Below are 70,286 nucleotides of genomic sequence, written 5' to 3' on the forward strand. Positions count from 1 at the left end.
TGTGTGTGTGCGTGCATGCGTGTGTGTTAGCCCTCTATTAATAGATATATGTTTGCCTCTGTGCTAAGGAGATTTAGTCTTCCTACATCCTCCCGCTTGCTGGAGGAGAACGCCTATTTTTATCTAAGTGAAGTAGCACTTGTCTGACACAACAAGGCTTTAAAAAAACATGGATGGCACACCATGATTAGAGGTGTAATTACTCCGACTAAAGCATGAATAACTGGATCAACAAGTGTCTCTCGAGTGATGTAAAAATGAAGGTAGGTAATGGAACAGAAACTAATATTAAACTAATAAAAATATCAAACAAATAGAAAGATGGACAGTTTTATATTTGGCTTTCTCCGCACTGCTTATTCTAACTATGGCCACAGGTAATGTTGCACCAAGTATGATACCAGTATCGCACTGTGAATTTTGGCTGGAAAAAATACCAAAGTTCCCAAATGGCAGTAATTTGAAAAACATAAAAATGAAACAATAATCATCAACTCCAACTCAGACGTAGTGCGTTTGCCATCGCACAATGGCGGAGCATGCGTCAACTAGTTAAATCATTCCCATGCAAATGATAAAATAATACCTGACGCAATGTACTGTACGTAAGCGCCCGGTGCATTTTGATTCACATTCAGACCTATGGATAATTTAACGTCTTCAAATGATTAAGTTTCTGACACGTTCAAACAGCTACTTGACTACAAAGCATTGATAAGTCAGATTCAGTATTTATTGGTTTTCCGCATCAAAGATTTCCATTGTGCTTAACAGATAATTGTTTTGCCATTTTGCAATGGAGCAAGTTTATGCCAGTGTGGATGATCATGGAAGGTGTGGTATTCAATTGTTTTCTTACACAAGTGCATGCTTGTCTGTATTACGCAACGCTGCGTCAATAGCATGCAATATTCATGTAGACAGGTGGACAATAAAGACACTTACTGCCATCACCAGCTCAAAGGGGTACTTGTACACCCTCACGGGCGACTGGTACTTCTGCACCATGTTTGGAACTGCAGTAACACCAACAACCTGAAAATAAATACGGAGATTTGAAAAGGAGAAAGAAAAGATTATGTAAAACATCACAATAGCTGTAAGAACCAATGCCATAATTATAGCATTCGCCTTCTTCTAGTTTTACAACACAAGACACAGTGTATAATTTTGGTGTTTTATCGAGCAGTGGTCCCCAACCGGTTTTCCGCTGTGGACCGTTTCATACAAGTCCATACCCTTGTGTTATTGTTACAACAATAAACGTTAATACAATGTTGTTGTTTTTCTCCACCAATACTGAATAACTTGTTAACATTAACAATGCAGCTAGCCACCAAATGTGATGCTCTCAAGACACTGAGATTTATTGACCCATCAGTTTTCAATAATCGTGCATTGGAATCACCTCTTGCCGTAAATTCATATTTCAAGTGTGTCTCCTGGTATTGTCCGTGAAATGCACTTTTCATTTTCTTCTTTGGATCTATTCTTGAATCCTCACTGGACCTTTCCTCCATTGCGAAAAAACTTTCCAAATACGTCAGTTTATTTTCAACATTTTGCTACATAGCTTGTGAATTTAACATTAGTGTCACTCAACCCGGACAAGTGGACATGTCAGTCAATGACTCGTCACTTTTCAAAATAAAATATTGTTCAGCCTCAGCTAATGAATAAACTAGATGTTTCATTTATCCAGTCCAAGGTGGCCCACAGCCCGGTGGTTGGAGACCACTGTTTTAGACTATTTGAATCCTACAGGATGGGACCAGGAATGGCAGTGATCCAGGAATGGCAGTGATCAATAAATGCAGCATTGGCTGCTCAACAGACCAAAATAAACAGCATCACTGCAAACGAGAGTGCACAGTGGAACCTCACATGTCCCTGAAGACATACCCTTCTACGTAGGTCTCGACTAACACTTATTCACCACATAACATAAAGATATTAGTAAAATCTCAATGAAAATTAAATTGCAACTAGGAACTAAAACCTGCACATTAGACGATCAGTTCATGTTGAACTCAAGTACTGACCCAGGTGAATTTGCTTGACAACAGTCAGCAAAATTTTAGTGTCTCTTCCGAGGTTCAGGTGGAAGATGCAGCCATTTTACCTCGAGAGAAGTGAAGTAAGAACAAACGAGCTGGCCGAGGATATACAGTGGAAGTTTTTATTTAAACTGTCAAAATTATTACCGTAATTTCCGGACTATAAGTCGCGGTTTTTTTCATAGTTTGGGTGGGGGGGCGACTTATACTCAGGAGCGACTTATATATGTTTTTTTTCACAAATTTTTACTTGATCATTAAGACATCACTTACAAGTATAGTTGACCACTTCCCATGTTATTTTTAGTATAGTTGATCACTTCACATGCTTTTATTTCTTTATCTTGAACATATTCAAAACATAAAAAATAGAGAAAACATCAAATAAAGCAATTAACACTTTAAAGCACCATATCCAAGTCCACTGTCTGCTGTATGTACACTTGCTCCATTTTTGCTCCTCTTATCCATCCATCCATTTTCTGAACCGCTTAGTCCCCACGGGGGTCGCGGGCGTGCTGGAGCCTATCCCAGCCGTCATCGGGCAGTAGGCGGGGGACACCCTGAACCAGTTGCCAGCCAATCGCAGGGCACACAGAGACAGACAACCATTCACACTCACACTCACACCTAGGGACAATTTGGAGTCTTCAATCGGCCTACCAAGCATGTTTTTGGAATGTGGGAGGAAACCGGAGCGCCCGGAGAAAACCCACGCGGGCCAGGGGAGAACATGCAAACTCCACACAGGGAGGGCCGGAGGTGGAATCGAACCCGCACCCTCCTAACTGTGAGGCGGACGTGCTACCCAGTGCGCCACCGAGCCGCCCTGCTCCTCTTATATTTATTATTATTATTTATTATTATTTGTTTATTTATCATTTATTCAATACTCTTATTTATTCATTGTTAGTGCCTTCTTGGTTTTTTTTGTGTTGCTTGTATGCATATGTGTACTATCTCACCGAGGGATAGTGGAAATGTAATTTCAATCTCTTTGTGTGTCTTAGTATATAAAAAAATATATCGACGATAAAGCAGACTTTGACTTTGATAAAACAACCAAGAAAAATTATATTTTCAGACGAAACTGGATGAGGGCGCTCTAAATTTTACCGTTGGCCGTGACTCATCAACTGGGTGGGCTTAAGAAAAATGGCACCAAAAAGAAACTCATATTTTGCAGGTTACAAACTTCAAGTTGTAAAATATGCAGCTGAAAACAGTAATCGAGCAGCAGAAAGAAAGTTTGGAGAACCGTGATGTACCAATGGATTACTATTTCAAGTGACGTCAGTAGCGCGGCGCGCCGGTTGTTTACATACAAACGTGCCCACACAAGGACGACCGGCATCATTCGCGGTGATCATTTCTAAGTGACACGGAGGACAAAGAGTTTGAAGGAATTAAGGATTTGGAGTGACATAGAAGGTTTGAAAAACTATTATGGCTTTTACGCACGCCCGGTCTCTACTGAGTCGGGGGCCGACGCTCGGCCGAGTGGCTGTCCGCGAACGGTGCGCGGGGCTCGGACATGGCCATTACGCACGCCCGGTCTGTCTGGAAGTCCACGCCGCCACACGCTTGGAAGTTTGTTTTGTTTAATAAAGAGCCGTTTACCAAACCTACGTCTATCCTTGTACTTTGTTAACGCTACAATATAGTTATATAGTAGATCTGTGGAATAAAGACGAGGCTGACGTCAGGGCGCACGCGCGGCGATGTTGACAAAGGACGAGGAATTTGATCGATGGATTTAATGGAATTAAAGTGCACGGATGGTTTGATCATATTATTGGCTTGTATTATAGTTATTTAAAATATAGTTTATCTATCGTTATATGAGCCTGTGGAATATTTTGAAGCGCAAGCGCCCTCAGCCGTGCGCACCCATTGTTGACAAAGAACGATCGATGGATTTAATGAATTGGAGTGACACCGATGGTTTTATAAACTTGTTATTCATGTAATAGTTGTCCTTAATCACTCTATATGTTACGTCAGGCCCGTTCTCAGCTCTTTGTTTTTGTTTGTCACGTTAGCATACCTATCGTTTAGCCTGTTGTTGCTATTTAATGAATTGGAGTGACACCGATGGTTTTATAAACATGTTATTCATGTAATAGTTGTCCTTAATCACTCTATATGTTACGTCAGGCCCGTTCTCAGCTCTTTGTTTGAGTTTGTCACGTTAGCATACCTATCGTTTAGCCTGTTGTTGCTATTTAATGAATTGGAGTGACACTGATGGTTTTATAAACATGTTATTCATGTAATAGTTGTCCTTAATCCCTCTATATGTTACGTCAGGCCCGTTCTCAGCTCTTTGTTTGTGTTTGTCACGTTAGCATACCTATCGTTTAGCCTGTTGTTGCTATCGTTTAGCCTGTTGTTGCTCGTTCATGACTGTTTTTGGTGTGGGATTTTGTCGAATAAATTGCCCCCAAAATGCGACTTATACTCCGAAGCGACTTATATATGTTTTTTTTCACTTTTTGGGGCATTTTATGGCTGGTGCGACTTATACTCCGGAGCGACTTATAGTCCGGAAAATACGGTAGTTATTATTTTTTTGCTAAATTATAAAAAGGTACCGTTTGCAACAAGAACAACTTGCTGATGTAAAAAAAAAAAAAAAAAACATATTTTGGTTACAAAGTCATTTTATAAAAAAAAAAAAAAAAAAAAAAAGATTTTGGGAAATTTTGATTGAATCAGAAACTGAAAATCTAATCGAATCTGGGATTGAGTGAATTGTTACGTCTGTAGCATTAATTTATATTGTGGGACTTCAGCTTGATACAAAAATTAAAATCTCCACTCGTGTGTTGGATTGATGCAAACCACAAATTTGATGACAACCATTGAACAAAAATTGGAACAAATAGTTGTGTGGCAATAAAAGTAAGCATGTGTCTCAATGTCCTGGCCAAACAGTATGTGCACTCGCAAAGTTATTATTCCAGACAATTTTTTACACTTGTAGCAAATTGTTAAATGTTAAAATGCGAACAGTTAAGTTCATAAGTTACATTTGTCTATACATATGTATTCATTCCCATGGAGAAACATTGTTCAAAATATTAAGAAATTATAGATTGTAGTCAATCTTAGAGGTTCCACTGTATGTCCAACTATAGCTACTGCACAGCAAACACACTCCGTGTAATAGAATACGAAAACTGCTCATGCTTTATAGTGGAAGAGACACTTGAAACTGATAAGGAGGGAGGCTACAGTGGCCATGATACACAGATAAAATTGTGGACAGTACTGTTAGAGGAAATAAACAAGTTATGACTAGAAGCAAAATAGTCTAGATTCATGCTTGATGTCGTGCAAAGAGTGATTATGATCGTTGTGGTTCTGCTTATTCAGCAAGATGATACATGTTTGTGAGCAAACGCTGCAAGGGAAGCTGGGAGCCAGCGGCGTCTTAAGGAAGAATCAGGGTGGGTAAGAAGACTAATAATAACCAGGCTAGGACACACAAAATAATAAGACACTACAGCTATGCTCACACTCATCAATAATTACCGTCATGCTTCAGGGTCTGTCAGAAACTTTGGAGACACGTTAAAACAAGACATCAGAGACATTGCTGTCAGTTCTCCCATGTTCAGTTCGATAGATCTTTTATTTACATTTTCGGTCCGAGCAATCACACAGAACAGTGACCGATTTATGTCCATACAACTCTCAATTAGGTCACTTAATTTTGTGATTTGATGAGTAGCACTAATACGTCCAAGTTTGAGTACTATACAAGCGTATTTTGAAAATATGTAATAACATTATGCGACTAATTATTCTTTTTTTTGTTTTAATCAAACCATGGACGGTGATGGTGGGGGGGTTGCGGTTTTTGGTTCACATCAGACGTTACACAACAGCGCTGCTGATTGTTACACTGCAAGCCAAACCAACTTTTGAAATTGCTGTTAAGTTGTCAGCGTATAACTAAATATAAACTTACCAGTTATGTAAGCGGGTGCTTGCCTGGAAATGGGTTGTGCGCAATATTGTTTGTTTCTTCGGCTATCCGAGTAAAGTAGCCATTCTTGTCATTGATTCACCACTTCGCCGGGGTCCGGGAGATGAGCTGGCGCACAAGCTAACACTCGTTAGCTTCGCTGTACTGGCTAGCCATGTAGCTGCTGAATCAATCGTCTTCGCGGTCCGATGGCAAGGGACGCGGAGAGGACCACGATCAAGCTGGCAGTCACCAAGTTTTGAGAATTCTTGCTGTCGTGAATGATAGACAACCAAGGCAGGACCATGTCCGTCTTCCAGTTTCAGTCTCCTCCTCCTGTCTCCAACCTAGCGCATACGTCATGTGCCCGCCCACTGACGTCAGCAGGTTAGGACGCTCTGCAGCAATCGTTTCCCCTCCTTAAAAAATAATCTTGCCTGGAAGGTTCGACTGCAAGATTAAAAAAATAGATAATCTACAATTATTAAGACTGAAAATCACATAAATTCATGATGTGATTGTTGCTTTACTTCCACGATGTGGTCCTGAATGACCGCAGTCAAATTATTCTTTGTGGTTTTGGAATGAGAAAAAAAAGCTCAGCAGGATCCCCTCTATTCTACAAGCGCGATTTGAGGAAACAAGTCGGTCGTGCTGACGCTCATTTTCATCCAGGCCTGGAATGACTGATGTTAAGACTCCAGTGACTTCATACAAACGAAAAGTGCACTATTACCAACAATTTTAATTTTGATTTTAAATTTTACAAAGACTACACGGTACAACACCAAACAAAAATGTCACAAAATGTATAAACAGTATGGAAATTTTAAATGCTGGAGGCGACAGCCGCAATTTTTCTTCAGTGATACTGGGGCCACTGAAAACGTGTGCTCTTGAGATGTAATTTTTGAATGTTGATAATGTATATTGAATGTTTACCAGCGTTTTTGTTTGGAAAAAAAGACATGTAATAATGATTATATTTTTATTCATTGGGGGGTACAATTAATCAAGGACTACCATGAGTGTGGTGGCCCGTGTACGGCCATTTGCCGATCCTGCATTTAATGGAAATAATGATCTAGTCTCAGTTTACTCACAAATCAATTAAATGAAGTGAACTGTGGTTGAGTATCCTCTTCTGCCATCTAGTGGAGAAACTTAATATGCACACTAAGATATGCACAGGCAATGACAGTAGATTGATTAACAAAGATACAGGCAACTATTTTCACTCATATTCCCACTTAAGGACAACTTGGATTAACCTAAAATACATCTTTCTCGAATGTTATAGAAAAACATAAATTACTTCTTTTTTTAAACTGTGTTTTGGGTTATTTTTTGCATTTTACATCCTCATTTCAACTATTTTTTGTTTGTTTTACCACACATATCAAATGATCTTTCCCACCCAACTGTTTGTTTTGAAAATGAATCAGAGGCCCATGAGCGCAACAGTTTGTCCATGTGGTCTATAGCCACCTAAAGTCAAAATCCTTTTGTCCGTGCTTTTTTGCCACATCTGCATTCACTTCTGAAATGATTCTTCTGCAATCTCCACAACTCCATCGTCACAGCCATCTGGATGTAGTCCACGAACCCTTTGATGATCCTCTGAGCTTGAGAATGAGGCGAGGGGGGGAACCAAATAGTCAGGTCCGGCAATCAAGGAGGCTGCTCTAGCATGGCAATGTTCTTTCAACCAAGAAACTGTTGGATGCTTAGAGCAATGTGAAGCATCCATGTTGTCGTGGTGCAGCAGCCTTGGTTGGTCTTCCAATAATTCTTGCCTCTTCTCCCACCCTGATCAGAGAAAATATCTACAGGTTCTCTTTGTGTAACTAAATCTTTTGTGATATCTGAAGTCTTTCTGACACACCTTGTACTTATGTACATCTTAGGCTAATTTCTGTGCTCTCTCTAAAAAAAATAAAATATATATATATATGTGTGTGTATATATATATATATATATATATATATATATATATATATATATATATATCATGAGGTAATCATTACAAATAAATAAATGATATTATCTTCTAACCATTCATTATCTGAACTCCTCATCACATTTGGTAAAATTATCAAGAAGTATTGATAATATGACATATCAAAAACAAATTGATGTGCATTCTTATGAAACGTGGCAGTGCATAGAGGAGTATGAACACAGGAAGCGGTTTTCAGTGTCTGTCAAACCAAGGCGCAGGAAATGCTGCTTCACTTGACAGGAAACTCATCTCAACAGTCAATGTACACCCCAAACAGATCAGTTGCTACCCTTGTGCGTTGCCATAAAGCTCATATGCAGTATTATTAAGAAATAATCAAAAATATTGAGAATCAGTGGTATGTGCTTTGAATTCAAGATGTACAATGTTTTTTTTTTTATATTAACACGTCGCTTGTTTGAGAGGTTATGGAGGATGGTAAGATATTGTTCAATTTGTGTATTATTCATTTATGCTCAGTCAATTTAACTCACAGATAATGTGAGACAAAAAAGAGTCAATGCCCAACAAGTTAACAAGCTTCGTTTTGAGGTGAGAAGATACTGACACAAACACATCACACTATCTATTTCAAATAGTCATATAATACAAAAAAAAAAAAGATCTAAAGAGGATAAAACACAATACATGTTTTGAAATGAATGCCTATTTGGCAAAAACAGTGAGGAAGTAAGTAGTTGGGTACAGCACCAAAGCGACCACAGACAGGCCTTCAGGAGGGTTTCATGTTGTGTCAACTGGAAACAGGAAATGATGAAATGATGCAAAGAGAACCAGCGGGTCTTCATCTCACTCATTATTCACGAGTACGTCAGAGCTAAAGGTAAGTAAGATACGAAATAGCTTTTTATCAAATTAACTGTGCACAGTTTTCAATATTTATTTTGTTTTATGCACCCCTAAAAAAGAGATACAAATGTCAACAACAACCTGATCATTAAAATGGGCACTGAGCAACAAGAAGTGGAGTCTACAACACATCCACCTCAAACAGAACAAGGATCAGCAGCGAAGAAGAGGAACCCCCCTGCAGATCATCTCGAGGGACAAGCAGCTGAGTCCACTGACCCTCTCAAAACATACAAATGGAAAACGGCCTCAAAGGAATTTCTTCATGAGGTGAGTGAAGACGGAGCATCCTCTGCGGCATCTACAACTGAAAGGACTCAAAAGGGCAACAAATGGAACAAGATGCAATTGCGGCGCAAGGCCCTGAGTGAGGAAGACAAAGCAACTAAGATGAATTCTACAGGAAAGAATCCCTTCCAAAGAGCCCTTTCTTTGCCTCCTATGTCATTTTTTACCATGCTGACCCAATCCTCTAGCTCTGACAGTGCACCACACGGAGAGCCCCCAAAACCCTCTGTTACAGAAGCCACTTTGGAGCCTGAGCAAGGGGGAGGAGGGGCCCGATTTAAAAAGTGCTGGAGGTCTGTGTCTCAGAAGCTCAAAAGGCCCAGACTGCAAAGTCGGAACAGCGCCCCTATATTGTTACAAGGTGAGCTGTTTGATTGTACGTCGTCATCCGTACTTTCAAAAATGATGATGTGACGTTTGGTTCAAGTGAATCTTATGTAAAATAGATACAGAGACTGATACTGTTACTGTCAATTATGTAAAACATCAGAAAATTCAGCATAGCCACGTTCACATGTACAATTTGATAACTGGAAATGTACACACAACACACTCTCACACACACACAAACACTGCAGAAAAAATCAACAGTTAAGTCTAATATGAAAGATAAAATTTGGGGCTTTAGTTGATTCTTGATACAAGAAAGTACCGTATTTTCCGCACTCTAAGGCGCACCGGATTATAATGCGCACCTTCAATGAATGGCCCATTTTAAAACTTTGTCCATATATAAGGCGCACCGGATTATAAGGCGCACCTTCAATGAATGACCCATTTCAAAACTTTGTCCATATATAAGGCGCACCGGATTATAAGGCGCACCTTCAATGAATGGCCCATTTTAAAACTTTGTCCATATATAAGATATATACATTTGGCTCGCGGGCCGGACTTTGGACACGCCTGCTGTAGTGGCTCAATACTGGTCCATATATAAGGCGCACCTGATTATAAGGCGCACTGTCGGCTTTTGAGAAAATTGGAGGTTTTTAGGTGCGCCTTATCGTGCGGAAAATACGGTAGACAAAACTTTGAGGTTTGCCATGAATGTAAAGAAGAGGTGAAATGTTTGCACAGAAGAACATTTTCATGTTTTATTTCTGTCATATTAAGAAAACAGATTGAGCCAAATTCATATTGATTGTCAAAATGATTTCGTTTGGCTATAAAGTACAATGCATTTTATTTATATTGCGCTTTCACGATGGTTTTCGTCGTAACCAAGTGCTTTACAAACACAAAATAACAATACGAGAGAAGATATCACATTTCAATGCATTTGCTGTGCTTCAAACCTCACGCATAATTCGGAGGAAATGGACATTGAGGAAAACTCACAGGAAGTGAGTCGCTCAGTGTGTAGATAACATCACTTTCCACTTTTCAAATGGGAGTGGCTAAGTGTGATGGCGAGATGGGTTCAAAACCCAAACACAAAACAAACAGAGGCCAGCATATGCATGTAATCATAATCTAGTTCTTGCTGTGTGGAAAAGCTCTAATTGTTATGTCTGTGCGTGTGTGTGTGTGTGTGGGGGGGGGGGGGGGGGGGGGACATGTTTTATAATCTGAGTAAAGGAAGAATTTATAATTGCATCAAGGCATTTTGGTTCACCGTGTGCTTGCTTGTCTTGACTGTTTAGGTGAAGGTGAGCATGAAGCTGTGTCCACAGAGCTCCAGAAAAACCAGTGGGCGGAACCCCGCGAAGTTACCTTGTGGAACATTAGCAACTGTGTTCTTCAAGATGGACAGATTCTCATCTGCACCGAGGAAGAAGTACTATAACATTAACACAGCCACACAATCTTGTTTTCAGTTGCAAAATATCATTCAGGGTTTTGCTTCTGTCCCCAGCCGACAATGTGGACCCGGACCCGTGTTAACAGCTGCCTGTCCAACCTCAGTATGCAGAATCTTGTGGATATTGACGCAGGTCAAGAAATAATGCTTCTATTTCACATTGGGGGACAATGTCATACTCAATTTCCTCAAAAACTGAAGCGCTACCATGTTGATATCAGCTCAAGGAGACGTTTTATTCCCGCAGACAGCCACAGAGGAAATAGCCAAATGTTTATACGAGTATGAACGTCAAATTGCTTCCTCCCCCCCCCCCCCCCCCCCCCCCCCCCCCCCCCCCCTGTAAGATAGTATCAGCAGTTATTCTTGTGGGCCAGGGAAAGCAGAGAGCATACAGTAGTCCACTTTTTATTCAAGTTCAGAGAGTACATAGAGTTAGCATTGCTTTTTGCTGGTTGTTGTGAGGTGACTGGTTGTGTCAACATTGGACTCCCACAGAGAGGAGGGATTTTTACATGGGGACAGATTGATGACCATTTGTACTAAATGATGGGATTCAGACGATGGATTGTATGTGGTGGGGCATTGGGTAAGTGGTAAGATCGAGAGTGTGGTGTGAGCAGCAATTTGAAGATTTTTCAGCTACTTGTACATTACTTGACTTTTTACCTTTACTCCCTACATATAAAAACAGATACCAGTGTTGGTACTTTTTGTGCCTTGCATGGTCGAATTAGGTGTGTTGGTTTTTTTTGGGGATGGATGGATGGATGGATGGATGGATGGATGGATGGATGGATGGATGGATGGATGGATGGATGGATGGATGGATGGATGGATGGATGGATGGATGGATGGATGGATGGATGGATGGATGGAAAAACAGATAACACCACCAAATCAAAAAGATGTGAATAGAGTTATAGTAAACTGCAGTTGAGATTTTGAATATTTGATTTATTGATTGGAGATTAGATTAGATTGGGCAGAAAATACATATGGGAGAATTATTAATATATATTTTTTAGAATATTTAGTTTTTGTCGGTTCACAATATTGAGAAAGCTACCTATACAATATTCAGTTTCAATGGACTTACAGCCTAAGCCAGTGCTAGCTTTTGAGGTTTTGTTTTCTTCTCTTTGCAATAATATGTTCTGTGCAGGCCAACAAGTCAAAAAACATTGCTCTGATTCATGTTTCATTTGTGGAACATATATCAAACAGGCAAAACCGTATTTTATCCATCTCGGCGGACGTCCATTTTGTCATTTGCTGATGACTAAAAATAACATAACAGTTGCCAGGTCTCAGGTTACATCCAATCACGACTGAGCTTCAGAAAACTGGTGAGTTGTGATTAGTTGTAACCTGGCAACTGTGATGTCCTTTTCAGTCGACAAGTGACAAAATGGCCGACACCTGAGACAGATAAAACCAGCAGAATTGTAGTCCTTGAGTCATATTCCACAAATGCAACATCAATCAGAATGCCAAGCTCAGACTTGTGGGGGCATTTGAACATATAAAAAAAATTCCCCCTTCAAGTATATTTTAGTGTGTACGTTTTTACTTTAAACAAAAATGATTATGAATCAATCAATATGAATCGCTCTCTACTTTGTGCCATTTTTTTGAACAAGTACCTGTACTTTTTCCGCCTCTGCTGAAAACCACATCTTGTACTGTCACATGTTTGAAATGCCAAACTTACTCTAGTGAAAATGAACACATGAGTCATGGTGGAAATTTACAGAGGGAGTGATCATGAAAATTTGAAAGAACTTTCAAACAAGCACTTACTTTAAAAACAGTAACTCAATAACTAAATTAAGTCATTGGTGTGTTATATTCTATATGTGTTCATTTTAGAATGTAGTCCTGACCCCGTGAGCTCTCGACCAAAGAAAGAAGATGGTGGTGTGCGGGTGAGTGCAAGACACATCACGCATAATGATCGATTGGCAACATATTTCAAATGCATTTTAAATGTTATGTTTCGCCCTGAAGGCACTGATTAAGCGACGTTTTGAGAACAAGGCTAAGAGAAACAGCAACACTCAACTGAACCACGTGGGACTAAACAAAGGAAGCAGGTAAATAGTAGCTTAAATCCATTAAATACTGATAAATAGTGTTTATGTAATTGTGGCTCTCCTGGAAATTAAACTGTGCCATACAGTAAATCTGTGCCGCTCTATCTTATGAATGTGTTCCTGCATGTTGTTTTACATTTTTTTATATAAAATTTGATGGACTCCATTGTGACAAATTGTATTGTAATTATTTAAAGGCACTATGGATCCAAGGAGTCTGTATCAATTCCTGTGAGCCCTGTAGGAAGTCTGGATCTGAGTGCAGATGCCAGTACTGTGGTCAGGCCAGTCCACAGCTCCATTTTAGGGGAGAAGTACTGTTTTGAGGTACAGTCCTCTCCAACCCATGCATTCTTCACTTTGACTGTAAAATATTTGTTGGACGGGTCTCTCTTTTGTTTAAAACGCAACAACAAGTAGTTTTACCTTAAACCAACAACTTCATATAGTTCAGGCCACATTGTCTTGAGGTAGGCAAACTGTGTGTACTGTCAGATCTGTCACGTGAAAAAACATAAAAGTGTTATCACATCTGTATTGAGTTTACTGACTAATCTTCAAATGAGCTTCAAATTTGAAAGAAATCACAATACTGTTACTTTCCATCTATACTTGCACTTACAGGTCATAAACTCGGAGAACACACACTGCTTTGGCTGCTCCTCAGCTGCAGAGCGTGATCGTTGGATTGAAGACCTGAGAAGGGCTGCCCAGCCCAATAAGGTGATCAATTTGATCTAAAAGAATACAATTTAATATCCTGATCATCGGAGAAAATGCAATTTAAAAAGTGTTTACTATTAAACTGTTCACAGGATAACATTGAGCGGACAGAGAACTCCCTAAATCTGTGGGTGAAAGAAGCAAAGGATTTGCCTCCCAAACGGCGCTATTACTGTGAAGTACATTTGGATGGGACTCTCTTTGCCCGTACCACCTCTCGCCCTATAGGAAAAGTGCCCAGTCGTTCCAACCTGGCCGCAGAAATCTCTACTGGTTCTTCAGGAAGTCTGGGTGGTAGTGGAGGTGTTGCAGGGGGATGTCAGTTATTCTGGGGAGAGTTCTTTGAACTTGACAATCTTCCCTGCATCTCACAAATCACCTTGCACCTCTTCCGCGAGGAAGATCCCAAGAAAAAGCGCCATTCTCGAGATGAATTTAGCCTGCATCCACTGGGGAGTGTCAATATACACTTAGCTGATATCCGAGGGAGGACCTATCAGGAAAAGTGGTACCCTATCATTCCTTACAAGCTGTCGAGTACGGGGTCCGCCAAAGAGCATCTGGGGTCACAGGCTTCTCTTCGCATCAAGGCCCGTTTCCAGAATCTACACGTTCTTCCTATGGAGAAATACAAGGAGTTTGCTGAGTATGTGACTGTGAATTATGTCGACATGTGCAAAAGCTTGGAGCCACTTCTGAATGTGAAAGAAAAGGAGGAGCTGGCCGGGGCGCTTGTGCATGTGCTGCAGAGTATCGGCAAAGCAAAGGTAAAAGAGTAGAACGCATGTAAACACTCAAACATCTAAGGTCAATCACAAACAATTGGGAGACTCTGGTTGGCCAACCTGATTTTTTACTTTTAGATTTTCTGTTAATGAAAACTGAAGAAATCTGTTCCAGCATGATAAAATATTTTTAGAAGGGCATCAAAAAAGCAAAGAATACAAACAATTAATTATTTTTGCATTTTGCTGAGGTCAAGCGTAATACAGCTTGCTCCAGTTTTTTGCATGATCATGGTCTAATCACAAAAGATTTGTACTCATTAAGAGGCTTGATCCACCCAAGATATTGTTGAGATTCTAACTTTGGGTTCCTTTATGTAACTTGACTTTTTCAAGTCAATTAGTGCAACCTAATTCGGAGAGGACTCCCAAAAAAGGGCTTTACATTGTTAAAATACACAATCATATACACATTATTAAACAGAAATCCAAGGGAATAAAAAGAATCAAAACAATAAAGACCTACTTGAATGCCTACATAAGAAATATGAATTTTTTTTTGAAAAACGTATACAGTGGAGACTGTTCTTAGCTTAATGCTGCAATTAATCCACAACTTTCCATTTTCATCATATTTTACTGAAATGAGTTTTAAGCAATTGCTGCGATCTTCCTTTCAGTGGTGTGAAGAATTTGAGACAAAGCAATAATTTCGGGACTCTGAATTTAGTAGTTAGAAAATTTATAGAATGGAAAAAACTCAGCTGAGGGCTGAGTCCACAGTCCACTTTGAAGCAATTAGCTCTCTATCGCTTAGCATAACAACCCGCTCTCTCACTCATACAACTTTTAACTGCAGTGGAGCAAGAATCAAACGTTATTTTCTATAGACAGATTATTTTAAAATTTGCACTCAGACATTAATCCTGACCACTTCAAAGCTCCTTCACTGATTTTGATGAGTTCAGTCTACTGTCTTTATTTAAATGGGCTGCTCCCTATAAATTGTGAGCCAGGCTCTTTCCGGTAAACTGGTGGAAAATTTAAAATGCACCTAAATGACGCCAGCCTACCGGGCATCTGCCCTGTATGCCAGATGTTCCACTCCAGCTCTATATGAGGGTTTAAGTAAGTTTGGTGGTCATCCGCATACAATTGGTACAAACTACCTTCAAATTTGCTGATGATATCATGAAGAGGGAACATGGAGAACATCAATTCTCAAACACGAGCTAATTTAATTCACATAATAAACTAAAATACTATACAATATGTTTCAGGAGTTTCTCGTTGATTTGGGAACCGCTGAGATTGAACGTTTTGGAGAGAAGGAGGCTCTTATCTTCAGAGAGAACACAATTGCCACGAAAGCCATTGATGAATATATGAAGCTGGTTGGACAAAAATACCTCATTGACACACTAGGTAAATATGTTAGATTAAACTGGTTTCCCGTAATTGCAAATACTTTCATAGTGCTCTCTTTCTCATTGGTTTCAGGGGACTTCATCATACGTCTCTATGTAATGGGGGACAACTGTGAAGTTGACCCCCGCAAATGTCATGCCTCTGAACTATCAAACAACCAGAGGAATTTGAGGGAAGTGTGTGACGAAGTGGTGCGGAAAATTATTGACCTCCATGGGTAAGATAATGAAGTTCACAGGGAAAAAAACAAACTTTGGATCTTGATAATAATTTTCAACTTTAAAACTTTTTTTTCTAATGCCTTTAGACACTTTCCTGAGGAGCTGAACAAGATTTTCTCAAGTTGGACAGTATTGTGTGAAGACCAAGGAAGACCAGAGATTGGTCAACGTCTCATCTCTGCTTCCCTCTTCCTTCGCTTCTTGTGTCCTGCTGTCCTGAGTCCATCTCTTTTTGGTTTGACACAACCATACCCAGAACCAAAAACCCTACGTGCACTCACCCTAACTGCTAAAGTCATCCAGAACTTGGCAAACTTCACTCTGTGAGCATCTTTATTTGCCAATCTAATTATACATCATTTTTTTAAACATTTAGAAATATATTTAGGAATGACTTTTTTTTTTTTTTTTTAACAAACATCTCAATTGTCTTACTGCAGGTTTGGAGACAAGGAGGAGTACATGCTTTTTATGAATGAATTCTTAGAGCAGCATTGGGACAGAATGAGGGGCTTTCTCCAAACAGTATCCAATTCATATGCTGAAATCCCAATGAGTTCTTTTGATGGCTATGTGGATCTACCTCTGCGACTGGCCGTGCTACATGGTCTGTTGGTTGATATCATCTGTCTGAGGGATCAGGTACAAAGGAATCATTTCCCTTTTAGAGCAGAATATCATAAGTATCGAACAAATCCACTAAATTCAGGTTACCTGCGTCACCTTACGCCTGGTCTAAAGTCCACTCTACTTTCTGTCACCAAATATCCAGGTGATCTTGCTCATGCAACAAAAAATGTATGTCTCCAAAATTCCCAAGTAAGATAAACTACACTTGACCCATCTAGAAAATAAAGATCCGCCTGTTTTTACACCGTCTTTCAAAATAGTGCTCACAGTTTACTAAACATAAGGTAAAGGAATGTAAATAATAAATACATCTAGAAATACTATGGTACATGAATGCAAGCGTGAAAAGATGAGGTCCAGCCAAATGCACAGTAGTGTGTTGATTCGATAATATGAAGGCCTGTAGATACAAAGTATTTTAGTGTTATTACCCTGCCTGGTAACAAAGTGCACGTTGGCTGGGTGGGGTGGCCTCACATAATGACTGGTGTGTTATAAATGCCCTTTAACAGTCGAGCCATAATCATAACCGGGTTGGGTTGGGAGTTATGTATGTATATAACAATTCGAAATGACAATAACTCACAGGAACCCTTGAGAAGAATATTTTTGACTTGCATCGTTGGCGTGGGGCCCAAAGTGAGATTTATTTATTTATTTATTTATTTATTTATTTATTTATTTATTTATTTATTTATTTATTTATTTATTTAATTAATTAATTGATTTTTTTTTTTTTTTTTTTTTTTTTTACCGGGGCCCTGAATCCCTTGTGGAAACACTGGGCACAACCAAATTATTGTTTATGAAGAATATTTTACTATCTCCTTTAATTTTTAAATGGTTGTCCCATACCTACAAAGTTAACTTAGTCTTCTTAAGAATTTGCCATTGTAACAGAAGGGTGCTGACTCTGATTGTACAATGGGCAATCCAACAAAGAACCATACCATTATGTTGACAACATCCATCCATCCATCCATTTTCTGAACCGCTTAGTCCCCACGGGGGTCGCGGGCGTGCTGGAGCCTATCCCAGCCGTCATCGGGCAGTAGGCGGGGGACACCCTGAACTGGTTGCCAGCCAATCGCAGGGCACACAGAGACAGACAACCAATCGCACTCACACTCACACCTAGGGACAATTTGGAGTCTTCAATTGGCCTACCAAGCATGTTTTTGGAATGTGGGAGGAAACCGGAGTGCCCGGAGAAAACCCACGCGGGCCCGGGGAGAACATGCAAACTCCACACAGGGAGGGCCGGAGGTGGAATCGAACCCGCACCCTCCTAACTGTGAGGCGGACGTGCTACCCAGTGCGCCACCGAGCCGCTCATGTTGACAACATTTATTCCAAATTACGACTTTTATCAAGAAAATAATTACTGGATTGTAGAAGTAAAAATGAGGATCCCGCTCATTTGGTTTGACTGTAACCTATTGTATTTTAATTGTGATTTTGGTGACAGACAAGTGTTCAAATTGCTAAAAGAAACCTGTGTGTTATCTTTATGCTCCTTTATCCAGTTGCTTTCTTCTCATTGTTGGTCTGTTTGTGATTTTGTAGCATCATCATTTTTCACACAAACTAACAGAGCTTTTATGTGCTTTAGGACACCATTGAGAAATTGCACCCTCTGCCTTTGATTCTGAACCAGATAACAGAGTCACTGGGCCCTGAGATGCACCAGATAACAATTAACCAGTATGTTGACCTCATGATCTGTCTTTGGTTGTTGTCATACTTTAGTAAAAGTGCCTTCTTTGTCACATTCCCCAGGAAACAAGTCAAGCCAATGTATGTTCCTCCAAAGGACTTGAGCAAATTTAGCCCTCATCAATCATCCCTCCAACAGCTTCCTCAGGACGCCAAGAGAGATGGGTATGTGGTCTTCTGTCCAACTTTAGATTTCAATATTGTTATAAAGAGCAACTACATAATACTACAAGAGCTTTACAACATTCTGGTGAAGCTATGCTCATCTTCATTAGCTTGCTATACTATTAAGTATCTTAAGTGTTACCATCAGTTAACTGCCAATACACATTACTTTGCTAGGTAATATATGTGAATTTGACAAACCCCTCTATCACTTCCAAATCTTACATGTATAAAGATCGACACAAGTGTGATTTTTTTTTTTTTGCAGAGATGTGAAAGCTAGGAGAAGGAAGCCAGTCACCAGAACTCAAAGTGCACCTCATAGACGTCCTGAAAAAAGACTAAAGAGGCAGACAAGTTCTGAAGCCCTACCCACAGGGGAGCATGAACAAGATTTGGAAACAAACCAGCCACTCATATCATCACCAAAACCTGTGAGTGTAAAATGAAAAGCCAGACTTATGTCAACTACCATTTCTTTTTCAAATATTACATTATGGCGTATATACGGGCTGAAATGGAATGAAGTTTTCTCGTCATTAGAGCGAAGCAATCAAACCATGCGCACCAGTACCTTGGATTAAAGATGTACAAAACAGGGAGCCCAGAGAGATGCACTCTGAGCAGGAGGAACTCAGCTTACTAGATAAGGTAGGTCATACCTACCCTCAGAAAGGCAATCGAATTCTCAGTAACATCTTTTCACATCATGAACCAGCATGCCCAAGAACTGTCCGAGCTCCGCCTGGGAATAGACCAGGTGACTGAGCGTGAGCTGGAAATGGCAAAGCGACTGGAGGACTTCATTAACCAAAGTCAAGCTCAGAATGCAATACTGCAGGCCGAAATGGATGAGCTTCGGAATCTGCTGGCTGTGCGGGAGGCGCAGCTTGCTGGCGCCACCTTCAGGTAAAAAACGGCATGTTTTATTTAATCAATAACTCATCATTACTCTAGACTCAGCACATTCATGGCCATGTTGGAATTGCATTTACCTGTACTATTAATACTATTAAAAAGAGAATGGCTTTTATTATAAGTAACCAGTTCGTACGTCTTGGCTGTCTGTTTCTTTGATAGGTTGGACGTGATCGAGGAGGAGAGGGAGGATGATGAGCGCAAGCTGAATGCCGCAATTGCAGCTGCTGAGCGAATGAACATACTGGTACGACACAAGGACAAAAACTGATTCGAATCAGGAATTCGGTTTCAGTTTGACAAATCCAGACTGGGGAGGTTTTACATCTTGCGGCAAAATCCTAAACACAGCAAATTCTACATCTCTACCAAATTGAATCAAATTCCAGTCCTGCACAATCATACTGAATGGAATCATTATATTTCAAAACGGTTACATCCTTGAATCATATTATACCTCATGAATGAAGAACCATATCAAATTGTGTTTTTTTGGAGAGATGCATACCCCATATCATGATCTTATTGTAGTAGATCTTTAAAACCAAGAGAGATATTTTTTTTATTGTTTGATTCCATTGAAATCAAAAAGTATTAATGTTTCAGTCTATGCTATGAAAACATCTGTTCATTGGGATCAGCATCAATCTTGCAACAGAAATTCAAGCTATAAACATGAGTGAGCTGCCGATTTTCAAAAAATGATTTAATTTTTTTTTTTTTTCATGTACTCACAGGAGGAGCAGTTTGCCGGCTTGATGAAGGATATTCATCAGCTCAATAAATCAACAAGCTGATGAAAAGGAACAAATTGTCAGTTCAGGATGAGTTACTTCTTAGGGTTTGCCATAGCTGTATACAGTTTCAGTATAGCCCCAAGTATGCTTCTTAGCCATTTCTCAGCGAGCACATAAAAACTAAGCTTATCTTTGCCAGACATTTATTGGTGTGTAGTATGATGAATTGAATCTGTTACAAAAACTGAAACGCTGACAAATGACTGAACAATCAATAGCCCTTCGAGCAGTGATTTTATTTGTGTTAAGCACTTCATATAAAGTTCACACCAAAGTCAGTACAAGATTTCGACAAACACTCAGTCAAAAATATTTGGTTCACTCACACAATCTTACAATAGACACAATAAAACGTTTACCTTGAAATTCTGCCTTTACCAACACAAAAATGCTCAGTAATTTGTGACGGTGAAGAACTCACTCTATAGTGTATATACGGACTTTTTTATATTTGTAATATCTGTATGAGCAGTAAATTTTGACCAGTCACAATGTTATGGCCATTTGAAGAATAGTATTCACAACAATAGATGTGTGAAATGTGGTTCGCGATGAGAATTGCTTTGTAAACCTTTTTAGACAGATGAGATATGAGCCAGTTACTTTATTTCTCATTTGTTCTTGAATTTCTTTGGTTCGTGGCCTTTTATTATAGCTTTTTGAGATCTTTCCGTTGACTTTATTTCGTCAGACAAGTTCTAGTATCTTGATTGAACATGCTCAGTGAACGTGAACATTAACTGTTAGCCTTCCTCAGCCGTGATAGCTCACAGTGAATTCATGATATGTGGGGCAAGTATTTTTTCTACACAGGACCAGTTGGTTTTGAAGAGCTTTTTTCCTTAATAAAAATCAAATCAATCCATATTAACTGTCTTTATGTTTACTTGCGTTATAGTTGTTATATTTACATTTCTTAGATGACCTTGAACATTAAAGTAGGGAAACTATGCAAAATAGTAAGAATTTGAGAATAGGGCAAATATTTATTTTAAATGCACTGTAATTATTGATGCTGGACAATGACAAAAAAAAACAAAAAAAAAAAACCATAATGAGTCACATCAACAATTACTGAACACCAAATGACATGTTTATGACTGAGAAAAATTACATACAATAATATTCAGGGAGTGCTGTATAATAATATAGTTTTCCATTGCATAAATTTGTTATGCCATCTGTTTTGTTTAATAAAAATACTTAATGTTTCATGAATTCGTTGATCTTTCAAACCGGGCGTGCTGAAGCAGTTCGGTGAATGCGCAACTGAAACTGGCGGGGTTCGGCACCTCTAACAAGGTTAAGAATCACTGGTTTAGGTCCAGCTCACATTGAGCCACGCCTCGAACTGCACTCTGAAACCAGAGGCACTGGTGACAGCCAGTCACGTGACAAATGTCAGCTGAGCTCTAACTTTCGTTTCGCGAGAAAAGGAATTTAAGTTTCGTTGGCTTCTCCTCAGTTGACACTGAAACGTCGCCATGGCTAACGTGGACAACTGTGAGCGCTCTCTGCTCAGCCTGGGTGACGAGCTGACCTGCAGTATCTGCCTGTGTCCTTTTGACTGCCCAGTGACCATCCCCTGCGGCCACAACTTCTGCCAGGAGTGCCTCCTCGCTACTTGGAAGGACAGCTGTATATACAGCTGCCCACAATGTCGGACCAACTACCCCATCAAGCCGGAACTGAAGAAAAACACGGTCCTCAACGCCGTGGTCGAGACCTTTAAATTGCGGTCGACTGAGACTGAGCCAGATGTGCCCGTGTCCGAAATGCCGGGGATCCAAGCGGCCAGAAGTGCCGCCGCCGTACGCTGTGATACGTGTATGGAGGCGGACGCCGTGAAGACGTGCCTCACTTGCATGGCCTCCTACTGCACCGAGCACCTGCGGCCGCACCGTGAAAACCCGGTGTTCCACGTACACCAGCTGTCCGAGCCCGTCGACGACCTGCTGGAGCGCATCTGTCCGGAGCACCGCAAGATCATGGAGCTCTTCTGCACCAAGCACGATCGCCTCATGTGCACTCTCTGCCTCCAGCAAGCGCACAAAAGCTGCGACTTTATCACAGCCGAGCAGCAGAGGACCAAGCAAGAGGTCTGTAACTAAAATGGAGAAGAACGCGGAAAATTACTGGGTTTGAAAGCAACTATCAAAGTATGCTATCAAGTTAACTCTTCTTTACAGTATGGTATATCAACCTCAGAAAATACTATAAACTAAGCTGCATTCATATATCAGTTATATTTATTTAGCTAGCTTTTTAAAAATCACCTTCAGTAATTGATTAGCTGATTTACTGAGTGGTTTTGAGAATTTTCTTGGAGCAACTGAGCACAAAGCAGTGGTATGATCTCTGTGGGTTTAAAATGTGAACTCCAGCTTCCTCCCACATTCAGACAACATACATGTTATGTTCATTGAACACAAATTGTTCATTGTTGTGAATATGAATGAATTGCTGTATGTTGCTGCAATTGATGGCTGACCACTCCAGGGCCTGCTGAATATTATATTTTTGTCAATGCTTTAAACGTCACTTGAGTAATATTTCACAACTTTTGAGCAATTAGCATCATTCATGCACCTCCTGACTGAAAGATAATGAGCTATTTTGAAATGTGTTTATAACATGAGTATGAGCTATTTTAATATATGCTGCATAATATAATACATATCATAATGAGCTACTTTTTAATGTGTTTATGTCAGGATGCATGTGGTGCCAGGCCTCGGCCGATTCGTGACTCCAGCAGTTAGGTTGTTAGGTTGCAGTCTATCCTGCTCCTCCTCAGCCGGTTGGCTGCTGGTTGCCTGACTCGTCCTTAATGAGATATCTCAAAGTGTGTTGAGTGCCGTTTTCCTGTGGAACAATGCAACTAGACTTTCTAGCTAAGTTTCACACAATACTAATATTGAGTAAACATGGGATAACTTATATGCAACTACTTCAACAGATATGTCTTTTCTGTAATACTTAAAGACAAACAGTCTCAATCAACAACAATCCATACATAAAAACTACAACGCTTATTAAAAGAGAAAGAACTTATTTCGAACTAAAACAAAGAACAAAGGTGTTCTGTTCATAACTAGTGAGGGCCTCTCACAGGCACATAGAAAAAGTTAAGAAAGGAGGGGAGTCTAAGAACTCTCCGGAGCTAGATAGAGTCCTTTGTTGAAGCAAAGGACTCCCAACTCGTAAATAATGAGGCCTTTGGTCAGGCCAACCATTTAATTATTCCAACAGTTAATAACACAGATTGTACTGTGATCGTAGTGAGGATAAGCGGTTAAGACCTTAAATAAATGTATGAACGCAATTTAAGGGTCATAGCTCTCGAATTGACAGATCCCCACACTTTGTGGGCAAAGGCAGATAGATAAAAAGAGAAGGAATCCAGAGAAGCAGGTTATTGAATGTGTACTGTATGTCATTGCTGTTTGTTCAGTAATCTTGATCGCTTGATCTTTAACTTCTTACACGAACTGTGAAAACTACTTCACTCAGTCAGTTGGGCTCGGCTCCAGTTCATCCGTGACTCTATCGGTATAAAAATAGATGGAGGAATTAGTTTGTGGTCCACAGAACAATATGATGGCAACGCCCATAGTTGATGTCATAGGTATGGGTGTTGTTTTCCTTTTGTTAAATGTTGTTAATGCAGTTTATGTTGAAAATGCTCAAATGAGATCCATCTTGTGCAGATTCTCGGCAGAAAAATGTAATGACTAAACCTTGTCCAAATCTACACCTGTGACATTCAGAAGTCAAATAAAATGTCATTATTGTTGGTTTAACTGACCTTCTAAACTGGATTGATTGATTGCATCCTTTTTATTGTCTTTGCAGTCCAACCTGATACAGCAATTGAGTTTCACGAACAAGAAGATTAAACAAAACGAGACCGTCATATTGCAAATGAGAGACATGCAGCTTACCCTGAAGGTAAGCATGGAGCTGGACATGCCTGAGTTAAATATTTTGCCTGTAATTCACAACTTTATTGTTCTGAGCATTAAAGGGACACACAGCCTAAGTTGTCAACTTCCTATTTAAACGAAAATTGGCACATTTACTTAACAGTGTTTTTAAACTTTATTGTATCAAGGATTCTAAAAAAAATACATTTAAAGTCACAACAAAGGAGAAGCGGCTATTTTTGGCCACCGACAACCAAAGGCGAACAAGGAAAGGTGATCAAGTTCGGTCGGCGTTGAGGGAGATAAATTAACAAGCAATGTAATTAAAGTCATGTGTATCAGACTAACATAATTTTTTACTAAATATTTAGTAATAATTTATGTTGCTTTATTTACATAGATAACCATGAAGAGATAGTAGTAAATGTTATTTAGCAATGACAAAGTCAAAGTCGGCTTTATTGTCAATTTCTTCTCATGCCAAGACATACAAAGAGATCGAAATTACGTTTCCCACTATCCCACGGTGACAAGACATAGTACACAATATACATACAAGTAAACAACACAAGCTTAGTATTCAATTTTATCTGCTAAATTTAGATCATTTGATTTTTATCAAATGTTATAATATTGCTTCTTTTCCCTATGAAGACCTCAATGTGGAAACTCTGAAGGTACACCTTAAGACAGGGATTGCCAACCGGTGGTCCAAGGTCCTCCAGTGGACCGTGTCGGTATTGCAGGTGGTCCACTAAATTGGAAATGGAAAATAATTGTAACTTTATGCATATATATATATATATATAAAAACATTATTTAAACGAATTATTTCCCAGCTAATTTTGTAAAGTATGTACCCATTCAAATTATGTCAGATGTAGCTGGGAATACCAAAATAAAATAAAATAATATTCCGACAAAGCAGTGGTCCCCGAGTTGCTTCTTGGTTATAATGGTGGTCTCTTGGACGAAACCAGTAAAAAAAAACTGCCTTAAGAAATACTGACGCACAGTAAAAAATTTTGGATGTGAATCATTTTGCGTTCGTATTCTAGGGCAACGCCACCGCCAAGAAGTCGGCAATGGCTCATCAGTATGAACTGATCCGAAACATGCTGGCCAATGAGGAGCGCGCCGCGATGAGCGTGGTGGACGAAGAGCTGGAGTCTTCTCACACCAAACTCAGGCTTCTCATGAAAAGGTTTTCTGAAAATATTGATAGCCTGAACAAGGCTAAAGGGGATATCCAGAGTCTACTTTGTCAGGCACAAACAATGGCCTTTCTTCAGGTAAGAAAATTATGTTTTTTTTCACATTCAGCACACCAATTTAACCTACCGTATTTGCCGGTGTACAGGTCGACTCGGTGTATAAGTCGACCCCCTAAAATTCGACGGAAATTTACGATTTTATGATATATCCTTTGTATAAGTCGAGCTCAATTGTTGCATTATATTAAACTTCAAAATTCAATATGCGAAATTTATTGACGAAATGTGTTCAAATTCCGGGAGGCCGTGCGCATGCGGCTGTTTACAAGCACCGCGGAGGAGATCGCGGCCGGCGAGCTCGCGCACGCCGCCCGGCACCAACGGGAGGCCGGAAATAGCTCCAAGCCGAGCGGATCGGCACTTTATAATCACCGCGGAGGAGATCGCGGCGCCTCATTCGACTTCCAGCGGCCGGCGAGCTCACGCACCCGCCCGGCACATCCGGGAGGCCGTGCGCACGCGCCAAGTGGCCGAAAATAGCCCCCGCCGAGCGGATCGGCTGTTTATAAGCACCGCGGAGGAGATCGCGGCGCCTCATTCGACTTCCAGCGGCCGGCGAGCTCGCGCACCCGCCCGGCACATCCGGGAGGCCGTGCGCACGCGCCAAGTGGCCGATAATAGCCCCCGCCAAGCGGATCGGCTGTTTATAAGCACCGCGGAGGAGATCGCGGCGCCTTATTCGACTTCCAGCGGCCGGCGAGCTCGCGCACCCGCCCGGCACATCCGGGAGGCCGTGCGCACGCGCCAAGTGGCCGAAAATAGCCCCCGCCGAGTGGATCGGCTGTTTATAAGCACCGCGGAGGAGATCGCGGCGCCTCATTCGACTTCCAGCGGCCGGCGAGCTCGCGCACGCCGCCCGGCACCAACGGGAGGCCGGAAATAGCTCCAAGCCGAGCGGATCGGCACTTTATAAGCACCGCGGAGGAGATCGCGGCGCCTCATTCGACTTCCAGCGGGCCGCGCACTCGCGCACGCCGCCCGGTTCAAATTTTCTAAGTGCAACGCACAATGAGATGCATGAGAAACGGCCTTGGTTACCATCACATTTGAAGCGATGAATACGAAGTTAAATTTTATGACTCGGTGTATAAGTCGAGGTCGATTTTTTTCGGTCGATTTTGGATCGAAAAAGGTCGACCAATACACCGGCAAATACGGTATTTAATATCTATCAGTTAGTTCGATCAGCAGTATCCATTTCACAGTTGTGTTTCCCTCCTCACAGGCTTCATTTAATCTGCCCAAAGCTGCAGCATTTGAGCCGTATGCCCCTCGAATATATTTGAGTTCCAAAAAGTTGACAGCAACCCAGGACTTTGCTGGTAATCTGAAGAAACACATTCAAGAAATCCTGAGTCAGCCTGTTGGTGACAGACTGCCATTAGCTAAAACAGGTAACGTTTTTGGTTGTAGTAGGGTGCTCTACCATATGTACAATTGATATAAAAACATGCTCAGATGCCAGGTGTTTGTGATATAGAAAAATGAGACCACAAAAGAATTTCTCAAAACCACTTGTACAACCCAATTTAAAAAAAATATTTTTGAGAGGGCGAGTAAAAATATCTGGTTGTGCCAGTGTGCACACCCTGCATAACTGGGGTGTGGCTGTTTTCGGAATTCAATCACATTCACACGCCAGTCACTATTTCAGTGGTCAATTGTGAATAAGGTTGAGTTGTTTGAAAAAGGCGTGTCCTGACATTAACTATTTGTTTGTATCATAGCTGGAGGTTTGATGTTTGTTCCAAACCAATTTGTCTCAAAATTTTCGAAGAATTCAGTGAGTTTTAATGATCAAAACCAAACACAAACATTTGTGTTTGTATAGCTTCACTGCCTTCTTCTTTGTTATCTTCTTCATTTTTTTTCTTCTGCCTTCTTTATGGCAGCTGCAAACACCATTCATCTCTTTTTTGCAAAACCAACGTGTACAGTAATGACTAACCCATACTAATTTTCACCTCAAAATTACAGACATTGTAGAAGTGATAGGGAAATACATCAATCCCTTTTCTGGATCGCTTAATTCTCACAAGGGTCATGAGCGTGCTGAACCTATCCCAGCCGTCGGCAGGCACTAGGCGGGGGACTGGCCCTAAACTGGTTGCCAGCCAATCGCAGGGCACCTAAACTGGTTGCCAGCCAATCGCAGGGCACACAGAGATGAATGACCATCCACACTCGCACTCACACCTAGGAAAAATTTGGAGTGCTCAATCCGCCTGCCATGCATGTTTTTGGGATATGGGAGGAAAGCAAAGTACCCAAACGAAACCCACACAGGCACAGGGAGAACATGCAAACTCCATACAGAAAGGCTGGAGCCAGAATCAAACTGTGAGGCGGAAGCGCCACCATTCTGCCTGATGGGGAAATGAAGCTTCAAATTTGCTTCATGAACCAGTTGTTACATTTTTGACTCCCCTCGATGCACCTACTGGTTTAAATAAAGAAGTTCAAGAAATGGCAAGTCAGAATGCTTTCAGCCAAATGTAGAACAGAGAGCGCTCTCTAAAGGAGTAAAAAAAATACAACTTGCTTCATTTTCCCCATCACTACTGTGATGCTGTATTCACCTGTCAAAGTGAAATTAGCGGTTATCCCCCCTGATCAATAAAGTATTCTATTTTTTATTATTATTGGTTTTATGGTTGTTTTACTCTAAATAGGAGCAAATCCATCTAGGACACTTGAGATTTTTCCAGGTCAACACTTAGTGCTGATGTTCTCATTTAGTATGCACCTTTTTAAAATAGGCACAGTGGATCCTCCCAAAACAAAAAAATAATTCTATATAAATAAGTTTTTTCTAAAATTGTGACTTTTACTACATTTTTTTTTTTTAAGCATGGTGCTTGTCCCCTAAAGTTCCAACATTTCTAGTGGATGGGTGAATACTTTTCTATACAACATGATAATTAATGACATAATGAACAAAAGATTATATAAATACTGTGAAGTATGTCGTTTTTTTTTTTTTCAGAAACGAAAATCCAGACAGGACAAGCCATCAGCAGTCCCGGAGCCGCCAAGTCAGTCAATATCAAAGCTGACAAGAAATGGCAACGTAAGAAAATGTTACAATTTAATTTATTTTTCACCATTCAGTTTTAATAGGAACAACATCATCCAGGACACTTGTAATTTCTCCAGGTGAAAACTTAGTGCAGTTGTTCTCATTTATGCACTTTTTTAAAAAAGACAGTTGATACTCCGAAAAGAAAAAAATAACAATTCATAAAGATTTTTCTAAACATGTGACATTTACTATATATTATTTTTATAAGCATGGTGCCTGTCCCTGAAAGTTCTAAGATTTCAAGTGGATGGATGAATGCTTTTCTATACAACATGAAAATTAATGACAAAATCAACAAAAGAACAATACAAATACTGTGACGTATGTATTATTTTTTTTTTTAGAAACGAACATCCAGACAGGACATCCCATCAGCAGTCCTGCAGCCGCCAAGTCAGTCAATGTCAAAGCTGACAAGACATGGCAAAGTAAGAAAATGTTACAATTTAATTTATATTTCACCGTTCAGTTTTAATAGAAACAACATTGTCAGGCGCAGAGCAGGGAGAGGACTCGAATGCGGTCTGTAAGACAACGTGAAATGGAAACGGTTAAAGAAGAGGGACCAACGAGCCTGGCGGGAGTTCAAGTGTGTCCAAAAAGGCTTTTATTGTCTCCACTGACAGTCGAACAAAAAACGCCTCACTAGGAGGGAAAAAAAGGGAAAACAAAGGCGCCTCGAACCGAGGGAGAAAAAGGGCAAATCAAAGCGCCTCGAACCGAGGGAAATACAAAAACAAGGTAGCGATGTAACCAAGTTAACATCGGTGATCAAAGTCGCTCAAACAAGGCTTCTACGTGGAACTCGAGGGTTTCGTGATCGCTAGTGTTCTGACAAGGCAAGACGCACTGGCACTGGATACTAGGAAAGACGCGGGTTATATGGACACAGGAGGGGAACACAGGTGAAGACAGTTGGTCATTGACGCAGGTGCACACACTTGGAATCAGGGGTTCACGTGACCGGACGCACAGGGGAAGGACACACTGACTGGAACGAGAGGAAAATCACAATAAAACAGGAAATGATCCGGACGACACATGACAGCATGACAAACATCGTCCAGGACACTTGTAATTTCTCCAAGTGAAAACTTAGTGAAGTTGTTCTCATTTATGCACCTTTTTAAAAAAAGACAGTTGATACTCCAAAAAGAAAAAAAATATTCATAAAGATTTTTCTAAACATGTGACATTTACTATATATCATTTTCATAAGCATGGTGCTTGTCCCTGAAAGTTCCAAAATTTCAAGTGGATGGATGAATGCTTTTCTATACAACATGAAATTTAATGACAAAATGAACAAAAGAACAATGTGACGTATGTATTTTCCTTTTTCAGAAAAGAACATCCAGACAGGACATCCCATCAGCAGCTATCCCGCAGCCACCAAGGCATTCGACTTCAAAGCTGACAAGACATGGCAGAGTAAGAAAATGTTACGTTACAATTTAATTTCCTCATTCATCCAGAAGTCAGGTGATCTAATTCTGTGGAAAATGTGTTTTCTTTAGAAAAACACAATAAGCCCATTCCACCCCAGGAAGATGGTAAGCAACGTATGAAAAATTTGTCACGTTCAATGGAAAACCTCCTAGTGTCGGGTGGGAAACTAAAACACAGACCCCAGCTGACTCACATGCCTTCTGAACCCAAAGAAAAAACAGGTATGGCTTGTCTGATGGAACACATACTGTAAAACCATGTAAATGGATGTCAGATCTATTTCACCATTTCCGATTTGGACTTATTTTTGCTTCAGAAACGATGGATCGCCCTGCCGACGTCATTGGTGAAAAGAGACACATTCTTGTGACATGTACGTTTTTGAACGTGATCTTATTTTTATCCTGCTTCTTCCTACTATTGTATTTCCTCTTTGCGTATTATCCCACATTCCAAAAACATGGAAGGTAGGTAAATTGACCACTGGCCATAGGTTTGAAAGTGGGTGCGAATAGTTTTGTGTGGGCCCTTCAATTGGCTAGCGACCAATTCAAGGTGTCAGCTGGGAAAGATTCCAGTACGACAGCCAGTGTTTCACTTGAATGACACTTTGCTTCATAGGAATTGTGTGGTCATGTGTCTTTATTGTGGCTGCAGATTGATAATATTCCATCCAACATTAAAATATAAATATGAGACTAGAGCTCAACTGTTAACTGTTTTATTTCCAAGTACTGTATTTTTCGGACTAAAAGTCGCTACGGAATATATAGGTCGCATTAGCCATAAAATGCACAATAACGTGAAAAAAAACATATATAAGTCGCTCCGGAGTACAAGTCGCATTTTGGGGGAAATTTATTTGACAAAATCCAACACCAAAAACAGACATGAACGAGCAACAACAGGCTAAACCAGTGGTTCTTAACCTGGGTTCGATCGAACCCCAGGGGTTTGGTGAGTCGGCTTCAGTGTCACTCCAATTCATTAAATCCATCGATCGTCCTTTATGGAAACAATGCCGCGTATGCGCCGCTGACGTTTAAATATTCTAAATATTCCACAGACCCATATAACGATATATAAAGTATATATCAAATAACCATCACATAAACAACAATATTATCAAACCATCTGTGTCACTCCAAATCATTAAATCCATCGATCGAATTCTTCGTCCTTTGTCAAGAACGCCGCGCGTGCGCCCTTACGTCAGCCTCGTCGTTATTCCACAGATCTAGTATGTAATGATATTATAGCGCTAACAAAGTACAAGGAAAGACGTGGGTTTGGTAAACATCTCTTTATTTAACAAAACAAGAGTTCAACGAGCCAACAAGTACTGAACTGTAACGATAAAAACATATACAAGTTGCTATACGAAATAAAATATATCAAATAACTATAACATAAATAGTTCACCACCACACGGCCCCAAGCACCGGCGTGGAGTTCCAGGTGTGTGGCGGCATGGACTTCCATCCCCGGAGGTGGCACTTCCAGCCACGGAGGTGGAAGAGAGCTCCATAGAATAGGACCGGGCGTGCGTAAAAGTCATGTCCGAGCCCCCTCCACCGTCCCCGGACAGCCACCCGGCCGAGCGCCGGCCCACGACTTCCATCCACGGAGGTGAAAGAGAGCTCCGTAGAGTAGGACCGGGCGTGCGTAAAAGCCATAATAGTTTTTCAAACCTTCTGTGTCACTGCAAATCATTAAATCCATCAAACTCTTCGTCCTCCGTGTTACTTAAAAACAAAGCCGCTAATGATGCCGGTAGTACGTGGGGCCTTTCGTCATCCCGTGATCGAATCTTTATCCTTTAAGTAAACAACCGCCGCACCGCGCCACTGACGTCACTTGAAATTCAAATTACAGTAATCCCTTGCTACATCGCGGTTCGTTTATCGCAGTTTAACTTTTTTTTTCTTTTTTTTTTTTTTGAATTTGGAAAATTTGTGGAAAAATTCACATATAAGTCGCTCCTCAGTATAAGTCGCCCCCCCCCCACCCAAACTATGAAAAACAAACGCGACTTATAGTCCGGAAATTACGGTATTTACATCTGGACCTGATACTAAACTTACATACAGCCTTATTTGCAGAACTGCCTTTTATTTTTTGTTACGGAAATCACTAACACAAGCTGGTTACACCATAAGTCACATTGATCAAGCAATTTCAAAACAGAAAAATATTTAACCACAGTAATTGCAGACGTGGTCTGATTCAGTCAGTCTGCTCGAGTAATGTTGCACTGACACATGGTAGCGGATGAGTCTGAAATAAATTTCTACTGGTTGGCAGCTCTGGATTTGTAACAAATCCGCATTGTTTTTAGGCACCAAAAAAAAAAAAAAACCTCAAGAGATAGATCTAAAGTAGATAAAATTGTTCACTCGGAGACATTTTCAAACATTTGCATTGTTCTTTTTTAATTCTTTTTAAGGCAGGTATTGATACTGTTTGTTTTGGGGTTGTTACTGCCTTCCGTATCTTTAGTAAGCAGAATGCAGGCTAGTCTCTAAAGTTTCAGTGTGCAGACTCACCCAGCCACTCTAGACCTTCTCCCCTGCCTCCGAGCATTGCTTTTGATTCATTTTACATCTGGTCCTCCCTGCGGTATACATTAGGCAAATGTGTCTTTTTCACTGAGACCAATATGATTTGGGTCTCGTACATGACCAATGATACACATTCACAATTTCTACTCAATAAACTAGTCTGAATCAAAATAATGAAATTACTTCCAGAGCCCTATTTTAGTAAAATAGTGCCCGTGTGCTGGGCGTCACTTCAAAGTCAAAGTCAAAGTCAGCTTTATTGTCAATTTCTCCACATGCCAAAGACACACAAAGAAACCGAAATTTCGTTCCCCCCTATCCCACGGTGACAAGACATGGCTCACAACAGACAAACAAGTAAACAAGTATAACAAAAGTGTGCTGAATAAATAATGAATAAATAACACATCAATAAATAAATAAATAAGAGGAGCAGAAAAAAAAAAAAGGAGCAAGTGCGCGTACAGCAGACATTCCCGAAAATAGCGCAACAGTGCCGCACGCAGAAGGGGGTAGCGAGTTCAGGGCCCTAACAGCCCTAACAGTCATTTTCGTGCCACGACAAGTCCAATCTACCGTGTTTGTGTCTGCGTTGCACCTGTCTGGGTGTGCCGCCGCGCAATGTACCCTCACCCCCGATGCACCTATTATTTAGTGCCTCAAAGTAGTACGCGTAGAAGCGGGTGTATCGTCATTTTCGTGCTGAGCCAATGGACTGACTCAGCACGTTTGTGAATTTGATCGATGCGCTTTGCCTCATTGGGCATTTCTTCCTCGCCCTGCAACACATCTGAGAAATTCTAAACATAATCGTCTTTAAAATATTTTGATAGCACCTCTGTCACCATTGAAAGGGGATCACACACAGACGCCTGATCGGGAGGTGCAAGGCGTCTGCAATACACTCTGCGCAGTTCTACTGGGGCAAAGTCTAGCAAAATACTAAAAGAAAGAAAATTCCACTCAAATGCATAGTGTCTTTGCACTTTGTGCAAGAAATACAGTTGGGATGACCCCCAAGATTCCTAACCCATGACAACCTAGCCATAAATGAGTTAAGATGAACCAGAGAAACACAGTAATTTTAAAGATGTTGTCTATTTTCTATGCTACCAGATGGCACTGCACTCAGTTTTGATCCAAAGACAGCACACAAATGCATCAAGCTAACCGAGGACTTGCAAGAAGCATCTGTGTCAGACCAACCAAATCCAGCTATGTGCAGTGACTGCCCCGAGCGCTTCTCCGTCTTCACTCAGGTGCTCACCTCTCAGGGTTTCACTCAAGGGCGCCACTACTGGGAAGTTCGGCTTAATAACAAAGAATTCACTAGTATCGGGTTGACTTACGGGAGCATTAAGCGCAAAGGTCCCACCAGTCGGCTTGGCCGCAATGCCCAGTCTTGGTGTGTGGAGTGGGTTAATGACAAACTGTCAGCTTGGCATGACAACAGTGAGGTTGTGCTCATGAATATCCATGCGAAACGTATTGGTGTGTTGTTGGATTATGATTCAGGCTCTGCTACATTTTACGATGTGACCGATAGGATGTATTGCTTCTACACTTTTGTTTTTTCATTCACTGAGGCAGTGTATCCGGCTTTTGGGATTTTTCGCCATGAGTCATCTATCACGCTGTGTAAATTGTTGGCCTGAGGACCACATGGACATTCGCTACAGTCCAATAAGAGTCAAAACCCAACTTCCGATTTGTTTGATTTTCAAAGCAAATTCCTATTTGGTGTCCTGTTGATTATATTAAAGAAATATATTCAAAAAATAAAATTTAATTATGAACCTATCCCGAGTAACTTTCTGCTGGTAGAGCAGTTTCAGATCAGCTGTCAATTAATCAAACTGCTTTGAAAATGCCACGATACAGCAAGTTAATAAACGGCTGCAGTGCAAGAGACCTATTGATCACATTTGCATGCTGTCAATAGCCTTGCTAAAACCTGAATATTGGCAGTATTTGAGTTTTAAAGGCCATGTAAACGCTCATAAAATCCCCGAATATTATTCTGGTTTTACAAACCCAAATAAAACCCTGGCTTACCACTTGTCTAACCCAAATATAAACAAGATCAATTTAACTCTTAACTCTGACATAATGGCATGTGTTCCTCACATGCTTTTGCTTTATCCACAAGGAAACTTATCTTGTAGTACTGGGAGTACTTGTATGCCATAGCAAGCTTACTTGGTGACTGTGCTGCGTTTTCATATTATTTTCTGTTCCAATGGCAAAAATTGTACAGTGTGTATGTAGACTAGTGGTTCTTAACCTGGGTTCGATCGAACCCTTGGGGTTTGGTAAGTCGGCTTCAGGGGTTCGGCAGAGCTGGTATGTCATCCTCCCCGAGTGACGTGAATATATTGTGTTTTATAGGCGGTATAAAGTAACAAGCGGACATGACGTTAAATTTGTGTCACGTCTATGTGTTACCGTTTGAATCGAGTTATTCAAATACAATAGTAACAGTGCATTCAGGCATGTGAGGTATATTCTTATATACACTCATATTGTCATTGCAATACTAAGTACGTAGTTAGTAGAATTTTACAGACTTGCTGGCGGCAATTTAGAGAGGACACACTTGGTGGTAATTACAAAAACCTTAATAGAAGTTTTGGGTCTGCCCTGGGGAGTGCACAGAGGAGAATCAGGTAAATGCCGCATGCTGTGACCAGTGGGGGAAGGTCAGAGACTAAGGGTGAATTTAAAACCTGCCCTATGGGGTCTCACTCACCCAGACAAAAGGGCAGAAATGTGCCACTTTTTTGGAGAGAGAGAGAGAGAGAGAGAGCGAGAGAGCGAGCGAGGGCACAGACATGCTGACCTGAGGTATGGGGGGACTTCATGACATCAGCATGAGCAGAAAAAAAACTACCGTATTTTCTGCACTATAGGGCACACTTAAAAGCTTATAATTCACTCAAAAAAACACAGTGCACCTTATAATGCAGAGCGCCTTATATATGGATCAATTGATGAATTTGTTGATCCATACAGGTAAGCCTGCCGGGAGGCAATCACAGTGAGCAGTAGACAGTGATCACACCCCCTCACCGCAGCCACTTTGGCTGCGCATACTCAAACCCGGCGCCAAAGTCAACAAGCTAATCGACGCATTACGCATCAACGCACGCACTCGCTTATTTTCTTCTAAAGAAAGTGTATGACCATCTAGAATGAGTGGGGTTGCTGGACCAAGTAAGAAGCCAGTATCAGTATCACTTTCGTACAGAAAGGGAGTTGGACTTTACCTCACTGACTGGGTTGACATTCCCTTTAGCACAGCTCCATCTAGTGGATGCATAATGCGACCCTAGTCAACCCCAGTCTAATGCAGTAGCTTCTATTCTATGCGCCTTTTAATTCGGTGCGCCTTATCTATGAAAACATTCCTAAAGTAAAAAATTCAATGATGGTGCGCCTTATAGTCCAGTGCGCCCTATAGTGTGAAAAATACTGTATGTCAAAAAAGTCTGTGTCAGAAAAGTCCTTTTCCACCCACACCCAGCCTTGCCTGGCGACCACTGGATGGCCGCTGGGACAGATCTGCACCTTCTCACAAAATACACAACATACTTAAACAGGGTATTCAGAATGTCTTAAGAAATTTTGACCTGCGTGTAAACGTAGTCATTGGTTGGTCTTGCCCTATCCACAAGGAATCTTTGTAGTCCTGGAAGTACAGCTTCCTCATCCAAGCGAACGTTACTTAAATACATTGATTTCTCTGTGGTATTTTCACATTGTGTATACAGATAAGTATCCAAGTGTATAAGTCCATATGTCCACACTGAGAATCACATAATTTTCAGCTGTTTTAATGATTGAATCCTTGACTCAAAATGTTTCAATCGGCTCACGGCACTTAACATGCGAGTAGTCGGAGTTCAAGGTAATCACATGCTGTTTATGCCGCACCAGCAACTTTCAGCAAGCGTCGTCTGGCTAGCTCGTGTGATCAAACACGTCACGAAGTTGGTCTGAAGTTGGTAATGATTACCTCCATGGCTGCAAACAAGATACACATAGACAAGTATAGCAGTAAGTAGTAAAGTAAACGGAAGAAGTCATGCTAATTGTAAAAAAATAACCCAAAAATTATCGTTAGAATCTTTAAAACGTTTTTTAAAAAATACACACACACACATGGTGAAATTTAAAAAAAAAATAAAAGCTATGTAGGACTCACTGGTAATAAACAAGTAGCCGTAAATTGTCAAGGAAACCTTACCACTGCTTTATTCGGGTTGGGTGACAAAGGGCAGTAATGTCTGTATGACGTGAATGTGGATAGTGGTTTCAATTTGGGGATTTAAGTGTGCCAGCAGCTTTGTTCGTCCAGGCATGCCAATGTTTTTTCCCTGAATGTTTCAGAAACCGGACTTTTGACCATTACACAAATATTGACTGCATGTAAATGTAGTGGATAGGTGTTGGCATTTGAGGTCGGCACTATTAATGGTCGCCAAATTACATTTGAGCAGAATTAGTATGCATTTATTCTTTCATTCATTATCCGAATTGCTTATATTCATGTGGGTCACATGCATGCTGGAGTCTATTTCAGTTTGCAGGCGACGGGCACGGTACACCTTGAACTGGTCACCAGCCAATTGCAGGGCACATATTAATGTTTTAATCGATTTAGCTTTGCTGAAAGGTCATACAACCAATTCAGGAATACTAAGTTTAATTTAAATGTATGTTTGCTTGGAATTGCTCCATTGAAAGATTTTATGAGCAGTCTGCTGCCATGCACAATACATACAAAAATAAAACAGTTGATCTAAAAAAAAAACCAATTTGTTAATATGTTGTATTTTTATTGTTTGATGAAATCCTAGCTTCAGTCCTTTAAAATTAAGCTTCCAAAAAATGCTGCTCTAAAATAAGAAGTCAAACAAAGTCATTGATTTGCAAAGCTTCTCCGCAAAGAAAAAAAATTTCGGAGCCTTGGTAATGAGAAAATTGGTAAAATTGTACGACCTCTTTAGGGGATGTTGAAAAACGTGCAATGATGTATGTCTTCAATAGTCCACCATTCAATACTTACAGCTGAATTGTCAGAACTTGGCCCTCAAGGACCACTGTCTTCTCTACTTTATATGTCTCTTTGCTGCAACAGATCTGATTGAAATGATCAGGATAAATATCAAGCTTGTTCAGAGCTTCCAGATGAGCTTATGGAAAAGGGGGTAGGACGACTGAATACAACTTGCTGAAATATTAACTTGTGAATTTCCATGCACGTCTTGCAAAGTTGACATTAAGGGTGCGCTTACTGATTGAGTGACGTCACTATCGAGGTCAAATGTATACACCCTCAGTGATGTAATTGTTAACTCTGCTCTGCTATCAAAATAATCACTCTTGCATTGTCATTTGTTGCTTTTCTGCAATTATCAGCCGAATGCAAATTATTTGCACTATTTTTGTCTAATATCGCCAAGTGTATGAGAAGTCAATATCGTACTGATTGATGTTGTGTAACAATTATTTGAATGGAGAGGATTTTTTTCTTTTTACCTAGCTTGATGTTATTTGCTTTTGCATTGTCATTACTATGCAGTCTATGTATATTGATCATAATTTGGTTCAAATAAACAGCTTCATGATTGCTATTTGTCTTTTGTTTATGATTAAAAGAGTTGAACATTGCACACATATGTCATCAAATGTCATTCTAATGTCTTCTCAAAAGGTTTCTTTGCAGACGGAAATGCTCTAGTATTCATCATCCATTTTCTGTACCGCTTGTCCCCATGGGGGTCGCGGGCATGCTCGAGCCTATCCCAGCAGGCATCGGACAGAAGGCGGGGGACACCCTCAACCGGTTGCCAGCCAATCGCAGGGCACACAGAGGATGAATAATCACATAATATATATATATAGTATATACATATGCTCGGTTTACATATATATATATATATATATATATATTAATATATATATATATATATATATATATATAGAGAGAGAGAGGAGAGAGAGAGAGAGAGAGAGAAGGAGAGGAGAGAGAGAGTGAGAGAGAGAGAGAGAGAGAGAGAGAGAGAGAGAGAGAGAGAGGAGAGAGAGATGAGAAGAGGGGAGAGGGAGAGAGAGAGAGAGAGACGAGGAGAGAGAGAGAGAGAGAGAGAGAGAGAGAGAGAGAGAGAGAGAGAGAGAGAGAGAGAGAGAGAGAGAGAGAGAGAGAGAGAGAGAGAGAGAGAGAGAGAGAGATACACAACACACACACACACACACACACTATATAATAACCGGGAGTATTCCCGAAGCGCCAGCCTAAGATTGGCCTGCTGGCCAGCGTCACTCTTGGCGGCACACTGATCAGAGAGACAGGCCACTCCGGCCAGCAGCATGTGAGGAGGGAAAGACAATTGGTTTATAAGAATTTAACACCCTAACACTAAAACTCCGAATGTGCCAATTGTAAAAACATCAATTACACAGTGAAAACCCCATCACACACTATTTAATGAATTAATAAACTAAACAGAAATCATGGTATTTTTTAGTACTAGCCTAAGACAGACCAACCCCACATGAAGTGCGAGTAACAGAACGTGGACAAAGAATTCTTTCAGCCTTACAGGGCAGCATGCCTGATGCTCAAATCATGGTCTCCCTTGGGTCACTAGTGTGGATGTCTTGCTCGGTGGCCTGTAAGCCCATCGAAAGGGAGAGAAGGGTCCCAATTGGTAGCAGAAAGAGACATTGTGACTATGGTTGTTAAAAATTCATTATTTTTACGTAAACGGGTTTCCAGAGACCAAATTGTTGGTACTATTCTCCTAATAAAAGAAAAACCTCACAATAATCATATAAAGTGTTAACCTGATAAAAGTAGTAATAAAGTTGTAAAAAAAAAAGAAAAATTAAACCTGACAATTGAACATTTTGGTAGAACATTTGTCTCTCGAATAACTTGCTGCAGTGCCAGAACATGACCACAACACAGTCGAGTTGAGAATCTCCCAACCAACAGGATAAAAGCTCTGGATATGAGGAAGACAGGGTACCTACCAGTCTTCCTCAGCTAAGACAAACCTGTTGGCTCCTTTTCTGGCACGACGCAACACAGAAGGAATTAAATCTTTGGGTAAATTTCTGCGCCGGCGCTGCTTAGTTCAAACTTACTCTGCGAAGAAATCCTAGGGAGCCGAAAATGAACACTTTCTGGCTCGTTCTCTGGCTCGTTCTCTGGCCCGACTGCGCATCAGGAGGAAATAAATTATTTTTGGGTAAATTTCTGCGGTGGCGCTGCTTGGTTCAAACTTACTCTGCGAAGGGATCCTAGTGGGGCGAAAATCGAAACGACTGCTTACAGCTCCGGTCATTTCCGCCGGTGTGTCGGCCCGAGCGCCACTGGAACGGTTGGGCTGCAATTGAGCTGAATCCAGGCTATCACCTTTAATGCAACCTAGAGTTTTCTGAAGAGGAATCCAAGAAGAGCTTACCATACAATCCTACAAGAACAAAGTTTTCACATGCTTGATAGGTGTGAAATGCGGTTGAAGAAATTCAAGATGGCGGCGCGTGCACACGCAGCGGCCACTCTCTGTCCCGTCAGTACGGTGATTTGTTCGTCTAATGAGTGTTCGTCCGACAGTCTTGTGTGTTCGTCTCGTCCGTGCTACAAGTACAGCAGGCAGGTTCTGCTTGACATCGGCAGAAGTGGGTTTTGCGGCGTTCTGGACTTTGAAGTGTCGACATTAAAGGCGCTCGGACTGCTACGTCCTGAAACGTCGCCGACCTCACCCGCTATTCCTCCCCCGGTTGGGAGCCGTCGGAAACGGTGTGCGAGGAGGCAGAAGAGGGGCAAGCGCGGAGGCGTCCGGGCCAGGCTGGCGGCCAACCCAGCGCGACCGGCGGTGCCCTCCATTCTTCTGGCGAATGTTCGATCGCTGGACAACAAAATGGATTACGTTCGACTGCTGAGGTCTACGTACCGGACGGTGCGGAACTGCTGTGTGCTCGTGTTCACCGAGACCTGGTTGAGTGACAACATTCCGGACTGTGCAGTGCATCTGGAGCGGCTAGCGTGCTATCGGGCGGACCGTGCCATTGTACGAGGGGGAAAGTCGCGAGGAGGTGGAATATGCGTCTACATCCGAGAAGAATGGTGCCGGGACTCTGTGGTGGTATGTAAGCACTGCTCGCCGCTTGTGGAGTTTGTGATCATTAAGTGCCGTCCTTTTTATCTGCCGAGGGAATTTACCGCGATTCTGCTAGTCGCGGTATACATCCCGCCTTCCAACATCGAAGGAGACAGGATCGCGGCGCTTGGTGAACTGTACCAGGCTGTCAGTGAACAGCAAACAGCGCACCCTGACGGTTTCACCATCTTCGCTGGAGACTTCAATCATGCCAACCTGAAGTCTGTTTTCCCGAGGCTTCACCAGCATGTTCCTTTTCCGACACGTGGAGACAGCTTCCTGGACCTAGTCTACTCGGCGCAAAAGGGAGCTTTCAAAGCCACCCCCCTCCCCCATCTGGGGCTTTCAGACCATCTCACCGTTTTGCTTTTGCCCGCATGTGAGGTTTTTCTATTGTGAGTTTTTTCTTTTATTAGGAGAATGGTACCAACAATTTGGTCTCTGGAAACCCTTTTACATAAAAATAATGAATTTTAAACAACCATAGTCGTTTGTGCTACCAATTGGGACCCGTCTCTCCCTTTAGATGGGCTTACAGGCCACCGAGCAAGACATCCGCAGTGGTGCCCCAGACGAGGCCTCCCAGCCATCCGAATAAATCATAATTTTTCGAGAAAGGTATTATAATATTGCTTCTTAGCTTGTCTCGTTGTTGTTATCAATTTGTTTTGTAAACCTTATATATTTGGTTCAGCATCCATTGTTACCTATATGTAGTCTCTATAAAGTTTTTTTTTTTATTTTTTTTTTACAAGCATTCTGTAGTCCCTTTATAATCAAAGGCTTTTTATAGCAGCTGCCTCGTTACGTCCATATGTCCGGACGATGCTTTTCATACAGCAGTAAATATATATCAATAAAAGCCTCATATGCGGCATTTGCCTCACCCAAATAAGTCCTTCCAGTCTGTTTCAATGAAGTCCTTCTTGAATTTATTAATTGCCTCTTCGGCTCAGTGGCGCACTGATTAGCATGACCGCCTCACAGATAGGAGGGTGCGGGTTCAGTTCCACCTCCGGCCGTCCCTGTGTGGCGTTTGCATGCTCTCCCCGTGACATATACACAAACGAGGAGCTGAGAACGGGCCTGACGTAACATTCAGAGTTATTCAAATAACTATTACTACATAAATAACACGTTTCTCAAACCATCTGTGTCACTCCAATTCATTAAATCCAACTCTAATCATGCCTCCAAAGGAAGCAAGTGGGAGCAGTAAAGCCATTCTAAAACACAAAGACGCTCCTAAAGCAATGCGACAGTGAGCGCCCGGCGCGCTGCGGTTGCGCGATCGGACCAAATTAAGCTCCCTGCGCACTGAGGTTCACTTAAAATTTGGAACGTACATCAGGACTTTAAAAATATTTTCTAAATTTCAGCAACCGCTCCGTCACAATAATGCGACCAGCGCGCTACGGTTGCGCGTTCGACGGTGCGCTGCAGTTGCGCAATTGAAAAAATAATCTTAAAAAAGGTGTTTTTATTTTTTAATTTTTTTGCTTGGAACAGACTTCTCGAATAACCTTCTGGAACGGATTGTGGTTGAAAACTGAGTCTCCACTTTATATAACTAAATTGTAGTGTTAACAAAGTACCAGGAAAGACGTGGGTTTGGTAAACGAGCCAGCAACTACTGAACTGTAACGATAAAAACATATTAAAGTTCATACACGAAATGAAATATATCAAATAACTATAACATAATTAGGCGGCTCAGTGGCGCACTGATTAGCATGACCGCCTCACAGATAGGAGGGTGCGGGTTCAGTTCCACCTCCGGCCCTCCCTGTGTGGAGTTTGCATGTTCTCCCCGGGCCCGCGTGGGTTTTCTCCGGGCACTCCGGTTTCCTCCCACATTCCAAAAACATGCTTGGTAGGCCGATTGAAGACTCCAAATTGTCCCTAGGTGTGAGTGTGAGTGCGATTGGTTGTCTGTCTCTGTGTGCCCTGCGATTGGCTGGCAACCAGTTCAGGGTGTCCCCCGCCTACTGCCCGATGACGGCTGGGATAGGCTCCAGCACGCCCGCGACCCCCGTGGGGACTAAGCGGTTCAGAAAATGGATGGATGGATGGATAATTAGTTCACCGCCACACGGCCCCAAGCAGGGACGCACGGAGCCTATGACAGGGCATTCACACCATCACGGACTACAAGCCCGCGCCGCAGAGCTGTGAGGGCAACATCCGTCTGCTCATGATCCGAACCGCTTCTTTGCTTGCTTTGACGCTCAGAACAGCACTTGCCCGCTGAAGACCCCTCCCCCTCCACACGAGCAGCCCCTGTGCCTCTCTGCTGATAGCGTGAGGAGGACGCTTGCCTTTATCAACACCAGTAAGGCGGCGGGCCCTGACAACATCCCAGGTCGAGCGCTGAAGGACTGCGCTGGGGCGCTGATGGGTGTCTTCACGGTTATCTTTAACATTTCTCTGCAGCAGGCCATCGTCCCATCATGTTTCAAGGCTGCCACCATCGTAGCTGTGCCGAAGAAACCTGCTCCGTCCTGCTTCAATGACTACCGCCCCGTGGCACTGACGCCCATCATCGTGAAGTGCTTTGAGCGGCTTGTCATGGAACACATCAGATCCATTACCCCCCCCCCCCCCCCCACCATAGACCCCTTCCAGTTTGCGTACCGAGCGAAACGGTCCTCTGAAGATGCCATCTGCTCTGCCCTCCACTCAGCCCTCACCAAACTGGAGAGAAGGGACTCATATGTGAGATTGATGTTTGTGGACTTCAGTTCTGCATTCAACACCATTGTACCACAGGGACTCATCTACAAACTCGACAAGCTGGGCCTCAGTACCTCCCTCTGCAACTGGCTACTGGACTTCCTCTTTCAGAGGCCTCAGGTGGTACATGTTGGCGACAAAATCTCTGCCGGTATCACGCTGAGCACGGGGGGCCGCCCAAGTGCTCAGTCCGCTGCTCTTCACCCTGCTGACGCGTGACTGCACTGCAATTTACAGCAGCAACCGCGTGCTGAAATATGCCGATGACACGTCTCATCACCGGGGGCGACGAGACTCAATACAGGTCGGAGGTCGAACTTCTGGCCATGTGGTGCAGGGACAACATCCTCCTGCTGAACGTCAACAAGACCAAGGAGATTGTTGTTGACTTCCGGAAGGGTCACACCCAACACCTGCCACTGACCATCGACGGTGCTGTGGTGGAGAGAGTGAGCAGCACCAGATTCCTGGGGGTGCACATCAGTGAGGACCTCTCCTGGACCACCAACACTGCATTACTGGCGAAGAAAGCTCAGCGCCGCCTGTACTTCCTGCGGAAACTCAGGCGAGCAAATGCTCCTCCGGCAGTCCTGTCTACATTCTACCGTGGCACCATTGAGAGCGTCCTCTCCAGTTGTATCGCTGTTTGGGGTGGTAGCTGCACTGAATACAACATGAAGGCCCTGCAGCGCATAGTGAACACGGCTGGCCAGATTAATGGTGTTTCACTCCCCTCCCTGAAGGACATTTACACCTCCCATCTCACCCGCAAGGCGACCACGATTGTGTGTGATGTGAGTCACCGCGCTCACTCTTTGTTTGCTCTTCTGCTCTCTGGGAAGAGGTACAAGAGCCTGCGCTCCCGCACCACCAGACTCACCAACAGCTTCATACTCCAGGCTGTTAGGATCCTAAATTCTCTCCCCCACTCCTGTGTAACGTCCTGTACTTTTGCGCTATATTCTGACTGTCTGCTGTATGCACACACTGTATGCATACTCCAGTCCAAATTTAGTGTGTGAGTGAAAAACCTGTGGCAAGATATAATGCAGGAAAAGTCTCACATGGGCCCTCTGCCTTAGGCGACCAGAATGCTATCAATAAAAAAAAGAAAAAGAAAAACACAGAAACAGTACATTATTGTACCCATCAATTGCAAGGCATTTTCGATGGTCAAATCATCAAGTTTCTGTAAAATAATGCTGAGCTAAACAGCATCTACGCAATCCACGTTTCGCAGCACTCCCTGTAGCTTGCAGTGGCTGAGGTGAATCCAGCTGGGCCGTTCAGCGATTTTCACTGCGGTGGGGGTAGTCAGCAAGACTTGGAATGGTCCCTCCCACCGTGGGCTGGCCCAGTTCTTTTAAGATTCAAGAGTTTTTTATTTGCCTTGTTTGAGCATGCCAAACAAGGAATTTGACTTCTGTAAATCACAGCCACTGTTCAACATTTAGGTGACTAACAACAACACTCAGGACATGTGAAAAATGGAAGATATTCTCAAACATCCCCTGATCTTGAACTCCCAAGATGGCAAGGAAAAACTCAAAACTCCAGCTAGGGGAAATGACAAACCTTGAGAAGAGACCACAGATGGGAGGGTCCCTCTTCTAGGATGACCAGGCTACAATGGATGCAGAGAGGACGCATAGTACAAACAGTGTAGACAATTCAAAAAAGGTGTGGAGAGCAGGATGTTATTGCACAGTAATGACTCTGAGACTCTAAGTGGTGTAAGTTCATCAGAGCAACAGCCCGGGGGAAGAAGCTGTCTCTGTGTCTGCTGGTTTTAGTACACAGAGCTCTATAACGCCGTCCGGAGGGGAGTAGTTCAAACAGACTGCAACCTGGGTGAGAAGGGTCTGTAGAGATGTTACTTGCACGTTTCCTGGTCCTGGACAGATACAAGTCTTGGATAGATGGGAGGTTGATTCCAATTATCTTTTCTGCAGTCCTTATTGTCCGCTGCAGTCTGTGCTTGTCTTGTTTGGAGGCCGATCCAAACCAGACAGTGATGGAGGTGCAGAGGACAGACTGGATGATGGCAGTGTAGAAGGTCTTCAGCAGCTCCCGCGGCAGGTTGAACTTCTTGAGCTGTCTCAGGAAGTACAGCCTCTGCTGGGCCTTCTTCCGGACAGAGTCTATGTGGCCGGTCCATTTCAGGTCCCGAGAGATTGTGGTTCCCAGGAACTTGAAGGTGTCTGATGAGAGAATACTATTACTGCGGATAGTGAGGGGTGAAAGTGGTGAAGGGCCTCGCCTGAAGTCCACTGTCATCTCCACGGTCTTGAGCGGGTTCAGCTCCAGGTAGTTTTGGCTGCACCAGTGGACCAGCCGCTCCACCTCCTGTCTGTACGCAGTCTCATCACCGTTCTGGATCAGTCCGATGAGAGTGGTGTCGTCTGCATACTTCAGGAGCTTCACAGGAGAATCACCTGCGGAAAAATCATTGGTGCAGAGAGAGAAGAGCAGTGGGGAGAGGACGCACCCCTGAGGGGCTCCAGTATTGGTGGTCCGGGTGTCAGATGTGATGCTCCCCAGCCTCACACGCTGTCTCCGGTTGGTCAGGAAGCTGGTGATCCACTGACAGGTGGAGGCAGGCACCGCGAGCTGGATGAGCTTCTGTTGGAGGATGTCAGGAGCAATGGTGTTGAACGCCGAGCTGAAGTCCACAAACAGGATCCTGGCGTACGTTCCTGGGTGTCCAGGTGTTGCAGGATGTAGTGCAGTCCCATGTTGACCGCATCATCCACCGACCTGTTTGCCCGGTAGGAAAACTGGAGGGGGTCAAGCAGGGGGCCCGTGACATCCTTCAGATGATTCAGCACTAACCTCTCGAAAGATTTCATGACCACAGATGTCAGTGCAACAGGTCTATAGTCATTCAAACCTGTGATGGCGGGCTTCTTGGCCACTGGAACGATGGTGGAGCTCTTGAAGCACGAGGGCACCTCACACAGCTCCAGGGAACGATTGAAGATCCGTGCAAAGGTGGGCGCCAGCTGCTCAGCGCAGACTTTCAAGCAGAAAGGTGACACGCCGTCTGGGCCCAGTGCCTTCCTGATCTTTTGTCTCCGGAGCATCTGGCGCATTTCCTCCTCGCGGATCTGGAGTGCGGGCGCGGCCTCTGCAAGAGAGAGAGTCGGTGACCACGGTGATGGAGGTGTGGACAGAGCAGTTGTGGGGGGAGGTGAGTATGTAGATTGTGCTGCAGGAGGTTCCGTTGTGTGGGAGGACCGATCAAACCTGCAGTAGAACCTGTTTAGCTGGTTAGCAAGCCTTGGGCTCTCCACAGGACGGGGGGTTTCTTTAGATGACGTTGATGTAGACCCAGTCTCCTGGCTTGATGGGGTTGTCGACCTGTGAAGATGAAAGATCAGGCGGCAGTAAATTTGCATTTGACACATCTTTCAGTTTAAGTGCTCTGATCATGCCAAGGACTCATCTTTGTCTGTTCTTTGCAACTCTTGTAGTCAATTTTATTGCCCTTTTAAACTGGGCAAATAGGAGTGTTTTTGAGAAGAGTTTGAGCACTTCCTAATGATTCCTCCTAACCAAAGACCATTTATGACAGGTGCTATCCCATTTATTGCCTCCTGTTTTAAAGGATATTCTCTGGTCTTGGTCGGATCTGGGCTGGGGGAATGGATGTTCAGTCCTGTAGCAAATGGTTCCTTTGATCAGGCAAACAAATGTTGATTAGCCAGGGAAGCGCATAAGCGTGTGCCCTTCCAAACACATACACCACTTCCTCATAGCTTCTTTAGTCATTTTCAATCATCTTCCAATTGTTTACAGCAAAAGTTTGAAAAGCTTGAGAAAATTTTAACTTAATGGTATGACACCACATGTATTAGAGAATCCATATGTCGTAAAGTGTTGTATTTTTACTATCTTTCACTATCTAAGTTAAAGCTGACTTTGACTTTGACTTATCTGTCCTACTCCCTCCCTCCTTCTGAGGCTTGGCAACGCCCATGCCTCACACCTTGACAAATCTTTTGGGAGAACGTGTTCTTTACAACATATGATTCTATCATCATTTAATTTGACTTTTTTTCCAAAACGCTTCTCAATTTCCCAATTCACACATCTCCTGTATGTGTTACAGGTTCTCCAGTTTTTATTCTCTAGTTAACTATCAATCCAAAAACAACCTGTTTTTTTTATATCTTGAAGGAATGGGGTCGAAATACAAAAAGTCCTGCCTCGCTACAAAAACAGATATGCTCAAACCTCATTGAATAAAGTACATAAGCAGACAAGTATATTCACATATTAAATCAATAGAAGAAACATTTTAAGCATATAATTATACCTACACACCAAATCAATAAAGAAGACATAACTAGACATTTTTAAGTGGTAATGAAAAAGGTTTTTATAACTTTATGAACTGATATATATTTCTGAGCACTTTGAAAAAACAAATGTTTTTTGATACATTGCCTGAATAGCTTAATGACCCTAAAGGAACTGTTTAATGCATGCCTGATGATTTTCTAAATCACGGACACTGCCAAAGTCGTCTAAAAATGTTCAGTACTTGATTGTATCTTATGTTTTGATTAATGCTATACGCCAGTTTTCGATTACTACTGAACATTCTGGACAGAGGGAAATATTTTCCCTAACAAAGAAAAGATATGGTTGAAAGCATGATTAAACTAAGAATATGATGACGTAAGCAAGCACATGGAGTATCAAAAACACAAACAAACAAAAACATGGTAAGTGGTGAGTACAAACTTTGCATAGTCAGGGAACATAAATAAATTGATGATGTCACAGCCAAAAGCTCACATAATTCAGTACAAAATGGCAAAATTGAAAGAATGATGAATGGATGAGGTGCAACAGTGTATGTGCAAGAATGGAGGAGAATGTTTACAGGAAGGTCATCTGGAGATAAAACCAGCAGAGGTGCCAGAGGGAGAACGCCAGGAGGAAAACTGCCAAGGTGATCGCCAAGGCCAAAAGATGGGATGGAAAACAACAGCCCCCGCACACATCGAATCGCCCATAATCAGCACCCAACCCCACGGAACCAGCTCTCACCGAACCAGCATGGAATCAAACTCTCCTCTCCACATCCCCCCTAAATGGGCTATCATTCACCATTCCCACATTTCTTTCTTGCAGGTTACGACTGGAACTGTCACGTCTCGCCCCCAACTGCTCCACTATGTGTCTGTCTTGGTTTCTGTCTGTGTGCTCGCCCCTCCCCTCCTGTGTGCCCATGATCAGTGTGATTGTTCCCACCTGCCTCTCGTTACCTGTCGTGTATAAAAGTCCTGTCTGCCCCTCTCTCCCTGTCGGATCATTGGTTGCTGTGGTTTTGGTTTTGGTTGCTGTCGTTCGGGGTTGTCGTACTGTCTTGATGCCGTCATGTCCTGCTGTCTTCTTGTTTCAAGTCCCGGTCAGTCAGTCAAGTTATTGTTTGTTAAGTCATGTTAGTTTGCCTTTTGAGTTGCTTCAATAAACCCTGGTCCAAGCTGCACTTGGTCGTCCTGCTCCATGCTCCACCCGACCGTGACAGGAGCTTGATGAGCTTCGAAATGAAAAAGTGGGCAAAATGACCTTTTCGCTAATGGAGCAAAAAGTGAATGAACTTGAAGAGAAACTTTGCGTCCTCTCTTTACAGGTATGAGCACCTGCTCAAAGGTTGTGAGAGGCACTTTGTGTTCATGACTCCATTTATTGTGGTCATTTTATAAAATGTCCGTATATAAAATACACATGGCCATTGGTCACAACGGAATGCATTTCCTCAGATGCTCACAGTGCATGCGCAGCTTGTCCATATGTCAATCAACCCTCTGCTCGGTTTCGGTGAGCATATTGTTCACCAATGCCAACTGCTCTTTGAGCTGACTGGTCTCATTTTGTAGCATATCTGTTTGTGAAGAACCTTCTTCTTTCGGATTCACAAACTCTTGATTCTGTATGCGTTCCTTCAGCATGGTCACCTCTGAATAGGACTCCATTAGGCTTTCATACTTTGCTTTGAAATGTCCATTTCTTTGTTTCTTTAGTTTAAAGAGACTCTGACCTTTTGTATTTGGTTCTTCAAACCCGCAATCTCATTCTTCAGCACCTCGGACTACTTGCTGCTCTTTCACTTTCTGATCACACTAAGTAAGTATCTCAAAGGGTGTCCAATTCTTGCTGTAAAGCAGCAAAAAGCTAATCTGTAGTTGACAAATCTGCCGGGCTTTCTGCTGCGCCGCTCGCTCGAGCTGAAATTTAGGATGACCGATCTCTTTCTGAAGGGCTGCTTTCCGCTCAGAGATTTCCTTTTGCAGCTCCATCAAGAGCTGATCCATGGCCTGAACAATATTTTTAATGTGCTGCTTCATGTTTTCTTTCTGTTGGGCAATGTTTTTTGGTTACAGTATTTTCTGCACTATAAAGCGCACTTGATTGTGAGACAAACCTTCATTGAATGTTTTATTCTAGAAATATTTTGAAATATAGGGCGCACTAGATTAAAAGGCACATAGTAGAAGCTATTGCATTCAACTAGGGTTGCGTTGTTCATCCACTAGATAGAGCTGTGCTAAAGGAAATGTCAAACCAGTCAACGAGGTATTCAGTCAAACTTTACATACGACAAACTTTATATACAATCTGACACGCAACACAAAAATTGCACAATAACACAACATTGTGCAAACGATAATGTGCGTACTTGTATATGCCTGTCCACAAATCCCACAAACTTTGTATATGGCAAACTTTGCAAACTTTAACAATGCAAACATTGCATAATAACACCACGATGTGGTTCAAACGTTCACGTGCGTATTTACATATCCCCGCCCACAAATCTGTGAAATTCTTCGTTCTTCGAGTTTTTTTGAACAGTTGAACGATATACAATACAAACATTGTACAATAACACGACGTTGACCTGATTGTGAAGTTTATTTGAACAACCAGCATTTCTTCAACCGCATTTCACACCTATCAAGCATGTGAAAACTTTGTTCTTGTAGGATTGTATGGTAAGCTCTTCTTGGATTCCTCTTCAGAAAACTCCAGGTTGCGTTAAAGGTGATAGCCTGGATTCAGCGCAATTGCAGCCCAACCGTTCCAGTGGCGCTCGGGTCATGGAGCTCTCCGACACACCGGCGGAAATGACCGGAGCTGTAAACAGTCGTTTTGATTTTCGCCCCACTAGGATCCCTTCGCAGAGTAAGTTTGAACCAAGCAGCGCTGCCGCAGAAATTTACCAAAAAATAATTTATTTCCTCCTGATGCGCAGTCGGGCCAGAGAACGAGCCAGAGAACGAGCCAGAAAGTATTCATTTTCGTCTCCCTAGGATCCCTCTGCAGAGTAAGTTTGAACTAAGCAGCGCCGCCGCAGAAATTTACCCCAAAAGTTAATTCATTCCTTGCTCATAAAATCTTTCAATGGAGCAATTCCAAGCAAACATACATTTAAATTAAACTTAGTATTCCTGAATTGGTTGTATGACCTTTCAGCAAAGCTAAATCGATTAAAACATTAATATGTGCCCTGCAATTGGCTGGTGACCAGTTCAAGGTGTACCGTGCCCGTCGCCTGCAAACTGGAATAGACTCCAGCATGCATCTGACCCACATGAGGATAACCGATTCGGATAATGAATGAAAGAATAAATGCATACTAATTCTGCTCAAATGTAATTTGGCGACCATTAATAATGCCGACCTCAAATGTTTGTGTAATAGTCAAAAGTGTGGTTTCTGAAACATTCGGAAAAAAAACATTGGCATGCCTGGACGAACAAAGCTGCTTGCACATTTAAATCCCCAAATTGAAACCATTATCCACATTCATGTCATACAAATAGACTTTATTGCCCTTCGTCACCCAACACAAATAAATCAGTGATAAGGTTTCTTTGACAATTTACCTCTACTTGTTTATTACCAGTGAGTCCTACATTGTTTTTTTTTTTCTTCCACCGTGTGTGTGTGTGTGTGTGTGTGTGTGTGTGTGTGTGTGTGTGTGTGTGTGTGTGTGTGTGTGTGTGTGTGTGTGTGTGTGTGTGTGTGTGTGTGTGTGTGTGTGTGTGTGTGTGTGTGTGTGCGCGTGTGTGTGTGTGTGTGTGTGTGTGCGTGTGTGCGTGTGTGCGTGTGTGCGCGTGTGCGCGTGTGCGCGTGCGCGCGTGTGCGCGTGCGCGCGTGCGTGCGTGTGTGTCTATTTTTTAAAAAACGTTTTAAATATTCTAACGATAATTTTTGGGTCAATTTTTACAATTACCACAACTTTTTCCTTTTACTTTACTACTTACTGCTATACTTGTCTATGTGTATCTTGTTTGCAGCCATGGAGGTAATCATTACCAACTTCAGACCAACTTCGTGACGTGTTTGATCACACGAGCTAGCCAGACGACGCTTGCTGAAAGTTAGCTGGTGCGGCATAAACAGCATGGGATTGCCTTGAACTCCGACTATTCGCATGTTAAGTGCCGTGAGCCGATTGAAATATTTTGATTCAATCATTAAAACAGCTGAAAATAACGTGATTCTCAGTGTGGACATATGGACTCATACGCTTGGATACTTATCTGCATACACGCTGATATTTTTGCCGTAACGACAGAAAATAATGTGGAAACGCCACAGAGAAATCAGTGTATTTAAGTAACGTTCGCTTGGATGAGGAAGCTGTACTTCCAGGACTACAAAGATTCCTTGTGGATAGGGCAAGACCACAAAGATTCCTTGTGGATAGGGCAAGACTAACCAATGACTACGTTTACACGCAGGTCAAAATTTCTTAGGCATTCTGAATACACTGTTTAAGTATGTTGTGTATTTTCCGAGAAGGTGCAGGTCTGTCCCGGCGGCCATCCAGGAGTCGCCAGGCAAGGCTGGGTGTGGGTGGAAAAGGACTTTTCTGACAGACTTTTTTGACAGAGTATTTCTCACACTACAGGGCGTACTGGATTATAAGGCGCACCATCATTGAATTTATTATTTTAGAAATGTTTTCATAGATAAGGTGCACCGGATTAAAAGACGCATAGTGTCAGGTTCAAAATCAGCAAAAGGATCAGCAGACAAAACCAGTGAGGCAGAATATTGAGTCTTTTCTCGCGAGGAGTGCATCCAGACTTACAGCAATCCGAATACACTAAAAGTCTGTTTACACTCCTCACTCTTTTTATTTAGGAATGCGCTACCCACAATGTGAGACTAGCCCCTGAGGTGGGAGGAAGCGTGGGCTTTGTCTCATGAGAGAAGAAACGAGATTCTATGTGAAACAAGAAGTTGCAGACAGGATGCCATGAGAAACATGAAGCGTGCAAGGACAAAATGCTATGTGAAAAAAGAAGTCACAGACAAGACACCATGAGAAAAGAGTGCATAGACGAAATGCCATTTGCAGACATCAACAAAATAGTTTGAGCTATCAACAGCTTTCTTGGATTCCCAGAGATGTAGAAGGTCAGGAAGCTCCAGACAGCATCGTATGACTTGTTGTGGACTGGTGGACGTCTGCAAGGCGAAACAGCAAGCATTTTGTGCAATAATTTTATTAATAAGTACTCATTAGGGAACGCATGATAACATATATACAATTTATCTAACACACAGAATCAAAGCTACTGCATCAGACTGGGGTTGACTAGGGTTGCATCATGCGTCCACTAGATGGAGCTGTGCTAAAGGGAATGTCCACCCAGTCAATAAGGTAAAGCACAACTTCCTTTGTACGAAAATGATACGGTTTGGCTTCTTACTTGGTCCAGCAATTCCACTCATTTTTGATGGTCATAAACTTTCTTTAGTAGAAAAAAAACGAGTGCTTGTATTGATGCGTATTGCGTCGATTAGCTTGTTAACTTTGGCGCCGGGTTTGTGTATGCGCAGCCAAACTTGTCACTGTCTACTGCGCATGTACAGTTCACTGTGATTGCCTCTCGACAGACCCAAAACTTTTATTAAGGTCATTGTAATTACCACCAAATGTGTCCTCTAAATTGGCGCCAGCAAGTCTGTAAAATTCTAGTAACTGTACTTATTGCAATGATAATATGTGTGTGTATGAGAATATAACTCAAGTGCCAGAACGATTTGTGTTACTATCGTATTTGAATAACTCGATTCAAACGGTGAGGCACAGACATGACACAAATGAACGTCATGTCCGCTTGTTACTTTATACCACCTATAAAACAATATATTCACGTCACTCGCCACAAGGACAACAGTCGGTTTCCTCTTCTTTCTAAAAGTGTGACTTTCTGCCACATCTCTGAGTTCCGCCATTATTGGGTTAGAGCAACGCTGGCGTCAGGATTGTTGACTGCCGCTTCGATCCCGAACCGTGACCGCTATTTGTTTGTCCCCTATCTGTTTTTGTGTTTCTTGTTTTAAGTGTGCCCATTTTCTCTTTGTTTTTCCTTCTAATTTTTGTCTTTTCACCTGCCCACTGTGTATCTCTGGAAGCTCCGCTTGCACCTCTCTGTTCCCGCTCCCTCTGATTACGAGCTACGCTAGCCAGCTAGTCAACCCACCACTGGACCCTCCTACCTCCCGGCTCTAATCCTGTAGCTGCTCGCTCTTGGTTTGGCAAACAGCCTCAATCCAACTTTCTGGCCACTCAGGCGGCGTCCTCGGGGGGAGCACCCGCTCGCTGCGAGCTCGCCGGTTGTGGTTCAGCTGTGTGCCGCCATGACGCACTGGGGCTTGCCGTTTGCACGGGTACAGTCGGGATTGACTAACATCACCAGCCACTCCACCAACATCACAACTTGGTCCACTGCTGCTTCCATGCATTTCACTGCCCATCAACTTCTAGCTAACCAGCTGCTAGCCACTTCTAGGATTTGATCTGGATTATTCCCAGCTGCTGTCACGTCTCATCTCCTCCATGAACTATCACTTCTATTACTTCGGGCTTCCATTCCACCAACTTCTCGCACAATTGTCTACACTGCTGCTGATCTTCATCATCTCAACAATAATCAACGTCTCCCTGCCGCTGCTGCCTCAGCTGCCAGCAAGGCTGGGATCCTCCGCCGTCGCCGCTACATCCACAGACATTTCCCTTATGGCGCACCTATCCCTTCTTTCTGGACTACCTCGCGCCCCCCCATCACCCCCACCTCCCGTACTGTCAACCTCAACAATCTCCACTCCCCCACCCCCGCTCCTTCATCCATTTCCCTCGCGCTGCTGAACTGTCGCTCCCTCTCCAACAAATCACCAGTTATTTTTGAACTACTTTTGGACAATAACTTGGATCTGCTCCTCTTCTGTGAAACATGGCAACAGCCCCTGGACTTTTTTTCTCTCAACCAAGCCACTCCATCCAACTACAGCTACATTGCCAAACCCCGCCTCTCTGGGCGAGGAGGTGGTATTGCTGTCCTCCACAAGCAGTCCCTACACATCACTGAATTGCACCTGAACCTCCCATCGATTTCATCCTTTGAATATCTCGCTTTTTCCCTCCCCAACTCCACTACTGCTGTTCTTATCTACCGCCCCCAAAGTCACATCCGTCTTTCTGAACTCTCTGAACTCCTCACCATTGTATCCTCAGTCTCCTATCACCTCCTGCTCATCGGTGACTTCAATATCCACATCGACCAGCCAACTGCTCCACTGACATCTGACTTCATCTCCCTTCTGGACTGCTTTCATCTCACCCAGCACATCAACTTCCCCACCCACACCAAAGGCCACACCCTGGATGTTGTATGCTCCTCCTTTCCACTCACATCCAACTCCCGTCCTCTCACCTTTCCACTGTCTGATCATCTCTGCATCCTCTTCTCCGCCCCTCTACCCTCGCCTCATAATTCCACAAAGCGCACCATCTCCTACCGCAACATCAAGACTGTAAACCCGAACACGCTTTGCCAGCTCTTATCCTCTGCCCTTCCCTCCGACCTCACTTCTTCCTTCCCTGATAACCTTGCCACCATGCTCAACAACATCCTTTCCGACTCCTTTGACTCCCTAGCCCCCTGGAAAACTTCCTCTGTTACATTCACTAACTCTGCCCCTTGGTACACCCCGCAACTCCGCTCCATGAAACAAACTGGCCGTCAACTCGAACGCCTCTACAAAAGAACCCGCCTCACCGTTCATGCTGAAACCTTTAAACAACACATCTCCTCCTATCGTGATGCTCTTCTTGCTGCCAAATCTGCTTACTTCTCATCTCTCATGAATAACACCAACCGAAACCCCCGCATACTGTTCTCCACCGTCAACAAATTGCTCCAGCCACCGGCCACCAAGCCACCCTCCTCACCCGCCCTCTGTAACTCCTTCCTTGCCAGCTTTAACAACAAAATTGCCCAAATCAACAGTTCTCTGACCGTCACCATCAACAACTCCTCCTCCACCACCTCCTCTCCTCTCCTGCCCCCCTTCCCGATCTTCCGCCCTTCCCCTCTCTCACTGCCTTCTCCCTTGTCGACTCCTCCACCATCCTAGACATCATCACCGCATCCAAGACAACCACCTCCTCTCTCGGCCCCCTTCCAACGACCTTAACTAAGGCCTGCCTCCCTGTCCTCCTCCCTTACCTCACCACCCTTTTTAATCAGTCTCTATCCCTCGGCCACTTGCCCACTGTCTATAAGCTTGCAGCCATCACCCCCGTCCTCAAAAAGCCCACCTTGGACCTACTCAACCTCTCCAACTACCGTCCCATCTCCAACCTTTCATGCTTTTCCAAAATCCTTGAACGCATAGTCTCCACCCAACTCCACACCCATCTCCAATCCAACAACCTCTATGAACCCTTCCAGTCCGGATGCCGTCCACTTCACAGCACTGAAACAGCTCTTGTTAAAGTCCCCAATGATCTCCTCCTTTCCGCTGACTCTGGTGCCCTCAACATCCTACTACTACTTGACCTTAGCGCAGCCTTTGACACTGTGAACCATTCCATCCTCCTCCAAAGGCTGCACCAACTAGGTGTTGAGGGCACTGCACTCGACTGGCTCACCTCCTATCTGACCAACAGAAACCAGTTAATTTCTCTCTCCGGTCACACATCCATCCTCTACCGTTACACAAGGGGTCCCCCAAGGCTCAGTTCTTGGCCCCCTCCTATTCATCTGTTACCTCTTTCCTCTTGGTAATGTCATCCGCAAATTTAATCTGGACTTTCACTGCTATGCGGATGACACCCAGATCTATATACGCACCACACCAACCCATAACCCTTCCCTCACCCACTTTAAAACCTGCATCTCTACAATAAAAACATGGCTGTCCCACAACTTTCTCAAACTCAACAGTGATAAAACAGAGCTCCTCCTCATAGGCACCAAATCCTCCCTTAATAAAACTGGATCCATCACACTCACCATCGACTCCACAAACATCACTCCCTCCCCCCTGGCACGCAACCTTGGCGTTATTTTTGACCCCACACTGTCCTTTCACCCTCACGTTAGCTCAGTTGTCAAGACCTCCTACTTCCACCTCCGACGCATTGCTAAAATCCGGCACTGCCTCTCTCTCCCTGCCGCTGAATCCCTCATCCACGCCTTCATCTCATCCCGGCTCGATTACTGCAACTCCCTTTTCACTGGAATCACTGCTCACTTCAGGGGCATCCATTGCAGCCTGGTCATCCTGGAAGAGGGATCCTCCCATCTGTGGTCTCTTCTCAAGGTTTCTCATTTCCCCTAGTTGGAGTTTTGACTTTTTCCTTGCCATCCTGGGAGTTTAAGATCAGGGGATGTTTGAGAAAGTTTGCCATTTTTCACACGTCCTGAGTGTTGTTAGTCACCTAAATGTTGAAAAGAGGCTGTGATGTACCGAAGTCAAATTCCTTGTTTGGCATGGCGAATAACAATTCTTGAATGGGGTGAAAGTAGCTGTGGTCATAAGTGTTTATTTGCAGAGGGCCTTGCAAATAGCTGCAAATCACAGTAAGTGAGAACAATCACATTTTAATGTGAAAATATTTGGGGGGGGGGGGGGGAATTACATCCATAAACATCACCTATCTTTACATTCAATTTCATCAAACAATAACATCCAAAGTAACAAATTCAGACTCCCTAACACCCAAATTAAAAGCTTCCATTCACAAGCAACGCTATCACTATGCTTTCTCATTTCGGTTTAGCTTTGCAGAGGCAAAAATGGCTTTTTTTTTTCTTGAGCATGACAGTCAAATCATAACAGAATCATACACAATGTTGACATTTAAATAGATATTAAACAAAGAAAATGAACAGCTGTAAATACTGGATCTATTAATATAACTTTTTGCAGAGAAAAGGTGGGAATACATACTTTAAAGGGAAAAATCCAGTGTTTATCTGGTCAGCTAGGAGCAAATTTGACACACAATATGACATTTCTCTAAAAACATGTTATACAAATACTGCTTCAAAATTGGACAGCAGGCCATGTACAAAACTGAGTTGTGAGTGAAAATATTCAGAGTAACTAGTACAATCGCATTAATACATTCAAGAGATCTTCACAAAAAAAGTCTTTAGCCATGCTAGCAAGCCATGTGTTGTCCATTTTTATCATTGTTCAAATCACTGAACGTCTAAGCTTTGGTGCCATTAGACAAAGAACTCAATGAATAATGTTGTCAATTCATTTGTCGCTGTGTCATTGCAATCTGACTGATCCATATTTCTATCAGCGTGTTTTGTTGGTTTGCATTCTTGAAATAAAGACATAAAAACAAGAGCCCTGATGCAAGCATGGCTAAACACCTGCCACGACCACAAAGTCAGTAAAAATCAATGGGACAGAACACAAAGAACACTGATAAATACAGGCAGCTAAGTCAAAGTACATGGTCTTATACAAGTGGGCATTAAGCAATTCAAAAAAATAGAATGAAACTATTCAGAGCCTATGATGTGGACATTCCTGAAACAGGCATTGACTATTAAGTAAAGACTACCATTTAAAATATGGCAGCAGCAGCAGGACAAATAACACTGCAACAAAATAGATGTGCAACGCTTGTTTGCATACTGTTCTGCAGGAACCTCTTGGAAATACACTTGTCCATAAAATGTAACTGAATCAAAGGTCCTTGGGAAAAGCGCTATATAAATTCAAATTACCTGCTAGCCCAGTGTCATGTGACAATTATACCAGCGTTGACTTGTGGAAAATGATGCATAAAAGCAAAGATATTCCAAGCAGCTATTCAAACTATCTGTGAGTTCAGTCTTCCTTATCAAGCTAATGGCGGAGGAATTAAACTTCCAATTAATTTTTGAGCTGTTTGGCACAGCATACAATGATTGTTTTCCAGCATAACAAAAAAAAAAGTTTAGTGCATGACAAATACTGAGGATACAGACATTCCCTGCATCCGATTACTCTGAATTGCTTCATTTGTGATTTTAGTACTTTAAAACTGTATGGAAACCAACACTGCCTGCAGCTTGGGGGGGTTAAGTGCGCTTGAATATGCGTGAACGTAAAATAGCAACATGTCTACAATAAAAGAACATAAAATCAAAACAATTTGGTAGGCAATAATATGTGTGCAAGTATTACAGCCATCTGTTTCACGTTCACCCTCACCCGACTTTGCCGTCAGAAGGGATGAAGTCAAAGTACCAAAACTCAAGCTTTTCGAAGCAGATAAAATAAAGTACAATTTGTTCTTTCCAAATTGATTTGGCAATTGAAAATAAATTTTTAAAGTAACAACACAAAAATGTACATATTTTCATGATTCGATTTTAGAGTTGAATTAATGAAATTAATTTGGAGGCGGGGAGTATCACACCCGAGGGAGAACAGCCAATCACTGACAAGGTGTCAATCGTTTGCCACTTCACACTGACCCGTTATTTAATTTTTTATTTAACCAGGCAAACAATTAAGAACGTTTTTTTTTTTTCGATTGGCAATTGAAAATGGAAAGAACCACTGATAAAATATGACTTTAAAATATGCTGAAAAAATAAACGACTATCAGGGATAAGTCAAGCTCGAGCGGACACTGCCCCCGGGGGCCTGGGCGAGTCCTGCGGGGTGGTGCTTTCTGTCTCGGAAGCGCTGGATTCGCCGTCGTCGTCATCATCAGTCTGCTCTGAGCTGTGGTACAGCATGAGAGCCTGCGTCTTATGGGTAATTGTGATGGTGCACGGGCCCTGCGCCCACGGCTCGCCGTCCACTTGCATTGGCATCGTGGAACCCTTAAGGACCAACTGGAGAAACAAACATTACCCACTTAACACGCTATTGGCGAGAATGACTTCAATTGTCCATTAGACTCAAACCAGTCGGTGTCAAGTTCGAGTAATGTCGTTTGATCCTTTTTTATTCCATTGAGAGAGGTTGCTACGAGTCTGATGCGCTTGCCCGGTCCATTTTCTCAACGTGAACAATGGTAATGAGCCAAGCTGCCAGGAGAGGGTAGCGATGCACCATTTTAGATTAAAAATCCCCTCTATTTGCCGACTGCTTACAGTGGGGGAAGGGGGATTTACCACAGTGACAGCCAAGGGTAGTGAGATAAGTATACAGTACATAGAAATTAATACAAGTCTGGGTCGAGGAATGCAACATCAGAGTGGCGCTAATGTGTGTGACATGGTCTCACCCTGACAGTGTGGGCCTGTCCCAGCCGTACTGGGTTGGCCAGCTTGACCTGGATCTGAGCACAGTGGAAGGAGCCAAACACACCCATCACCTCCAGCAAACCGTCGTCTAACCTGTCGTGACGACAGCAAACATGGCTTGTTGCTATGGGAACTGAACAGCACATGAGCCAGGGCTAACTTGAAAGCGGTTAGCTGCGTCATACGCTGACGCTTGTCTTACCGTGTAGGGGGGCAGGGTTCGTCGCCCATTCCCTCCCAGAGTCTGCAGCCGCCCCCCCAGTAACCAATGTTGCAAACAATGATGCCCTCCAGGCAGGGCAACTCGACTCGCTCACCATCAAGTTCCAGCTGTGGTAGGAATAAAAATAAACACAATGACTGTTTACATACAGTCACCCTTTCAAAACTGAAGTGGTGATGAGTGACAAGAATAATTGACAGAAAAAAAGGTTGGTGATCCCTGCCATAGACTGGTTGCCAATGTAAGCAAGGATTCACAGCAATGGGCACTTCAAAGTCCTTAATGAACGTAACATGCATGATTTTGGAACGTGGGAGGAAACCAGAGTAGCCAGATGAAGCCTACTCGAGTATGCCAAAAACATGCAAACAGGAACTCAAGCTGCCCAGCCTCACAAGAATGTACATGCTAAAAATTCAATGACCTTAAGAGTCTTGAAAGGCGCCTAACAAAATAAATGCATTATTATTATTCCATCAAACAGACATGGGACACAATGACAAGTGGGGAAAATATACTATGATGGTGAAATTGTGGTAACCATGACGTTTGATAGCGTCAACAAAGCTGCTGTACCTCAATCCTCTTATCCAGGTCCTTGCATTCCTGCACTAAACAGTCCTTTGTGCCATATAAGAAGTACACAGCCTGGTGGTGAAAGAAAGACAAATAAAGCAGGTTAGTGGTGGTAAAGTCGTTGCTATTCAAATATAAAACCAAGTTTTGCTTTTAACCAGAGGGATGCAAATGAGGCTGTTCTGACCTTGTTGATGATACGGCTGGAAAAGAAAGAGGGCGTTTTCTCACGATGCGTGTGGAAGTTGAGCGCCATCAGAGCATCAGGACCTACAGAGAAGTAGTTGTTCATGGAGAGAACCTGAGGAAATTGAATGGCTGTTAAATATACACTTCAATGACTTAATTCTGAGACGCTAACAACTTAGCATCTGGATTGATATAAGTTTTACTAAATAAATGCTTTGATAGAACTGCTTTGATAGCACAGCAACAATCTTCAGAATGCTCAAGAGCCACTCCTTGTATATATGGACACTGTGTTAAACACAAAAACTAACAAAACTCTGGCACCCATTCTACAATAGACATGCCAACAGAATTTCATCTAGATCACAGGTGTCAAACTCAAGGCCCAGGGGCCAGATACGGCCCGCCACATCATTTTATGCGACCCACAAAAACAAATTGTGCATCAAATTTGTGTGTCATTACTAGAATTACAAATTCACTTTTAATATCCATCCATCCATCCATTTTCTGAACCGCTTAGTCCCCACGGGGGTCGCGGGCGTGCTGGAGCCTATCCCAGCCGTCATCGGGCAGTAGGCGGGGGACACCCTGAACTGGTTTTTTTAATATTTAACAAGTTTTTACTCGTCTGATTTGAAAACGAGTTATTTGTCAGTTGGTTTTGTATCTTTTACTTTATATAATATGAGGTGCTCATACATTTATTTGGGTTGACACTCATAATGGCCCTCCGAAAGAAGCTATGACTACAATGCGGCCGGCGAATAAAATGAGTTTGACACTCCTGATCGAGATCAATGAAACCAGAATCCGCAGCTAACTTTTGAGAAAGTGCTAACAGGTTTGTTTTGGGAGAGCAGACATTTTGTCGCACATAAAAGAAACATACGCAAACCTATTACAATATGACTACAAACTTACCTTTGGTTTTCGAATAGAGAGGCCTTTAGAGGACACCTGCACTTTCCATCTGAAAATGATTATGCTGTCAGTAAACTCATAGATGAACACAATGCCATAGCTACATCAGATTTATAGTTCAGCATGGAGGATCATAGTCAGAGCTGCAGATTAGGATTATAGAAAATCATTGTATGAATGGCATCCATAGAAACCCTGCCAATGCTTTTAGGTCAAACATTTTTTCCTCACTAGTCAGCTTGTTTTCAATAGTCGCCTTAGCAGTTGTATTTTGAAGAATCGCAAACACATTTGTTGTGGTTGGAAACTACTGATTACATTTTATCCAGCATCTAACAATAGTAAAACAAGACATGGTGATGTTCTCAAAAGTCCCCACCTGTCCATTTTGACCACCCCGGCATCCAGGATGTTGCGGAGAACCTGTTCCACAGGGATCTCCCCAGCATAGCCCGCACCCCAGCCCAAAGTGTTGGAAAGGTCATTTCCTGTCCCGAGAGGGAGGATGGTCACTCTTGGAACGAATTGGTCTTGACCCTGGTCGAGAAGGCAAATATATGTCACCAAACCAAAGCGATTGTAAATGATGGTAAGTTTTCAACTACATTCCGTCTTGGGATTGACACCTTACATATATAAAGACAATGCTAACAATGAGGTATTATTCTCTCTCACCTTAAGTTTCATACCGTCGATGGCATCAAGCACCCATCCCACTGTGCCATCTCCTCCACACACCAAGACCCTCAAACAACCAGGCGGCAGCAGGGTGCACAGTTGAAGGGCCTTGGAAGGTGCAAGTTGTGACAGGTCAAAAACCTGAGAAGGTAAACACACCGCTTTAACATACAAGGGGTCCGACATGGAACATTTTGGGGTTATAGACAACGTGCCTTTGCGATTGGCTGGCAACCAGTTCAGGATGTCCCCCGTGGGGACAAAGCGGTACAGAAAATGTATGTATGTATGTATGTATGTATGTATGTATGTATGTATGTATGTATGTATGTACAGTATGGATGGATGGATGGATGGATGGATGGATGGATGGATGGATGGATGGATGGATGGATGGATGGATGGATGGATGGATGGATGGATGGATGGATGGATGGATGGATGGATGGATGGATGGATGGATGGATGGATGGATGGATGGATGGATGGATGGATGGATGGATGGATGGATGGATGGATGGATGGATGGATGGATGGATGGATGGATGGATGGATGGATGGATGGATGGATGGATGGATGGATGGATGGATGGATGGATGGATGGATGGATGGATGGATGGATGGATGGATGGATGGATGGATGGATGGATGGATGGATGGATGGATGGATGGATGGATGGATGGATGGATGGATGGATGGATGGATGGATGGATGGATGGATGGATGGATGGATGGATGGATGGATGGATAATGTGCCAAACATTTTCAAAGGGAGACAAAGGGAGGATGTTTCTCCCAAATTTCTAAACACCTTTCAGCATTAACGGTGTCTTCAGAGATGGTTCAAGTGCAGTGGCCACTAATACATCCACAGATCATCACAGATGCTGGCCTTTGAATTTGTGTCCAGAACAGTTCAGGGGGTTCTTTTCCTATTTGCTCCAAATGACACGACTTCCCCCCAAAATTTCAAATGTGGACTCCTCACACCACTTTTGAATGAAGTATTTTCTCAACCAGTAGGCAGCCAATCACCAGGGGCACCACTGAATTATGGCTTAGTCTTCATTAAATTGCCTAAATCCCAAGCAGTCACACCCTGCGGTAAGAGCATTCTGAAGTTTAAAATTCCTGGGTAGATGTTATGATCATTCACTCTTTCAGTGTCTCTTTTTTTGGGGGGGATTTTGCATTGAAAACTGTTTCCATACTGCTGGTGGAAGAGTAGTGCAGTTAAAATAAAGATGCTTTCCCTAACATTTGGAGTAAAAGTGATTAATAATTGTGATTTTAAAATTGTGCTTTTCATTCTGGCCATAATTTTGCAGCCATAAAGGACAGATATCGGATGACTGACCTGCACGGGGTTGAGAAGGCTGCGAAACTCGCCCAGCAAGGCCTCCCCCATGTTGTTTCCACTACGCGTGTTCGCCAAGACCAACACAGGTGCCCAGCCATCTCCACATTGCGCCGCAAGCTACAAGCAGAATAGATTAGTGAACCTTAAAACATTTAATTTGCGGCCAGATTATATCTATACCTTTTTGTACTCATCGGGGTGTCGACGGCGCAGCTTGTTCACTTGGTAGAGATAGTGAGGAGGAATGATGAGGTTGTGGAACTCGCCCAGGTCACATTTGGTTGCATCTACCAGGCTGTCCATGCATTCGTCATGTATTGTGGTCTGACACCACACACATCTATTCGAGAAAAAAAAAACAGACATGTTTATGAATACAAAAATTTCACTCGTCCTTTATATTAAGGCTAGGCTATCTTTATTATTGAGCATCATCTTGAAGCTGGGCTTGCATAGCTTTGGCTGCTTAGAAAAAGTTAGATCCAACTGTGGGCTGAAGCATAACCAGACAGTTCTCAAGAAGTATTTCATGTAAAGATTATGAATGGGAAAAGGAATTTTCAATTTTGCTTCAGGAACCAGTTGTATTTTTTACTCATCAAGATGGCACTGGCTCCTTCACCTTGGGCTTAAAGTACACTGACTTGCCATTTCTTTACTCCCTTTATTTACCCCAATAGTGCCAAGTTCTCATAAAAAAATAAAACTGGTTCATGAAGCAAATTTGAAGCTTCATTTTCCTATCATGGTGGCTCAGTGGACACTGGTTAGCACATTCGCCTCACAGTTCAGAGGGTTCTGGTTCAATTCTACCTCCTGTGTGGAGTTTGCATGTTGTCCCCATGCCTGCGTGGGTTTTCTTCTTAGTAGGCCTTTTGAGCACTCCAAAATGTCCCCAAGTGTGAGTGCGAGTGGTTGTTCATCCCTGTGTGCCCTGTGATTGGGTGGCAACCGGTTCAGGGTGTCCCTTGCCTACTGCCCGATGACTGCTGGGATAGGCTAAAGCACACCCGTGACCCCCGTGGGGACAAGCAGTACAGAAAATGGATGGATGTGTCATTAGTAAAGATTTGTCAGTACATTTCAGAAAGAGCTGAAGGATGACATTTTATTTTTTGTTGTGTGATCATACAGGCAATGAGGGTTTCTTTTTTTAAAATAGGTATATGTGGCAATGTAGATGGCGAGTCTCAAAAATTAAATCATTAAGGCAAAATATGTATTTAAATATTATATAAATATAATTTAATTGCATCATTGATCACTGAGCTAGAATAAAACCATATAAAACAATAACATGTTGAGATGCTAGAGGTGTCCCGATCACTTTTTCCCTGAGTTTGAGTCAATTGATCTTGAGTGTTTTTGTGAATTGTTGGCCATTCTTACTATGTGCATTAGTGAGGTCACATAGGACTCATTTGTCTCATTCTTTGTTCTAATTCATCCCAAAGGTGTTCTATTGGCTCGAAGGAAAATGATAGGTACTTTATGGACTCTACTTGGTACACTGGGTGCACAGTAATGTTGAATGTAAAAGCATTCGCTTTTCCGAGATTTAGCAAAGCCTCTCTCAAATGCTAAAACTGTTGGTTTTGAAGCCTGATTAAAGCGATCTGTACTGTACATGCCGAAGTGGAGCGTACTGTACCTGAGATCACAGAGCTTGGGCTGCGTTCCACACTGCTGCTTGCACACTACACAGTAGCCGGCCAGGGGTACGTTCCCCCTGACCCATCGGTGGGCCATCACCCCGTCCGCCCGGGAAGGGGCCATGATCTCTTTGCACGGCAGCTCCCGGTCCGCCCGGCGCAGGCACTGATCGTCAGCGCACACGCCGCAGCTATCACAGAAGGCCCCGAGCATGATGTGCTGAGAACACACGCAGCAGTAGGTGGGCTTGCTGAACAAGTCCGTGTAGTGCCAGCCATGTCTGCTCTGGCGGAAGAACTGCTTCATGTGCGTTTTCCGTTTCGAGCGTTGGATGCTGCACCACAGCGTGATGACGACAGGGACAATCACAGCCACGAAGGTCCAGAAGAGCAACGACCACTCCTCCTCCGTGGACATGGCCGCGGGACTGGAAGTCAACTACTGGCGCCAAGGAACAGATTGAGGCCAAATTGGAGAAAGGGGCGTTTTCGCTAAAATACGACCAGGCTGAGGGAAAAAGACGCACGTCTTCCCGGTGAGGTTCATTTTGATGAGCCGCGGCGTGAAACCGGAACAGTGGAGCGCGTCGGCGCAAACATTCACGACAGCAATTCGCGGAAGTACACGTGACGTAGCCCAAGAGCTTCAACGTCATTGCAACAAAGAGTAAATAGGAACCAAGATAGGCACCTCGCGCAATGCCAATGGAAAGCTGTTGCGCTTTTATACTGTATGTATAACAAAGTAGTTTTACATACGGTAATGTCTGTTCATTATTCAGAGTTTAAAGGCGGGGCCTGTTGAGTGGCGTCAGAAAGACGGAGCGCGGAGGTTGGAAAGGCGGGACTGAGAGTCAGTGCGTATGGGCGTAAATTGTGTGTTTTTTTTTTTTTTTTTTGTTCAATAAAAAGCGACCAAGTTTCACCAGAGAACGTGTGCATCGTTGACAACAATTAGGGCATTACATCTTTGTATTATAAACATCAAAGCAACGGAACCCACAGTTGCGCATTAAATTCAATCGAAATGGGAAGAATAGAATTCCAATGCTTTCTAAATACCATTTTGCGCCTCAAAGACTTTTAACAAAGTCTTGTCATTCGAAAATATTACATCAATACAGGCGTTTATACGTGAAGTACAGTTTGGCTGGCTGGATGTCTACACTGCCATCTAGTGGGAAAAGGACCACAATCAAATTACACGACAGTACATTCCATCTTGTTTACAACTCATCTTCTGTCATTCGCAATACAGTACAGTAAAGTGCATTATTTGAATCATATAGGAAGATATGACTCATATTAATATTTTTTTAAAAAAAATAACAGCGTTGTTGTATCATAATAGCGCTAACATATGTTATATGAGTGATTATATATATGTTTTGTGGGTGGCACGACAGAGGAGGAGGAGATTTTTCCCCCTTCACTCCTTTTGGACTTGAAGTCCAGACCTCAGAGCAAAAAAGTTTGGGCTGAAAAAAGGTATTGAAGATGAAGAAACTGTTGGTGTTCCTGCTTTGCTTGGTTTTGACCGTCTACACAGGTAGGAACGAGCAAAAAAAAAAAAAATCGACTCGAAGGCTCACGTCTTCATAGACGGAATTTGCAGTACGTTTGTGCATTTACGTAAATGCACATGGTGGTGTATAAATACGTCTGTATCCCATATGTGATTATATTAATCCGCCATACAGGATATTTAAACAAACGTGAAAATAATCTATTAATTTTGTTGCATAGCGTCTTTATTTTAAACATTTGTTGTATTTCTATCTTTGAAACTCTACCTTGTTGTAATTTGCACTGCAATACAAATCTAATTCGTGTAAATTACTAGCATAACGGGCACGCACGGTCTGTGTTTGTTATTTTGACGAAAAGCAAATATCTGCAGATATTTGACTTCACAGGTAGTTAACGTTTTGCCACGTTGCTGTGAGAGCAGCAGCGCCAGATCTGACTGTGTGTTGACACAGAGAGCTGCGCTCATTTTCACAGCAACTGGGAGAAAACGAGTCCGCCCAGCCGGATGGTGCTGCACGGGCCTGACTCCTTGGGGAGTGAGGAGGAGGATGAATGGGCACTTTGTTACCCTACAGCAAATAGCTGCTTCCCCAAAGAAGACTGGTCAGTGAGAGGGAGAGAGAGGGGGAGTATAGGGGAAAGCGTCAGTGATGTGTTATGTTAGCTAGAAACGGAGGCTCCTCTGGGACCGATGCTGAGGAGGATTGCAAAAAAACACAAACAGTATTGCCTAAAATAACATTTTTTTCATGGCCTTTAAAAAATAAAACAGAGTACCACATTCTTGCGTTTGCAAAAAGGTTTTAAATATTGTGCGTGCGTGCGTGCGTGCGTGCGTGCGCGCGCTCGTGTTGTGTCTATTATAAAACCATACAGGAGTAAACATTTTATTTGATTGTGCGTCTTCTCAGATGCCAACCCCATCATCAAGGAAACCTTTGCTAAGCAGCTTCTGCGCAGCAAGAGACAGGAGAGGCCAAGGACGGCGGGCCACCCAGATGAACCCATGAGGGTGAGGGTCATTCAGCGCACACAAACTGATATTATTCAACCAAACTGACATTCTCTTCCAATATCCTCACCCAAATCCTTAGAAGCACATCATACATTTCCAAGATATGGGCAAATATGCATATTTTTGAAAGTCTATGATTTAAATGGAATATCAACACAGTAATGCATTTGATTGAGTTAAAAAAGTATGAACAATGATGGAGCCGTAATTTTTCCTTTGACACCAGCAACTTTGAATGAAACCATCAAGATGTCATTAAATGAAATAATTCACTATGTGATCCGAGTGCATAAGCTCGGCTTTAATTTCAGAAGTTTCAGGAAAGTGTTTTGTTTTTAACCACCAAATTCTGCTATTTTCAGGGAGTTAAAAATATTTGAATTCCATGACTAAACTGTCAGTAGATGATAATAATTGTGGGTCTGGAAGAAAATTCCTTGCAGCCAATGGTGCTTGAAATACACACGTGTGCGGAAATCCTAAGCGTTCCTCTGGAGATAATGTACCCAGGAGCTCAGCTTTCATTTTCTGCTTGCTGTGTTTTTTCTGCTTTTATTTTTTGTTTTTGGTACATGAAACATATTCACCCTGTTTAATAGAGCTAAGGCATTGGACAATGGCCTCCTGAAAATGAAGGCAACCTATTTATCTGACATCATCCTAATTGTGTGCTTTAATTTGTACAACCAGCTATCAAAGCTTGGGAGCAAGTCCAATGATGTTTTGGGCCTTGACTAATTTTTACTTTTAATCTGATTTGTCACCACCATATAAGAGAAGATTTCACAGGTTTTTGTTTCATCATGACTTCCTGCTTGTTTTACCATGCATGCATCAGTATAATTGCTGCTGTTAGACACCACATATAAATGCTACTTATTCATTTCCTCTTGTAATAATTTATTTGCTTCACTTGTTTTTGCCATGCACCTGCACCACCATTTGTCAATCTGTCTACATCAGGAGCACATGCTTCACATGCAAGCTCTGGACCAGAGAGCGCAGGAGACCAACATGGAGCACTGGCTCAACCCTCACTGCTACCCACGCTGTGACAGGAACTATGGCTACCCTGTCTGATGATCCATGAACATAAAGGTCGCCAGAAGTCTGCACCTGTGTCATATTTAACACAAACACCACCGTATATAAAAAAAAAAAAACATTGACAAAAGTGCAATCAAAGAGTGATCTAAATTCAACTAACATAACAAAATTTAAGTGTTAAAAAAAACACGTTAAAAACAGTTCTCTCAGTTCTCTCCTATATGAATAAAGCGCCCCCAAAAGGTGGTTTAGAGTAAAATATGATACGATAATTTTTCTCCCTTCTTTCAGAACCGCCGCTTCTCAAAGACGTTCACAATAGAAAACGAAGGCTCATGTTTTATTTTATTTATTATTATATATATTTTATAGCGTCAGCTGGAATTCCGGTAATCACTCAATTTCCCAATAAGAAACATGTTAGCCACAAGGCTTGTGGTGGCCCTTACACAAAATAATGGTGAACTATTTAAAAATTGTATATTTTTTCTTATTATTTTAACTCTTTCCAGGTTTAGAAAACACTCCCTGAAAAATAAATACATTTCTGCCTAAAGCAAGCGGTTTGAGACCGGCATGCAATAATAAATCACGAGAGGGAATGACTTGCTGATGAAAAAAAAAAAGTCATAAATTCAAATTTCACTGAACTGGATGAATTGTTGATGTTTGAATTCTCTTGTCTCCGCAGAGAAAAGCGGCGGCGCCTCGGTTAAACGAAATGGAAAGACTTCTTCAAACGGATCCGTCAATACAAGCGAATGAATAGTGAATATATAATGGATCTTGGCTGTCTTAATAATGCATGTTCGTTTCTTAGAATATATGTATTTCCAGTTAGTATCCCATATCGTAATATGGTGTGTGGAATGAGTGAATAAAAAATATAACAATCACG

At 42.5% G+C, this 70,286-nt stretch overlaps 5 protein-coding genes and 3 long non-coding RNA genes across 14 annotated transcripts in view; 5 read left to right on the top strand and 3 right to left on the bottom strand.

Annotated features, from left to right (window-relative positions):
* The window catches only part of si:dkey-237i9.1 (SEC14-like protein 1), a 26,250-nt gene extending 19,875 nt beyond the window's left edge, over window positions 1–6,375 (bottom strand). For 2 of the 4 annotated variants that reach the window (XM_068650916.1, XM_049720127.2), the window contains exons 1-2: window positions 6,034–6,375; window positions 946–1,035 (exon numbers count right to left, since the gene is read on the bottom strand). In XM_068650916.1, coding sequence (XP_068507017.1) covers window positions 946–1,008 — 63 coding nt within the window. In that variant the 5' untranslated portion in view covers window positions 1,009–1,035; window positions 6,034–6,375. The remainder of the gene's footprint in view (window positions 1–945; window positions 1,036–6,033) is intronic. The other 2 variants (XM_068650918.1, XM_068650917.1) reach the window with 1 other exon arrangement.
* Window positions 6,376–8,724: 2,349 nt separating this feature from the next.
* rasal3 (RAS protein activator like 3) lies at window positions 8,725–21,280 on the top strand. 2 transcript variants are annotated; one of them, XM_049720107.2, is made up of 20 exons: window positions 8,782–8,876; window positions 8,962–9,551; window positions 10,837–10,970; window positions 11,049–11,127; window positions 12,867–12,922; window positions 13,005–13,090; window positions 13,288–13,417; window positions 13,715–13,813; window positions 13,906–14,580; window positions 15,819–15,963; window positions 16,039–16,183; window positions 16,274–16,510; window positions 16,628–16,829; window positions 18,430–18,521; window positions 18,597–18,698; window positions 18,967–19,132; window positions 19,242–19,349; window positions 19,417–19,607; window positions 19,779–19,863; window positions 20,354–21,280. In XM_049720107.2, exons 2-20 carry the CDS (start codon window positions 8,996–8,998, stop codon window positions 20,411–20,413), a joined length of 3,348 nt encoding a protein of 1,115 aa, XP_049576064.1. In that variant the 5' UTR covers window positions 8,782–8,876; window positions 8,962–8,995; the 3' UTR covers window positions 20,414–21,280. The 2 variants fall into 2 exon arrangements, with proteins under 2 accessions (XP_049576063.1, XP_049576064.1); XM_049720106.2 differs by having other exon boundaries at window positions 8,725–8,876; window positions 15,819–16,183.
* Window positions 21,281–21,792: 512 nt separating this feature from the next.
* trim25 (tripartite motif containing 25) lies at window positions 21,793–37,524 on the top strand. Of its 3 annotated transcripts, XM_049720129.2 has the most exons (10): window positions 21,795–22,512; window positions 24,269–24,364; window positions 25,398–25,631; window positions 26,839–27,007; window positions 28,600–28,683; window positions 29,040–29,123; window positions 30,040–30,126; window positions 30,213–30,365; window positions 30,461–30,517; window positions 33,822–37,524. In XM_049720129.2, exons 1-10 carry the CDS (start codon window positions 21,898–21,900, stop codon window positions 34,358–34,360), a joined length of 2,118 nt encoding a protein of 705 aa, XP_049576086.1. In that variant the 5' UTR covers window positions 21,795–21,897; the 3' UTR covers window positions 34,361–37,524. The 3 variants fall into 3 exon arrangements, with proteins under 3 accessions (XP_068506741.1, XP_049576088.1, XP_049576086.1); XM_068650640.1 differs by lacking the exon at window positions 29,040–29,123 and having other exon boundaries at window positions 21,793–22,512; XM_049720131.2 differs by lacking the exon at window positions 28,600–28,683 and having other exon boundaries at window positions 21,794–22,512.
* A 1,419-nt stretch (window positions 37,525–38,943) lies between these two features.
* Window positions 38,944–42,290, bottom strand: LOC125968772 (uncharacterized). Its single transcript, XR_007481363.2, has 4 exons — window positions 41,764–42,290; window positions 40,000–40,150; window positions 39,858–39,929; window positions 38,944–39,380 (listed from the first exon to the last, which is right to left on the bottom strand). It is a non-coding gene; the product is annotated as an uncharacterized lncRNA (long non-coding RNA).
* Window positions 42,291–49,625: 7,335 nt separating this feature from the next.
* LOC137840282 (uncharacterized) lies at window positions 49,626–52,123 on the top strand. Its single transcript, XR_011086815.1, has 4 exons — window positions 49,626–49,747; window positions 50,644–50,806; window positions 50,877–50,948; window positions 51,925–52,123. It is a non-coding gene; the product is annotated as an uncharacterized lncRNA (long non-coding RNA).
* Window positions 52,124–59,111: 6,988 nt separating this feature from the next.
* Window positions 59,112–66,464, bottom strand: dgke (diacylglycerol kinase, epsilon). The gene is made up of 11 exons (XM_049720134.2): window positions 65,796–66,464; window positions 64,325–64,484; window positions 64,142–64,261; window positions 62,780–62,923; window positions 62,484–62,641; window positions 62,105–62,153; window positions 61,179–61,292; window positions 60,992–61,063; window positions 60,395–60,522; window positions 60,174–60,285; window positions 59,112–59,778 (listed from the first exon to the last, which is right to left on the bottom strand). Exons 1-11 carry the CDS (start codon window positions 66,212–66,214, stop codon window positions 59,554–59,556), a joined length of 1,701 nt encoding a protein of 566 aa, XP_049576091.1. The 5' UTR covers window positions 66,215–66,464; the 3' UTR covers window positions 59,112–59,553.
* Window positions 60,971–61,408, top strand: LOC125968780 (uncharacterized). The gene is made up of 2 exons (XR_007481371.1): window positions 60,971–61,093; window positions 61,153–61,408. It is a non-coding gene; the product is annotated as an uncharacterized lncRNA (long non-coding RNA).
* A 738-nt stretch (window positions 66,465–67,202) lies between the features above and the next one.
* Window positions 67,203–69,439, top strand: c5h17orf67 (chromosome 5 C17orf67 homolog). Its single transcript, XM_049720167.2, has 3 exons — window positions 67,203–67,345; window positions 68,238–68,338; window positions 69,305–69,439. Exons 1-3 carry the CDS (start codon window positions 67,294–67,296, stop codon window positions 69,419–69,421), a joined length of 270 nt encoding a protein of 89 aa, XP_049576124.1. The 5' UTR covers window positions 67,203–67,293; the 3' UTR covers window positions 69,422–69,439.
* The last annotated feature ends 847 nt before the right edge of the window (window positions 69,440–70,286 follow it).

The sequence above is a fragment of the Syngnathus scovelli genome, chromosome 5, assembly GCF_024217435.2.
Source record: "Syngnathus scovelli strain Florida chromosome 5, RoL_Ssco_1.2, whole genome shotgun sequence".
Lineage (NCBI taxonomy): Eukaryota > Metazoa > Chordata > Actinopteri > Syngnathiformes > Syngnathidae > Syngnathus > Syngnathus scovelli.

What these genes read in the sequence shown, in the direction of transcription:
- rasal3 (XM_049720106.2), top strand. Translation starts at nt 8,996, where the DNA reads ATGGGCACTGAGCAACAAGAAGTGGAGTCTACAACACATCCACCTCAA. An exon ending in TCATCTGCACCGAGGAAGAA is followed by an intron (nt 10,971 to 11,048) that starts GTACTATAACAT and finishes TTCTGTCCCCAG; the next exon opens with CCGACAATGTGGACCCGGAC. An exon ending in TCTTGTGGATATTGACGCAG is followed by an intron (nt 11,128 to 12,866) that starts GTCAAGAAATAA and finishes TGTTCATTTTAG; the next exon opens with AATGTAGTCCTGACCCCGTG.
- trim25 (XM_049720129.2), top strand. Translation starts at nt 21,898, where the DNA reads ATGGCTAACGTGGACAACTGTGAGCGCTCTCTGCTCAGCCTGGGTGAC. An exon ending in ACATGCAGCTTACCCTGAAG is followed by an intron (nt 24,365 to 25,397) that starts GTAAGCATGGAG and finishes TTCGTATTCTAG; the next exon opens with GGCAACGCCACCGCCAAGAA. An exon ending in AGCTGACAAGACATGGCAGA is followed by an intron (nt 30,127 to 30,212) that starts GTAAGAAAATGT and finishes TGTTTTCTTTAG; the next exon opens with AAAAACACAATAAGCCCATT.
- dgke (XM_049720134.2), bottom strand. Translation starts at nt 66,214, where the DNA reads ATGTCCACGGAGGAGGAGTGGTCGTTGCTCTTCTGGACCTTCGTGGCT. An exon ending in ACCCCGATGAGTACAAAAAG is followed by an intron (nt 64,262 to 64,324) that starts GTATAGATATAA and finishes TTCTGCTTGTAG; the next exon opens with CTTGCGGCGCAATGTGGAGA. An exon ending in GGGGTGGTCAAAATGGACAG is followed by an intron (nt 62,154 to 62,483) that starts GTGGGGACTTTT and finishes AATCATTTTCAG; the next exon opens with ATGGAAAGTGCAGGTGTCCT.
- c5h17orf67 (XM_049720167.2), top strand. Translation starts at nt 67,294, where the DNA reads ATGAAGAAACTGTTGGTGTTCCTGCTTTGCTTGGTTTTGACCGTCTAC. An exon ending in GGTTTTGACCGTCTACACAG is followed by an intron (nt 67,346 to 68,237) that starts GTAGGAACGAGC and finishes GCGTCTTCTCAG; the next exon opens with ATGCCAACCCCATCATCAAG. An exon ending in ACCCAGATGAACCCATGAGG is followed by an intron (nt 68,339 to 69,304) that starts GTGAGGGTCATT and finishes TGTCTACATCAG; the next exon opens with GAGCACATGCTTCACATGCA.